Genomic DNA, 54,752 nt, shown 5'->3' on the forward strand with positions numbered 1-54,752 from the left:
AAGTGAACAAAATAAAAACGGATAAGCAACGATATTCTGCGAATTATAAGATTGGGAACTCTTTTCCCGAACACCTAGAGCAATCAGAACTGAAATTTGACTTATTACTGTTTCTAACGTTTCTGAACCTATTTATTCCTTTGATTTAGTTGATTCAGTACGTCCAATTGACTTCAAAATTATTTCTTTCGATACATAACAATTCAACAATTAATGGGCCAACAATTTTAAAAAGATAAATTCATATTTTACATATTACATGTATTGCGAAAAATTTTTAAAAAGACGGAACCTTTTTTTAATTTTTATTCAATTAATTACTCATAGGGAACTTCAGTTATTGGTTTTAATTTTTTCGAATCGATTTAGCTGCGTACTAGGCTTTAAGAGGCTATTAATTTGTTGTTTTTTTTTTAATGAAAGAGCTGAACAAAAAGTTAAACGAAATGGTTGAAATTAGACACGCTCAGGAATCATTAGAGACTAGATATTTATATATTTAAATAACAACAGTTGACAAGAGTAATCCACCGTTTAGGAAAAGCTATTTAGATGGCAGCAATTAAACGCTTCTAATTTAAAACTTTCATGTGCATTAGATACCATAATAGGGCTGATCAGATTTTTATCCTTTCAACGATTATTATTATTACTAAAAACAAAAACCATTTAGCGAAACAATATTTTAATAATTCAATTTTTATAAACATAAAGATTTATACATATTTTTCTCTTCACATTAGATACTAATGCGATGTGTTCTTACAACAAAAAATAATAAATAATACTTTACAAAAATAAACAAATTTATTTTAAAGTTGAACAAATCTGATCACGTATTGCTTTGGCAACTTCAATGTAGTTATTATTTTGTTCCTCTGCAATTTCTGTAATTTCTTCCAATTCCTTCACTTCTTTGTTTAAAAATGGAACCTTAAACTTAATACATATATTATGCAAAGCAGCACAAACATTTATAAATCTGGCCATTCTTTCTGGATCATATCTAGATAGCTTCTCATGTTGTCCCAATAGAATTTGCCAACGGTTTTTCAATATTTTTATTGTCTTTTGTGTTATAGAATATGCTTCAGAATGAACTTTGTTAAAACGTTCCTCTGGTGAACCAGGTGCAGCATTTCGATAAGGTGTAATACACCAAGGCTCCAGTGAATAAGCAGCATCACCTAAAGTGCATGAAAGGTAAATATAAAATAAAAAGCAAATTGTCTATTATTTGAAAAAGATCAAACCTAGGAGCCAACAATCTTGATCCTGATTTTCGTTTAAAACAAATTGTTCCTCAAGGTATTCCCGTTCATCGCAATGAGTCCATACAAATGCATCAGTTACTGTTCCCCCATTGCGACAGTTAATTGCATTGATTTTTAGTTCATGGTCACAAATCTGTTAAAGAATTTTTAAACTCAAATGAAGTCTCAAGATCATAAACTTTGTAGACAATTTGTCTTCTGAGGTTTGGATTTTTCAATATTTTTTTTTTTTTTGGAAAACTGAAAGCAGACTTTTGAATTCGATGTTAAAACGCACAAGGCTAAAAAACTGCTTGTTCACATTTTGGTTATACCTCCACTCCCAAATTTTTTTTAGACTATCAAGATTGAAGCTAAAAAAGTAAAAATCTGATAAAAAAGTACTTTTTCTACTTTTCAATTTTCTCAACAACTAGAACACATAGACACAACATGTGGTTTTCATTGTTTGATAAGAAATTGATAAAGGCAGTTTTCGTTATCAGTCAATTTCGTATTAAAATCCACGGTCTTGACAAAAAAAAAGTATTACCTATGTGTTTTTTCAACCATTTTTTTCAAAAATTTTGACTTTGATATCGATTATTTCTAAAACCATTAACTAAAAGGACATAATTTAAAAATTAAAATTAATCGTATAACTCTAGCTTTTGAAAAAGGTATCACTCATATCATAACTGTAAGCCGTTGTTTTTATATATTTTTTTTAATTGTAAGTAATTTTTTATAAAATTAATTTGGCAACCAATTGTAGTTCTCAATTGCCAATAAAATAGTCAGTGTCAGCTGGTGGCACCCAAATTTGTGCCCTTAATTGAATCGTTTATTTTCAAAACATGATAAGTCCACTTTTTTCAAAATTCGTTTTTTTAACTGAATATGTTCTTGGGGGATAACCACACCTACCTTCAAAATATGAAGCATCTACTCAGTCTATATTCGATTTTACAGCTAAGCGAAACAAATTTTTATTGTCAAAACATCATAAAAGTCCCGGACTTATCATCTTTTGAAAATAAACAGCAACTTTTTTATGAGTAATTGACTACACATAGAGAAGCTAACTACTGACTCAAAATCTTAAGTTGAAAGCGTCTTTCAAGTAAAATAACTGCTCGAAACATTATATTCTATTCCCAAATGCAATTGTTTGATAGACTGAGGCTTTAAAAAAAATTGTATATTCATTTTAAAACTAATTTCACATTCGTTTATTTTCAAAGTATGATAAGTCCAAAATCGTTTTTATTTTTTATCTTTTAAACAATCGGTCCAAAAAGTAAATACCAAACGATATTCTGTAGCGAGGTAAAAGTTCTACAAAATATATTTTTTATACACTTTGCTACACTTAACAAAAGAAAATAGAACGTTTATTTCTTCTCCTCAAAAATTTGAAATCATGGACTTATCATGTTTTGAAAATAAATGATTCAATTATGAAAGTGGACTAAGTCACTCCTAAAAATGGCCTCAAATCTAGCTTTAAAATAATTATTATTCAAGGGGTAAAGTTTATTTGAAAGCGAAATTGCAATAAATAAACTTTTTTATTGCTCCTCTAGTGATTTCATAAAAGAAATATAATTAAATCGTTATAAGAAAATTATTATGTAAGTTTTTCTTTAAACAATGCAAAAAGTGACTTAGTCCACTTTCATAATCATGGGCACATTTGGCCTCTATCGAAATATAATTTAATAAGGAAAATGTTTTTAATAGTCTCTAACTGTAGGCAAATGTAGCTAAAATTATATATACAAAAATATGAAAAAATCAACCTATTTTTTCTCTTTTCTTTAAATAATTATATAAAATAATTAACATCTTACAAATTAATTATTTCTTCGATTTACTTCGATTCTAATTAATTCTTTTTGATAAATTATTTTCGTAGGCAGTAAAAAAAATAATACAAATTAAAAAATTCCCTTAATCATTACTTTAATAATGAACCGATTTTCATTAAATAAACGGCAATCGCTTTGTTTTATTAAAATTTAGGGGTGATACTTTTTTATTTTTCTTAACAAAAAAGTTATAAAAACACACTGTAATAATGGACTGATTTTCATAGAATAAACCGCAAACGCTTTGTTTTATCAAACCCAAAAGGTTATATTTTATGAAAATTGGTGCATTAGTCCAAACTTTTTTAAATTAATTTTTTTGGTGTTTTTATCCTAGGTAAACCACCCAATCATTGGCATCTTAAGCGAATGTCGCCACAACTTTAGTTTGCAGTTTTGTCCGTATAACAGAAAACTATTAAATTAAAATTTGTATTTGTAATAATCAATATGTCCTTTAAAATAATAAAATAGCTTGAGTAAAGATTATTAATTAAATTAATTAATAAATAAATAAAAACTTCATTAACTCAGTTTTGCCAGTGATTGGCATAGTTTTCGAATTATTGGCACCGGTCTTTCCAATGATTGGCACTTTATTTTAATTGGATTTTTTAGAGTCTTAATTGATGTTTGTTTAATACTTAAGGTTTATTACTGAATTAAACATTAAAAAGCAGTTTCAAAAACAAATTAGGAAAATGTATGTTTATAAATCTATTTTTTACTGACTAATATAAAAGTGTACTTGCATCCTAAAGAAATCTGACCAAAACTAAAATCTGTATGTTTGAAAACCTCAGCAAAAAAATTGTCTGCATAGTTCAGGATCAAGAACATCTATGTTTTAAAAAATCAAACTTACTATCATGGCATTTAAGCTATGTATTCCATTCTTGTTGACGTACGTCTTCTCGTTTTTTACCGGTCTCGAAAGAGAAATGTGTGTAGAATCTACACATCCAATAACTACAATTTAGAACAAACATTAAAAATGCTAGTTTAACGGAAAAGAAAGTGGGTACCTCCTGGTAATGCATATTTTTTTGCAAAGAATTCTTTGCAGGCTGTGAAATTGTTTTCGATGTCGAATTTGATATGTTCAAAGCATAAAATATCTTCCATTTTCTCTAAAGTTATTGACGACGCTTTGGACATTGTGCTCTGGGCTAATGGAAATAAATAGTCGCTGCCAATTTTTTTATGATAGCCGCCACTTCCGAGCAAAGAAAGTGTACAAGCCAGTTGGAGTATTGGCGGGACTGCATTGGCAGTTTTATAGGGAAGTTTCAATTTTTCAAGAACATATCTGAATGCTTCTTTGTTAAGTCGAAATCTTTGTATAAATCTACCATTTTTTTAAATAAATTTAAAAAATGTTTAAGTTTATTTGTTTAAATTAAAGATAGAACTTACATATTTTCTGGCAATGAAAGTGGATCGCTTTTTTCTCGAAGCAATTTTCTTTCAACTCTTTCATCACATTCACTTTCGTCGGAGCTACTTAGGAAGAAATATACACTAGTAAACATTTTAAATGTTTTTTAATTTCTTCATTTGTGAATGTTTTTAAAAAAGTAATTTTATATTTTATTTGTTTATTTTGTATTCGAAGACCGATTTCAAAAAAAAAAATGTGCGACGTTTATTAACGTTAGCTAACGCTACGTTAGCGTAGCCTCACATTACATTACGATTTACGAAATGTTGAAATCCAGAGATTGTAAAACTTTTTCGGCAACGATTTTTTTTTCGGTTTAAAAAAACAATTTTTGTTGTTTTTTCCAAAAACAAATAGCGCTAGAAAGAAATAAAATTTTTTTAACTTTTGTAAATTTCCCACTTTTTCACTTTTTAGGCCATTGTAGTTTAGGCTTTTATCTGTACAATTTTACAGGCCTATTCTGGCAAACCTCACTGATGCCTCACAAGTCACAATAACCTCACAACTCGAGTTGAACTCAATTTTGTGACTTTTTCGTATTCTAACGAAAACCTCACAAATCCACAGTCCTCATAAGAACCTCATAAGGTGTGGTGAGTTTGATTTTGTGAGGTTTTTCGTATTCTGGCGTTCCCTCACAACTTGTGACCCTCATAAAAATTGTTAAAATTGTGATCTCCTTCAGAGCAGGTCACAACTCACAAATTATTAGAGTTTTGATATTTATAATTTGCATAAATTTTTTTGAGATTAAATTAAAGTTTTTTTTTTATATATGATTTAACAAAAATGCAATTAGACCTTGTTTTGTTGCATCTTTATTGCAGAAAAAAGTCAAAATCTATCTGGGTGTTACTTTAGACAACGATATTTTTAATCACAGCATAACGATTTTATGCTTGAGACCAATAGAGAGCTGGAGTAGCTCAAGGAGTGGCCATATCATTCATCACCTCACTCAAATCGAAAGAGAAAACGAAGTTCACGGACCCACAACGAACAAGCCATGTTCGAACCATAGGATTTCTTTGCATTTCTTAAATTTAACACCAACTCTATGATGACTTTGGTGAACGATTCAGTGGAGGCAATATCGAAGTTATGCAAGATCCTAATGGGACGTAAACCCTGGAAAGGGTGCATTTTTGTACAACGGCAAATCCGATGGCAAATAGAGAAGTAAGTCAGGTGACTGTTGTAATCGCCAAACAAAAGTATTCCCCCAAAAGAACAACGGCGTTGGAGATTATGTGATAATTGCAAATAGTTTCTCGAGAGCCCATATAGGATGGTGATATCGATGCTGTGTTTTGGTTTGAGATTCTCTCCATTTACCTGTGTACCATTCCGTTAGGTTGATCAAAATTCAGAATCATAATTAATCAACAAAATGTTATCGTATGCTGACCGAATAAAGTTTCAATGAAATTGTGTTTAAAATTTGTGCCTGATGGGGATTGGACATGGGATGTACTTACATTTCAAGAGCCCATGACTTTTTCCATAAGAAAAACACTTATATCTTAAATGCAATTAACAAAAAAACAAAAAGCGATTTTATTTTGCTATGTAATTTTTCTTTAGGTATTCCAAAGAAAATATTTTTTCATGGGCTAATAGATTAGGATTAACCCCGATGGAGACGAGAACAGAGTTAGATCAGTATTGTCCACCGGTGGATAGACATTTTGAAACGAAATTCAACTTTCTCGATTTCTACTTCTATTCAACTGGTGATACAAAAAACCAAAATACAATTAGGTACAACTTGGTTACTATTTTTATTTTAAAAATAAAATCAATCTTTATTTTTGATTTTATTTTGCATTATTACTGTACAAATCGAATTATTTCAAATAATTTGAAAAAAAAAAAATATAAAATTATAGTTATTTTCCTGAATGTTTTTCTAAGCTTTTTTCTTCTTAGCCTTCTTTGTAATATTAATAGCTTAGTCCATTTGTTTTCACTTTTTATCAGCCTGGGGATATAGCTCTAAGTTCTGTACCATCAATTGACAAAAAAGTAAACACTATTTAAAAATAGAGATAACAAAAAAAAACTAGAAAAGTAACATATCTATTTTCAATATCTTATAAAGTTACCCTCCGGAAATGAGCGCCTCATGCCCATAAAATTCTCTCGATCAGTAAAAATTTTATTGCATTTCTTCTCGAATCAGCTTCCAGGTTAACACGAGTTTTCAGCAACTGCTGATTCTGAAATTCAGCTTCTTAAAATTTTCAATGCAAATTTGAAGGAATATAGTAAGCCATGAAATTCTTGCAACACACACCACCTGAGCAAAGCGTCTGAAAAATATCAAAAATCCATTTTTCAAAACTCAAAGATTGCACTTACAAAAAAAAAAAACAAATCTTATTTACTTGCAAAGCTCAACACCTTCACGATGAGTTCGAGCCCCCAAACGAGTGTTCCAGACTGGGTTGTGACAAAAATTCTTTAAAATTGTGGGAACATACTTTTCTACAACTCCATAATAACAGATTTTTTTGTTGGACGTTTGATTGATGACATACTGAATCGATTCCCAAAGAGAACTCTTAATTAACGACATTATCTTCAAGCAAATGTTGAGTCCACGCGATTCTTTTCCAAAGAGTGACATCGATTCAATGCTAGCGCAGACGTGTCCTACCATTTCGATGAAATTAGGCAGCCATTTCATCGTTCTCGCGCGTATTACATTTTTCGTCGTTGCGTAATCTCTCTGATTGATTTCTTTTACATGAAAAATAAAATGAAAATAAATTAATAAAACGGTTGGATATCGACAATATAAATTAATCACCTGTTTGTATTAGTTTCGGAATATTCAGATAGGCAGTTTTTGGCCTACTCTCCAGGATGGTATCTGGTATACAGCTGATCTGCAGCATGCTCAAAGCTTGCCACTATAGGTTTGGAAAAAGTCAAGAGTTTTTTTGACTGGAGTAAAATATCGCTTCACCAGTTGATTTGTTATTGATAAAAGAAGTTTAACGAACACATAAATAGCTGCTGAATCAGGTAAGCTCACAAAAAAGTTTTGCAGGGAGAAGGAAAATTAATTTTCATTCGATTACTTTTACAATTGTTGTCATTCCAAATGCAATAAAAAGTCATAAATAAACAAATATATGCATTTTTATTTTTGTTCATTTTGGCAACTTTTCTTATAATTATCATGACCATCAGCATCCATATCATCTTTATAATAAGAACGTTGAGCTGCAACGGTGTCTTGACAAAGTTACCACCATCAGAATATCCCTGATGTTGCCATTGAATATTTGGATAAACTGATCGTGGCTCATGGTTGGCACAGAATGAATCAAAACCTAAAATGAACGTCCGATAGCATTGTCGGGAAGTTGGTTGCGTGCAATCACATCTTCCACGTACTTCAGGATCGGTTCCAAATATAACTTAGTAGAAATTTCGGAGATTGTGAGAAATGTCGAGCATGGGAGACACGGTTTTTGGACGAGGCACTTGAAAAAAGTTCGAGAAGAAATCAGATGCGTTGTCTTGCTAATTGTTTTTACTCCCGTTGCCTCTGCAGCCACAACTCCACAGTCTGTGCAACTTAATAGGGAAATGTTTAGGATTTTAGACACCATCATCTCATACAAAAAAAATGCATATTTACTTACTGTTTCTTTACACGCTTGTCCTTTCTGCTCACGTCTTTCTTCTTTGAAGGTATCGGGGTGCGAATAAATGAATGCCATTAGATATCTTCTTTGTTTTTGACGAATTATCAATCAATTCGTAGAAATCCTGCCACTTGGCTACCACCAACATCGTAAGATTGCGCGGGAGCTGGAAACTTAGCATTTTTGTTTTGTGAAATTGGATTTTTTTAGAAGCCAAAGTCCACAACAAACAATAGGTGTGTTTTTTTGTTTATCTATATAGATTTTGTGCAAAAAAACGACATCGAGATTTTTTTAAATCCGTGCAAAAGTTTGGCAGCACTGAACATGAACTTTGATAGCTGTCTGTCAAAAAGTTTGCTTTTGCTTTTTTATTTAAAAATTAAAATTTAATAAAACAAATCTCTTAACAAAATGAGAGAAAAAAACAAACAAACAAAAATCGTAGAATTGTTCCTGTTTTGTCGATTGTCATGTTCCTCTAGCTGTGTTAGTTTTATACCATAACAGTGCTTAACTAGGATGCCCAAGATGACGAAGACAGATCGCTGCCACACATCGACCATGGTTTCCATTCCAAACTACCACCAGGAAGTCTACCACATGGTTTGCCCACTGTGAAGGAAGTTGCATCAGCCATAACACCACTTGAACACAAAAAAGAATATGAAGAGAAAAATAGAGTAAGTGAATTTTTTCTCTCCTGTCTTTACATCAATTTAACATTTGTGCTTTCAGTTAAGGAACTATCGGAAGAACAAAAACAGATGATCATCTTGTCGGAGGACTTTCAGAGGTTTTTTCTACGCGCTAGACGTGTCATCGAAAGGGCTATATCTGAGAATGTCGACATCTACACAGATTACATTGAAGGTGGTGATAATGAAGAGTCAAAGAATGAGAGGACACGTGCCAGGTTGTCATTGAATCGAGATTTCTACGAAGACCGATGGTCTAAGAATCGATGCATGACTTAAATGGATTAGTCAACACATTTTCCTGAACTGGTTGTTGCTTTATATCACAATAATGAGGTTTGCATTTGTATTTTTTTCTACGATTTTATCTAAAACCCACTAAATAAATTTTTATAGGAGAGTCCCAATGAACCAGATGGTGTTGTAATGGTCTGGAACACAAAATATAAAAAACAAACACCCGAAGATGTATTCCATTGTCAGATATGTCCATATGTCAACATGCTTTGCTAAATTCAATCAAAATCTTATACTCGGTGGAACGTATTCCGATCAGATTGTATTATGGGATAATCGAGTGCAAAAGCGGACACCCATCCAGAGGACACCTCTAAGTGCAACTACACATACGCATCCAGTGTATTGTTTTGCAAATGGTTGGCACACAGAATGCACACAATGTGATATCCATCTCATCCGATGGCAAGCTTTGCTCATGGAGTTTGGATATGTTGTCGATGCCGCAAGATACAGTGAAATTGCAGCAACGGCAATCGAAGCCAATTGCTATCAGTTGCATGTCCTTTCCGTCGAATGAGATTAACAATGGTAACGTTTATTCTGGTAAAAGTTTGTTGTGATTTTCCATTTGCTTATAAATAAATTGTTTTTACTCAAGCTTATCGACATGGAATACGTTCGGGTGTGCCTGAAGTCTATGAGAAGCATTTGGGTCCAGTGACGGGAATATCAACTCATCCAAATCAATCTACACCAGATTTTGAAGATTTGTTCCCTACATCGTCCAATGATTGGACAATTAAGTTATGTAGTCTTAAGGTGAAATTTAATATCTACTATAACGACCAATATGTATAACATTTTTTGTATTTACTTGTAGGACACTAAACCATTATATTCATTTGAAGATAATTAAGATAATGTTATGGATGTTGCATGGTCTCCAATTCATCCCGCCTTGTTCACTTCTGTCGACGGCAGTGGTCGCCTTGATATATGGAATTTAAATCAGGATACCGAAGTGCCCTCAGCATCGGTCGCAAGTTATCGTAACAATGCTTCCAACAAATTCTTTCGTCGATGAGCAGAATTTGCTTTAGAAAACTTCCATTACTGTACAAATTGTATGTGATGTATATGGGTTAGTGTTTTTTTTGTGTGGTTATATGTATATGCATAGCTATATTTAATACAAAATAAAAATATACAAAAAAAAATTAGTATGGGTTTTTATGTATGAATAATTTAAAAACTAGATCTGCTAGAAAAAAACTAAAAATGTTGTTTTCGGAATCAGCACCCTCCATTTAGTAAGACATGATAAACAACGGTCGGGAAAATTTTTGTGTGTTGGGCAGTGAATTTATGTGGTTAAATTAAAGAAAAATGTATTAAAAGAGAATTCAAAACTATACAAATAAAAATTGTTGTAATAATTGAAACTTATCAACCACGATTCTTATTTCAGTAATATCCCGCCTTTGTGAGGCCTCCCACAGCTGGACCAAGAATGCTAGCTTGCAAATAAGTTTTTTGTTTAATTGCAATTTAATTTTGATTTATTGAACTTCCTATTTACAATTGACTTAAAATAACTTATTTCTAAGATACATTGATAGATACAAAATTTTGTTGGCACAAAGAGGGCCTAACGTTAAATAATGACAAAGTTATAAAATATAAACAAATATAATACATGGATAAACTTTATTTAAAAAGTCTGCTGTCTAGGTTGTCCTCGAGGTGTTCAGACCCGGATGTCCAGTTGTAGGGTTGGTTGAGTTCGGTTTAATTCCTTCCGCTGCATAGCTGTTTAGGAGGGGAAAGTAATTGCGAAGAAGATTCATGCAGATATCATTTTCTCGGGATCCCGATGGGGTCTTTAGAGCCTTTTGTAGAAGACATGTCCTACAGGAACAGGACGACATCAAAGCAGGCAGAGTTCATCTGATGAAGAAGGAATAAGGAATATATCGAACCAAAAAAGGAGAATCAATAAAAAAAAATTACCCGCAACCAAAATTGGGGACCTAAATGATGCTCTGAAACATTTACTATAACGTTCTTTCAAATATTTCTTCCACATCAACTTTCAAGATGCCATTGTTTCCACACTTTACATGCACATGTGGTCCAAGTTTATAAACGTCGATACCATCATTTGCACAGGCAGTGAAGTGATCTTCTTCTAAGATGGCTTTTCATCAACGGGTCTTGGTCCTGATATCATTTACATAAAGTGAGGGCAATTTTAGGGAGCTGAAAGATATGGGTGTTGAATGAGCTGCATAATGCGATGTTAGGATTGTCTTGCTTATTGCTGTCTGCTGTTTGGGATGAAAAGTATTTCCTGGGGGAATATTTTTCGGCTTTTCTTCGCAGCGCACATACATGACGTGTATATTTTTAAAAAGTTATGAGACTGTTTTTGTGGTGGGCATTCTATTGAGGCAAATGATTAACAACAAGAGCTTTGTTATCATTTATCCATGTTTATCGTCAAAGAATAAACGTTTTCGCAAACGAGCGGGCATTCCAAGAGCATTTTACACTACATTTGGCTGTGAGGGTTGAAGGTACCGACACGATTAAGACACAAGCGCACAATACACAGAATTCTTTTTTTGTGAAATAATTCCTAGAAAAAAAGATAAATTATGCTAGCTCATTGTAAGAATAAATTGTTTTACTTTCCATCTGATTTCAGGTTTTTTTCTTTAATTTTGCGGAAGATATCGCACTCTTGCAAAAAACGTGAATCCTAAAATTATTAATCAAATTAAAACAAAACAAATTGTATGGTACAATTTTCATCTTTTTTTCAAAAAATATGCTTGTACTTACATTGATTTGTGTTGTTTGCTATTCCTAGTTGAATTCAATTTTAAATATTATATTTTTTGTCATATTATGTGTCAACTGCAGCTGTCATGCAATGGAATCTGACATTTAATACCTGTAATGCACCTTGGCAGCACTGTTTTCTATCGAGAGAAAGTAAAATCTGGATAATTATCTGGATTTTTGAAAAATCTATACAGATAAAGTTTTTGTTGTATTTAACACGTAAATTGTTTCGATTTCAAAAATCTCGATGTCGTTTTTTTGCACAAAATCTATATAGATAAACAAAAAAACACACCTAATAGAAAAATCACATAAACAGCACAATAAAATAATTTTTGTTTTCAATTTAAAATTTTCACATTTGTTTGTAAAATCAGCTGGCTGTCAAAACAGAAACTCACCTCTACAGTGGTGAATTTGTTGTGAGGTATCTCATGAGGTTTTTCGCAGAATACCAAATTGTGACAACCTCATAAGAAACCTCACAAAAATTACCTCACAAATAATTGTGACTTGTGAGCATCACAACTCCAGAATAGCCCTGTTAATCTCTACAAAACATTTTTTAATCCTCCGCAAAATTTTGAAGTTGGAGCAAATAACCTAGGGTAAACTTTCCAATCATTGGCACCTTAAGGGCCAGTTGTACAAACGTGGTTCAGCCTCGGATCAGGAATTTAACCCACCGATTTCGGCGGATTAGCTGCGGATCAACTTCGGTTCAAGCATGGATAAAGGCTTAACTACATACACCACTTTTTGAAAAAGTACAAAAGTGAAAATATTTTTTTTCTGGCTTGCGCAATTGTTTTGTAAAAAAGAGTATACAAATTGTTTATTATACTACGTTTCCACCTGACCTAAATCCGAGATTTAGCTAAGTAGATTTAGAATAAATCTCGAGATTTATTCTAAATCTACTTCACTAAGGGCCAGTTGTACAAATATTTAATCCGTGGATCAGCAACTGTAATCTTCTGAAATCGGTAGCAAGGCTGAAGTTTAGCACTGGTTCAAGGTTCATATATCTCGAAATAGCCACATTCATGCTTGAACCGAAGTTGACCCGCAGCTAATCCGCCGATATCGGTGGGTTAAATTCCTGAACCAAGGCTGACCCACGTTTGTACAACTGGCCCTAAATGGTTGATTTGGGTCCACCTACCCTTAAACCAAGATTTGCAGCTACCCTCAAACCGAAATTTAGAATAAATCTCGAGATTTAAGGTATAACTACATTGGCTCAAAAAGTGAAAAAGTACAAAAGTGAAAATTTTCAAATGCATTTTTGTGTAGTTTTTCGGGCTGGAAAATTAAAACTAATGATGCAGAAAGCTTATTTTTTGGTCTAAAAAACAATTTGTATACTCTTTTTCACAAAACAATTGCGCTAGCCAGAAAAAAAATATTTTCACTTTTGTACTTTTTCAAAAAGTGGTGTATGTAGTTAAGCCTTTAAGCTAAATCTATTTAGCTAAATCTCGGATTTAGCGTATGTGGAAACAAAGTATTAGATCAGAAAATAAGCCGGAAAAACTATACAAAAATGCGTTTGAAAATTTTCACTTTTGTACTTTTTCACTTTTTGAGCCAATGTAGTTAAGGCTTAAAGCCTTAACTACATTGGCTCAAAAAGTGAAAAAGTACAAAAGTGAAAATTTTCAAACGCATTTTTGTATAGTTTCTCGTCATGAAAAATTAAAACAAATTATGCAGAAAGCTTATTTTTTGGTCTAAAAAACACTTTGTATACTCTTTGTCACAAAACAATTGCGATAGCCAGAAAAAAAATCTTTTCACTTTTGTACTTTTTGAAAAAGTAGTGTATGTAGTTAAGCCTTAAGCCTCAAGGCTTAACTACATACACCAATTTTTGATAAAAGTACAAAAGTGAAAATATTTTTTTTCTGGCTAGCGCAATTGTTTTGTGAAAAAGAGTATACAAATTGTTTATTAGACCAAAAAATAAGCTTTCTGCATTATTTGTTTTAATTGCTTCTTCTTTTTTTCCATTTTTTATAATTTAATTCTTTGTTTTGTTTGGGTTAATTAATTTTCACTAATTATTTTACATCAAAAGAAACTAAATTACGGGACATGAGTAGCGACAACCATTATAAACAGAATAAAAAAGACAAACTGTTTATCATGGGCGACGCGACGGTGAGCTGCCATCTGTCAAAAATAATTTTACTCCATTGTATTTTTATTTTGCAATAGGGTTAGGGTATAGCAAAAGTGCAAGACCATTGTAAAATTTCAATCCATATATTTTGTTGTTGTAGTGTTGTAAGATTTTACACTTTTGCACCTTTGCAATGATACTAGACCAGTTGCATCAGATCGTGAATACCCCTATTATTTTTAATTTTGTGGTTGGAAAAACTGTCACAAAATGAGTTTGAAAATTTTCACTTTTTGACTGCTTTTGCTTTTCATCAGGGTCACGATTTATGATCCTGATGAAAAGCAAGATCACTATTCGTGATCCTGATGATTTTAATTAATTAATTATCTATATGGATCAAGTGGGATAATAAAAAACAGCTATTAACAAAATCTAAAGTGTAGGTGAAGAATAATAAAAAAGTGTGAACATACCATCAGTTACTTTCCACCAGCAATGCCAACATATAGATTACAAACAAATTAATGTGTACCAACCTCACAAACATGAATCGGTAAAAATAACCGCTCAAATTGAAAAATTCAAAACAACGAGCAACGGAATTATTTTTGTACAGCAAGCAATCCACAAGCAGAGCGTTTATTCTTTTTCTTTTGAGAAAAGATTTTTCTAATTTTTATTTTGTTTTCTGTCTTTTTTAATTGTCTAATTAATTTTAAAAACAAATAATAACAAAAATGAATGGTATGTATATTTTGCTTAATATTGACAAAAGTAATAAACAAAATTTATACCTATTTAAGATCAAGAATCAAAAACACCAAAGCGCAGTAGAAGAAATTCATTGAAAGATTCACAAAAGTCTCCTGAAAATGTAATTATTCCGGTTCTAAAAACACCAAGACGCACCAGAAGAACATCTGTCCAAGAATCACAATTGGAATTGCCTAAAATTGAAGAATCCAATGGTGTTTTAACAGTAAGTAAAATGGATCCAATAACACCTGGTAAATCTACTCGAACGCTTGACCTTCGAACTCCAAGTCGTTCTGAGAATCTTGCTGCAGTTCAAACACCTCGCCGCAGTTGTCGCAAATCAATAAAACCAATTCAAGAATACGAGAATATAGTTGCACAAAAAGGTCTTAGCGTTAAAGGCAAACGCCTTTTGAACGAACAAATTACAAGTGAAGAAGCCGATGAAGCAGCTTCTTCGACAGCTGCAGTTGAATTGAGAGAAAATAAATGGACTGCAGCTGATATTGGTCGTGTATCGACAAAGAGAAGTAAGAAAAAACGCAATAAGGCCAAAGAATTGAAGCGTCAGAAAAAAATTGTCCAAGAAAATGAAGATGAACAACTTTCAGTTGAGCCAAGTGATGATTTGGTTGAAACAACTGAGAAAGTTACAAATAAAAAAGAAACTATAGACCAAAATTATGATGAAGAGAAAAACAAAGAAGAAGCAACTAATGTTGAGGAAAATTTGAACCAAAATGATGAATTGGAGGAAAATAAGGAAAATGATATTGTTCCTGAGAAATCATCTGAAATTGTCAATGAGAATGAAACTGAAATTGATGAACATTCGGATCGTCGTGATGAGTTAGAAGAGAAAAACGAAGATGAAGTTAGTCTTATTGAATCCCCTAAAGTTGATGAACCTACTGACAAAGAGGAAGAGGATACAGAAACTAAGGTAATTTAATAACAAACATTCAATAAAATATATTGATCAATAGTTTATAAATGAAAGCATGTACAAGTAAAATTTTCCAAGCAAGTAATTCAGTCCTGTTTGGGTACCCATGTTTTTGAGAAAACAAAAATCAAAAAATCAAGTAGCTATGTAGTTCCGATTGGAACCTAGATTCCATTCGAAGTACATATCGGAGGAAAAGTACGACCTTGGCGCCAAAAAAATTTTACAGTAAAGATTAAGATTAGGTGAGAGGTGGGAATAATTTGCCTGATCACTGCGGCCTCTGATGGGCCTGTTGTGATTTCCTCTTTTTTAAAGTTCTCGTAGAAATCCTGAGTTTAGAAAACTTACGGCCAATTTCTTCACATAAGTCCTAAGTCAGCTTAGTACCCGGTCTAGCTAGACAAGGTACTAGCACTATACTCTGTCCGATAAGAATTGGCAGTACAGGCCTTATGGGAAAGCTTTTTCAAAAACAATGGAACCTAACGATTGCTAAAAAGCAATTTACGAAAAATATGCCCCTGAAACACACAAGAACACCACAGACGCGCCATGGCATTGTTGTTGTTATTTCTTTATTAAGCGAAGTACATCCTCCTATGACCGATCTGCCTCACGATCTGTGGCAGAATGAAACTCAATCATAAAAGCTGTTTATTAAAAGTATTTACAATACATAAGAGTTACCATTGGTAAACTTCCTTCATAAACTACTCCTTTTTCTATTATTTTTCTGAAAGAGCTTTCAGGATTAATGCTTTTTTCAAGCTTTTTGAGCGAAAAAAAGCATATGTGTTGTCGTGGTGTTGGTGGCTATTTGATTTTTATTTTGTGTATGTAGGAAAACAGTTAATGTCAACATTTTAACATGCATTTTAAGATTTCAACAGGCAAAATTTTGTACCCATGCGTGGGGTCGGCCTGCGTCTTAAATGAGTGAATTTTTATTTGTTTTTTTGGTGTTAAACGAAAAATTTATTTTTTTTTTTTTCGTTTTTGTGAAATTTTACTGACAAAATGGTAACGCTGGTACCTTTTGGAAACATTTTTTTTGGATAATACGGCATCGCTAAGTGAGCTTTTTTATGTGATAGACATATCCAGAAGGCGTGAAGCAGAGTGAGATGCAAATGCCCTGCCTTCCCTGTACTGCCAATTTTTATCGGACAGAGTATAGTACTCGGTCCTAAGGAAAAGTTAGGACCCGGGCATTTCTTTACATATATAGGACCTGATCTAAGTTCACAACGCAGTCCTAAGAAATAATACGTATAAAACTGGTCTAACTGTCAGTCTGACAATATTTTGATGTGTAAAATAATTAATTTTGAAATTTGAAATAATTTATTTTCATATTTAAGAGATTTTACCAAAATAAAGAAAGAAAAAACGTAGAAAATAATAAAAGGACTATCAAAAAAATTTTAAAACAAATGTGGTCAAACGTAACAAGAAACCAACAAGCAAAACAAATTCGAAATGCAGGTGACCAAAAACGAGGAAGGTTTCATACAAGTACTCCGAAGTATAAACGGATCGCCAACCTTAATGCAGCAGACCTATATTAAGTTAACGACGCTTTCATAGAAGTTTGTACCTACATACATGTGTATGTACATAAATAAAATAATTTTAATAAAAAGAATAATTTAAAAGAACGCAGTCCTTATATTGTCTTTTTTTTTTACTAAAATGCAACTCGCAATATTTTATCATGATTTATAGACAAGTCCGAGGTGTATTAGTGAGAGTGTAGTGTGACTAACAGGTCGAGCAATTTAAAGACCATCTTGGTTGTCACTTTTAGGAACATCGAACTTTTTTGGTACTTCTTCACCAAGAAGTATTCTCTTGTTTATTCCTCCGGTTCCGGAATTGCATTCGTCATTTCAGGTAATTTTGGTAATATTTTAAAAATCGCTGAAATCATTAAAATGACCAAAAAATCACGTAACAAGCAAAACAGCACCCAAAATATTAATAAATCTGTCAGATTTTTCTTAAAAAGACTAGACTACCGATTTTTAGGTTCTAACTTTAACGAAGTCCTAAGTAAAAATCGGTACCAATTTGACAGTACTAGGGCTTAGAACTTTTGTGAAGAAATCACTTGGTACCGATTTGAGTACTAACGATTGGTATAATAACCAAGTCCTAGCTGATTTTGAGGAGCTAGCTAGTACCGAGTCCTAACTAGTACTCAGTCCTAAACTGACAGTTTTAGGACTTAGTACTTAAGTGAAGAAATGAGTTGATACCGATTTGAGTATTAACTTTAGGACTAGGACCAGTATTAGCGCTAGGACTCTGTGAAGAAATCGGCCGTTAGTATGTTTATAGTCGGGAAAAGCAATTGAAAAAAAAACTTGTGGCACTCGAGGACTGCCGCGGTAAAGCTATTGCATTGCTTTTTTTATCAACTTATGCAATTACTACATAAAACCAATGATTGTGTTATGTATCTACCATCAATTCATATACAACAATAAGGTCACATTTGAAAACATGCATACACATAATCTCTTGTCATAAACTTCTCCAGATCAAAAAATAACAAAACACAAGAATTAATATCGCAATCGCAACGCAACGCTTTACTCTTTCACAAATCACAAAAAGTTGAACAAGAAACAGAAGAATGGGAAGAGAAAACAAAAGAAAAGAAAATATAGAAAATTTTTCCTGACTTCGTACAATCGTACCATATACAACACATACCATACACGTTTAGCGAATTAACCTAAGTGTGTTGTGTAATAATTTTTCGTTACGAAATTTTTTGGTTCGCCCAGTTAGGGCCATTAAAATAGTTTTTGAAATTTCAAAGACAGAAATTTAAAATAAAAAAATAAAATTAATGACAAGCAATTTTGAACTTATACTCATCGTCGCACAGTGCGGCGACCAGTGGAAAATTGTCATAAAATATGATCCTCTAAAACGGGTTTTGAAAAATGCAAAAATATAGCCAGATTTCTAACTAGATGAACTTTTTTTTTTTGTAAAATGCACCTACAGCAAGCTATACAACCTCTTAAAGGTAACATGTCAAAAGTATGCCATTTAGTGATTATCTACGAAGCGCTGCACCGCGGACTTAAATTGCTCCAAATAAACCGGTTTTTAATTGGATATTCTTTATATATTTTATTGGTTTTTTTTGCACTCGAAAGTCTTCGATCGTTTTAATAATTGGTTAAGTAACGGTTTATTTCAAACGGTTTAACAGCTTATTTTCAAACTTCAGCATCATTTTTGATTCACGTGCATTCATCAAAAAAGTTAATAGGTTATAAAGTGAGAAATACGACCTTTCCAAAAAGTTATCATTCGTCCGCGTCAACCCGCGTCCCTGCTGGCTATCACTATTTGTTTCAAGCCTTTTTACACACAATTTGTATGAAAAACGCACTTTTTGAGTTATAAAGATAACAATCCTTAGTGTACTTATGTGACAAAAACTTATAACCGAAATAAAAAATGTTTTTATACACTTTTTACCATGAGACTAAAAAATAATGTTACAAGAAAAGATCATAAAAATCAGGCTGTTTTGAATTTTTTCCATACTTTGCACTGAATCAACGCACTGTGCGTCGGCGTAACACAAAATTTTTCTAAGTCACAAAAAGCAAATTTTACAGGGGACGATTTTTAAGTTTCAAATTGGCTTAAAGTGACATTTTTCTGCTCGTTCACCATTTAAGTTATGTTTTTTTATAAAGTTTGTTCTTTTCTCTTGAATAAACCATACAAGTTTACTTCATTAGTAGGTGCATACTATTTTTAAATATTTTTGAAAACTAAAAACCCAAAATTGGACATAGAACAATTCTTATACAAGTACGCACTTTCCTTAAATAAAAAGTGGACTTAGAACAAAATATGATGGGACTTAGAACAATCAAGAATACTCTGAAGGCTACTTACCTGTGTTTAATGTTGTATGTCCCATTAAATTATATTAGCTGCTGAAAACAAATTTTTTGGACAAAACCCGTTTTCAAATTCGGAAAGAGCACCCTCGAATTGGTAAAACTGCATCATTATCTCATTTTCGGTAAAAAGTGGATTTAGAACAATTTTGCTTTACACCGACGACATTTACCCCAATATTTTTTTTATCAGTGGTAAATGAAAACATCTTTCTGCTTTCTCTTGCTTGATATAGACTTCGGAATAGGGTAAATTTGAACACAATTGATTCTTCTATGCGTTATAGTCAGCCTCGTTCATTTTAACCGATACTTCCATTTACTCCATAATTGGGAATTTTTTCACTTAAAAGACTTAAAAAGAGTGTTTTTATAGTTGAAAACCGTTGTAAAAGTAATTAAAAAAATATTATTTGTGCATTATTTATAAAAATCTTTAGTTTCGCACATCAAGTTGGTTGAAGTTGTTCTCCAACTGACCGCTCAACCTAAGATGAGGTCTTTCACTTTCACCTGGCCCATCGGGGTTGCATACGAAAACTCGACGGGCTGGTGCGTCGGTGTTCATACGCTACACATGACCCAGCCACTTTGACCGCTTTGAAACAGTATTTCAACTAAAAACTGAAGGTATAATACAACAGTTGCACGAATATTCAAAATATATGGCAACTATGTTTCTTGAATTCAGCTTAACTGGCAGCTTTTTAGTGCTCTGATATTTCACATAAGGTGTCACCCAAAAATGATAGCCATGGCAGCCAAAGGCTTAAAATAATTTATATTTGATTTTGAGCGAATTTAAGAAATTATAAATAAAGTCAATAAATTAAATATTCAAAAATAATATTCTGTCTGAAGCTTGGGAAGTAGCAAACAAAATAGTGTGTAATATATGTATCTGAAGTGTCCTTAGATGAGCTTTCTAATAACTGGTCCGTTCGAAAAAGTTCTGGATGCATTTTGTTCGGTCGACCGCGTTAGGATCGAAGGGATAAATTCTATATCTTCGATATGCATTTTGAATAAAACAAAGCGGTCTTTCTTTTCTAGAATGTGCTCAACAGTTAGCAGAAGTTTGTTAATGTCACCTATTTTCCAACGTTCGTTCCCTTTTAAACTGGTCCATTCCCCCATTGTCACTCTTGTGCCCTTAAGGGTCCAACATCTGCCGGCTCCATGATGTGGATTATATTCGGGGGAAATGAAGTGCATTTTTTTTTACGAAATATGAATAATTTTTTTTTTTTGTTTTAATAAATATTTTTAAACAAAATATATTACCCAATATGTTATTTTTTTCTTCGTTATTATAAAAATATATTACCGAAAATTATAGCAGTTGCCTAGTTCCGAAGAGCAGTGTTCATAAAATTTGGTTTCCTATTACCGAACAGTTTAAAATTAGAATAAATATTGGAATAATAATAATAGAGTTTCTGCATACCATCCTGGCTTAAGCCAAGAGTACCCATCTTCAGAAGATTGGGCTCTATTTAAATCCCTAGCTCTAGATTAAGTTATGAAAGAAACAAAGATTATTAGTTATATAACTTTAAAATAAACGATTGCATATAATTGTCATATAAATTGTATTTTTTGTATTTTTACCACGTGATATTATTTTTAATGAAATTAATAAGCTTTTTTATTAATTCGATTGTTCTGTTTTCACTCTTTATAACGGTGGGGAGGTTGTTAAAATAATTAATTCCGTCATACATAATGCAGTTTTGTGTTCTGGTTAAACGACAGCGTTCTGGCCTCAGGTTGTTACTATTCCGTAGACTGTACGGTTGAACTTCCGCTACTTCTAAGATTCCATCCGAGATATGTGAAAACGATTTTGAAAAAAATTTAAAATTAGTTGGATCCTCAAACGTTTCTAGCAAAATAATCTTGTGTACCCTTTAGACAATATCGATCTTTAAGGGAACACATTTTTGTTTTGGGTGACACTTAACATTTTGCAGTAATTTCACAAACTCTAGCCGCATTGGGTTGGTACTAGATGCAAATCGCTGCCTGCTACTGAAATTTGATGGTGTTTGGAATCTCTGACCCATTCTTGCCGGCACTATTTTGAAATCTGAAAGTAGCAATTAATCAATTTAATAAACTGGGAATCATTGAAGTGTATTAGGCGCAATTGGATTTATGACGATGACATCAAAAAATTAGTATTCCGACACAAATTTGTTTATAATTTTAACAATATTTAATACTTACGTTATTAACGTAACGCTACCGCTCTAAATTTTGAAAACTATATCTTCAGCCTTTTGTGAATAGGACCCTATTTCTGAATCACAAAAATAAATTAAACAGATAAGGAAAACAATTCAAATATTTTCTTTCGCTTTTCTTAGAGTTTATCAACCGAAGTCATTCCGCCTCCTGTATTACAAAGTGAAGAAGATAACGCCGTTGAATCTGATGATTCAATGGATGAAGGAGACATTATTCTAAATGGAATGCCAGTAACTGGAGATGATTGCATGCAAGATGAAGAGGACGTAATTCGAAAGGAAACCACATCAACAGCGGCAGATGATTGTATCCAAAGTCCCGAGAAACTTCTTCAACAAGATCAAAGATGTTCTTTACTAGTTACTCCTGCTGCCGACCCAGGAAACAAATCCGATGATAGCGATTGTATCATGTTATCTTTGAATGATGATAGTTCTAGGCGTAATTCTTCTCGCAGACCATCGTCTGTTGTTGGTCAATCAAAATTTGAAGCTAATGAGTCTTCTGATTCAGCAGGAATTAATATGCCACCTCTGATAGTGTGCTCCGACGACGAAGATGATGATGAAGAGTTTGTCGATGCTCTTAAAAGTCAAGAAGGCGGACAAAATGAAGCACTTTTAGACGATAAAGAGATTGAGACCCTGGATGGAACTTTTGTCACTAAAGACAATGAAGAAGAAAAATGCAATGACATTGAAGTGTATCCTGTTGAGGATGAAGAATTAATTGATAATGTTATAGCTCCTGAAGAAGAAAACAACATTGATATTGTAATGGGTCCTGAAGAAATCAGGAAAATAGTTCTTGGAATTGAACAAGACCCTATTGATATCACTACCCCACCTATTCAGAAGGATGAACAAATGTCCCCCTTAAATGAAACATTTGACGCTGATGATTTGACAAAAACTGTTGCAGGAGAAGTTGCTACCCCAAAAGGTCTGACCGCCCGATCGTCTGTAACTCGGCATTTAACACCATTCAAGACAAATACAAACATTTTGCCAGATATAATAATTGAACCCGAAGAAGAATTGGAAGAACCTATTAAAATAATAATTGAATCAAGGCAAAATAAACTAAAAAGTAGTCGCAAGAGATCATTTTCTTTCTGTGTGGATAGACCCAAGAAGAATGTTACCTTCCACAGTCCCTCAAACGTAACAATGAACATTTACGATGGTGATTTGATAAAAAGTGTTGCTAAAAAAACTCCTACAAGTAAAATAATTGTTATTAATATGTTTTTTTTTTTTTTGTAATTTTCTAAAATATTATTTATAGATATAACAAAACGTCGTAAGCGATCACTTTCCGTTACTGAAACAGACCGCGATTTAATGGATTACATACAACGAAAAAAACCAGCTCGTAAGTTTAAATAAATTTTAAGATGTTTTATGCTATTTACGTTATTTTTTGTTTCTTTGTTTAATTTCAAAGAAAATATAGCTACAACACCGCAAAAGAAAAAATCACCCCACACATCAAAAATTAAAATGCCTAACTTTTCGAATATACATCAAAAACAATTCCAACGCATGGAGTCTATAACTGATCATGTTGCTCGAAGAGCTGAGCGTGCTAAAATTTTGATTAATTCAAGTACTAAAATAAAGCCAGGTAAGATTATAACATTCATGGTGTCTACGAAACTGGAAAGTCAGGAAACACAATTTTGGTCAGGGAAAGTCAGGGAATTTGGAAAGCGGTCGGGGATTTTTTATTTTTTTTAATTCGCTGGTAGAAACATTTAAGCTGGGAAAAACAAAATGTTCGTATGTTAGCAATCACGGAATCTCACCTTTATTTCACGATAAAATGCTTGAAGCTTTGAATAAGTCTAAAGAATATGCTATTTGCTTCGATGAAGGACTTAATAAAAGGATAAATAAATTTGGTCGTTCGTTAAAACGAAAGGCAGAGGTAGGTGTGCAAAAGTATCTTCTCTTAGTTGTGGAATTAAAAAACAAATCGCATGAAACAAATTTTATCGATGGAAAAAAAATGTTGTGAACTAGTCTAGTTCAAAAAAGTTTTTTTTGCGTTTTTGAGGTTTTCAGCAGTGTAGTATAGATTGCAATTGAAAATTTAAAAAAATATAGGCGTGTGTTTTCTAATACTCAGTAGCTACTCATTTTTCATTTTATTCGCAATAATCCAGTCAAATAAGGGTTTAACCTCGGAATGAATGTTAGTAGAATTTTTTTTTGCTCAATATCTTCCTTTTGCCATTCTATAACATATCTCAAAAGTCTAGAAAAATCTCATGTCCGCTTGTCGCGATTTCAAGGTCAAATCGCGAAATGGAGATTTTCAAAATTAGCAAAAATAGGCTATGGTATTATATACACATATGATACATGATTTCAAGGTATTTTTTAATGTTGATTCCAAAAAATCTAAAATCAAGACAATCTGACGTCTCTGGAAAAAGTTACACCTGTTTTTCATCTGTCAACTCATATTATTATAACAGTTGCAAACTTACTGCCGAAAAACCCTTAAAAGTTATGGTAGATGAACCAAATTTTGCATGAAGATTTTAGAATCCATCATTATTAAAAATCAAAACAATCCATTACAAAAAATATATATAACTACGAAATAATGGCAATTTTTTTGATGGAGGGGCAAATTTTAGGATATGCACTAAAGAAGATTCTTGTTCATCTTAGGAATAAGTGCTAATAGGCTGATTTTTTCATTTTAATCTTTGTTTGGATGTTCTTTAACTACCCTCAAAAATCTAAAAAAATCTCATGTCCGCAAGTCCTAATTTTCTTGGTTTGAAAATAAGGTGCAGATTTTAAAAAATTAATAAGAAAAGTTTAAATTTTTATATGTATACCAACATAAGCGACATGATTTAAAGGTATTTTTTAACACTTATTCCAACAAAACTCACAAACAAGTCAACCTGACCATCCCTGAAAAGTAATGCACTTTATTCATGTTGATCTGACACAAATATCTGAAGTGTAGTTTTTCAATTTTTTTAAAATCTGCACCTTATTTTCAAACCAAGAAAATTAGGACTTGCGGACATGAGATTTTTTTAGATTTTTGAGGGTAGCTAAAGAACATCCAAACAAAGATTGAAATGAAAAAAATAGCCTATTAGCACTTATTCCTAAGATGAACAAGAATCTTCTTTAGTGCATATCCTAAAATTTGCCCCTCCATCAAAAAAATGCCATTATTTCGTAGGTATATATATTTTTTGTAATGGATTGTTTTGATTTTTAATAATGATGGATTCTAAAATCTTCATGCAAAATTTGGTTCATCTACCATAACTTTAAAGGGTTTTTCGGCAGTAAGTTTGCAACTGTTATAATAATATGAGTTGACAGATGAAAAACAGGTATAACTTTTTCCAGAGACGTCAGATTGTCTTGATTTTAGATTTTTTGGAATCAACGTTAAAAAATACCTTGAAATCATGTATCATATGTGTATATAATACCATAGCCTATTTTTGCTAATTTTGAAAATCTCCATTTCGCGATTTGACCTTGAAATCGCGACAAGCGGACATGCGATTTTTCTAGACTTTTGAGATATGTTATAGAATGGCAAAAGGAAGATATTGAGCAAAAAAAAATTCTACTAACATTCATTCCGAGATTTACCCCTTTTTTCTCCTTATTTTACTGTATTACAAGACAATAATAAAAATTAAATAAAATGTTTTTATTGTTTTTTGAATAAAATCAAAAAATGAGTAGCTACTGAGTTGTAGAAAAAAAAAGGCTATAGACAGTGAAAAAACTTTATAAAATTTCGAAGTAGGTTTTTCTAAAACAAAAAATACCGATTTCTTTTTAAATCTTTGATTTCGAAATATGATTTTTTTTAAATACATGCATTTTTTTATTATTTTTAAGAATTTTTTAAAACATCAAAAAATTCTCAAACTTACAAACCTTATAGGTATTATTGCAAAAGTTTTTTGACCATTCTCAACCGTTTTTTATTAATATATTTTTTATTCTGATAGATTGATGAATAAAATTTATACAGGAGATACACTTGATATCATTTTATTTAGAACTTAAAATGTTGATTTAACTTTATTTCTCATGCTGACGATTTGATTTATCACACCTGCACACTCTTAACTTCGAAAATTCCAAAATTAACATTGCATACAAAATTAAAAATAATTTTTTCGTGCACTCTTTTTAGTGCTTAAGACATTTACAAATTTTTAAAATTTTCTATTACCGTCAGTTTTACCGAATTTGTAAGTAAAACACTTCAAAACTACCTGTAAGTTATCGATATTTTGTATGGAAACATTAAAAATTAATTCGGCTCGGGTAAATATAATGGTAGAGATTTGAAATTTTGGAAATATTTACATAACTTGAGGGTATCTATTTTCAACTTAGGAATTTGCTTTATATTTGTTTAATTTATTTAGAAACTTTTGGACAGTTTAAAATTTAGCCTTGTTCAAAATAAGAGAAGCCCTATTGGCCAGGGAAATCAGGAAAAGTCATATCATTTTATTTTGAAAAATAGTTGACACTATGCACTGGTTTATAATTTTAAAAACTTGCCTTGTTATTCTAGTCTCAAAAAAGTAAAAAGTGCTCTGAAAATCCTGTTTTATTGGATTCAAATTGCAATATCTTTCATTTCAAGTTTAACTTTGAAAACTACAATGACAAAACAGTTTTTTTTTTTTAAATAAATTTACATTTGTCAATTTAAAAGATAAACAACTTAAGTGTATTCCTTTTTTCAGCTTCAGTTCAAAAAGGACTTCCTGTCAAAAACTCTGTTTTACGGGAACAAAATAAAGATGGTAATAAAACACAGATCCCCAAGCCGAAAGCACGTCAGAGGATTGACATGTCTGGCGGCCTAGAAAACAAAGCCAACATCAAAACTCGATCAAAACCAAAGCAAGACCTTGGACTCTTAGATGATTTGCCATTACTGGGCAAGACCCCAACGAAACCAAGTGCTAATAGCACTGTTTTATTCAAACAAAATAATATCAATAAGCCTCCCAATCCTAAGTTCAACTTTAACTTCAATTCAACAGCTTTGCCTTCGTGTGGAAATGCAACAGTCGCATCTGCGGCTCCGCGAGTTCATTTGCCCAATCCAAGGGATTTTAATCTAAGTACCCAAATAACCTATCCAACAACCACCAGTCACGCACCAAAAGTAGAAAAGGTTGAAGATCGTCGCAAAAGAATGATGGAGATGTTCAAATCGAAGACCACTCACAGGGTTGTTGAAAATAAAAAAGAAATTTTGAAAGGAGTTCGAACAAATCGAAGATTTGAACTTCAAATGATGTGCCGAAATCGTCAAAATTAAAAAAAAAAAAAAACAAAAAACATCAAATACTTATATGTTTTCGCAGTGACGAATTGTTTATTGTTTTATGTTAAATTTATTTAACACCCAGTGCTGGAGGTCCATAATATAATTAATCATTTTTATTATTAATTAATAATTATTTTATTTCAAATGAAAGTGGGAATTTAACTTGCATTTTATTTTATTTTTTTGTTTACTTTTTGTTTATTTTTTAACATGTATAATATTCCACAATAAATAGTTTTTAAATATATATATATTTTTTTGCAACTTAAAATAAAAATTGATTTCCACTTTTCAAATGTCAATTGAACTTAACACATCAATATCTCAAAATCCACAAATACGAAAACAGCAGAAAACTCCACTTTTATAAACAAGAGGAAAAGGAAAAACAAAAATCGGACAAATTTCCACTCCCACTGATACTTTGATAGGGCCGATTATAATTATAAAAAAATAACCGGAAATGTCAAATATCAACACGATATTTCATATTTATCAACAAAATGAATGATCGGTATTACCGTGATCGACTTATCAAAATTTTTGATAAACTGTGTCTTTGCTATATTTGAGATCTATTGTGAATAGTTCTTTTGATAAACTCGGTATTATGGATGTCAAAAATTTTGCTATGTATCAAATTTTCCATCAATTCCAAATTTCTTCCCGATAGATTTTTCTCATCATACTTTTTTATTAAAAAGAACGTCGTTGTTGGACATTTTCAGTCAAATAAAAATTGTATTGCAATAAAAAAAAAAGTTTATTTTAAAGTGTCAGTGAATAATGTAGTCGATAGAATTATTTATTGGAGAGAGTATTATTTATTGGAAATAAGCATTCGAATTTGCTTCCAATAGCTCCACAAGTCTGGTTAGTTCATTTCTGTTGCTAACTATTCTATAGGTCGTTTCAAATCAAAAGTCCTGACTCAGAGTTTATTTTCTCCCTTCCAATAAAATTGAGAGCAAATAAACAAAAAACTCAATTTTATTGGCTCATTGCGACAAATCAACTCAAAAATAACAACAAATCATGCTTGTTTGAATAAAAGAAATGCTAGAGAAAAAAATCAACAAACGAAAAATCTGAATTTGTTTATTAATGATTTCTATGGTGACGACTCCAAAATAATTGAAAAATAAAAATAAGATATTTACTGCCCAATTATACAAATGAAAAGATGTGAATAGAATTTTAAGTTATGAATTGCTATGATGTAAACTGGACATTTCTGGTCCATCTTCACCTAGTCCTATAACAATATCTTCGGCAAAGTTATCCCAACTGCCTTCAAATGATAAATAATTAAATAATTGTATGTTTTTTTGTAATGTCCGCGGATATGGAGTGATGCAAGCCCGGGAGACTTGCCTCCGCTTTCTGAGGCTTACTTAGTGAATCTCACAGACGCATCAATTAATTAAAATAGGGATTTCAAGAACTGTTCTTCATTATTTTATCGTAATTTTAGAAAAAGTTCAGCTGCCTCATAAATGCTTCCTTCCAGTAAGCGAACGAGTTTTTTTTATTTTTGCTCAATTTTCCATGGGACTTTTGATTTGAAACGACCTAGGTCGTTTCAAATCAAAAGTCCTGACTCAGAGTTTATTTTCTCCCTTCCAATAAAATTGAGAGCAAATAAACAAAAAACTCAATTTTATTGGCTCATTGCGACAAATCAACTAAAAAATAACAACAAATCATGCTTGTTTGAATAAAAGAAATGCTAGAGAAAAAAATCAACAAACGAAAAATCTGAATTTGTTTATTAATGATTTCTATGGTGACGACTCCAAAATAATTGAAAAATAAAAATAAGATATTTACTGCCCAATTATACAAATGAAAAGATGTGAATAGAATTTTAAGTTATGAATTGCTATGATGTAAACTGGACATTTCTGGTCCATCTTCACCTAGTCCTATAACAATATCTTCGGCAAAGTTATCCCAACTGCCTTCAAATGATAAATAATTAAATAATTGTATGTTTTTTTGTAATGTCCGCGGATATGGAGTGATGCAAGCCCGGGAGACTTGCCTCCGCTTTCTGAGGCTTACTTAGGTCCAATTTATTCACACTCCATTAAATTTAAAGTTGCCATTAAAAAAGGGAAATTTTAAAATTTGTATGCGATTTGACAGTTTTATAATTTTTAATGGAGCCTTTAAAAATAATGGAGAGTGAATAAATTGGGCCTTAGTGAATCTCACAGACGCATCAATTAATTAAAATAGGGATTTCAAGAACTGTTCTTCATTATTTTATCGTAATTTTAGAAAAAGTTCAGCTGCCTCATAAATGCTTCCTTCCAGTAAGCGAACGAGTTTTTTTTATTTTTGCTCAATTTTCCATGGGACTTTTGATTTGAAACGACCTAGGTCGTTTCAAATCAAAAGTCCTGACTCAGAGTTTATTTTCTCCCTTCCAATAAAATTGAGAGCAAATAAACAAAAAACTCAATTTTATTGGCTCATTGCGACAAATCAACTAAAAAATAACAACAAATCATGCTTGTTTGAATAAAAGAAATGCTAGAGAAAAAAATCAACAAACGAAAAATCTGAATTTGTTTATTAATGATTTCTATGGTGACGACTCCAAAATAATTGAAAAATAAAAATAAGATATTTACTGCCCAATTATACAAATGAAAAGATGTGAATAGAATTTTAAGTTATGAATTGCTATGATGTAAACTGGACATTTCTGGTCCATCTTCACCTAGTCCTATAACAATATCTTCGGCAAAGTTATCCCAACTGCCTTCAAATGATAAATAATTAAATAATTGTATGTTTTTTTGTAATGTCCGCGGATATGGAGTGATGCAAGCCCGGGAGACTTGCCTCCGCTTTCTGAGGCTTACTTAGGTCCAATTTATTCACACTCCATTAAATTTAAAGTTGCCATTAAAAAAGGGAAATTTTAAAATTTGTATGCGATTTGACAGTTTTATAATTTTTAATGGAGCCTTTAAAAATAATGGAGAGTGAATAAATTGGGCCTTAGTGAATCTCACAGACGCATCAATTAATTAAAATAGGGATTTCAAGAACTGTTCTTCATTATTTTATCGTAATTTTAGAAAAAGTTCAGCTGCCTCATAAATGCTTCCTTCCAGTAAGCGAACGAGTTTTTTTTATTTTTGCTCAATTTTCCATGGGACTTTTGATTTGAAACGACCTATAACAAATAAAACAAACTTAATTAAACAAATAACTTACATTTTTTTGGAATAAATAAATAAAGCCATTTCTTGGCTCAGTGTTTGAAAAATTAATTTTCAAAATTAAAATTTGAGAAAAAATTTGCAAAAAAAAATTCAAACTATTTTTTTTTTTTCAAAATTTTATGTAATTAAATAATAATTTAATTAAAATTCCATGCTCTTATTTGTTTTTAAATAAAATCAGAAAACCGAATCCAAAAATATCTTGTCATTTTTGAGAAATTAACAAAAAACCAAACTACTTTTTTCTAAAAAACCTCTTAACTTTTTGTTTTTACGTGGCTGGACTTGATAAATTAATTTATGAAACATTAACCATTCGTCAATTATTTTTTAAACATTCCGACTTAAATTAAGATACAGTTAAGTGACACAGTATTGGATTAACCCTGAATTTATCAACTTTTTTAATTGATAACAAAAAAACCAATATTTTTTTTGCTAACATCATTAAATCCATTTTTTTATGACAACTTAAAATAAATTTTATATGATCTGAAAGCTTATTATTGCACCTTTTATATGACACTTCAATCATATTTTTACGATGCCTACAAAAAAAGTAAGAACTTTTCAAAGCCAACCATGTAGAAATTTCAAACTGAAATTACGGTACTTCCTACACTGGTGACAACAAATCTCCACAGGTGTTTTATGGTAATTTTGAAGTTTTTTAAATAAAGCTGGTGTTTCTTCTAGAGCACCTATCGCTATGTGTGAAGTATGATATATCAAATGAAAGGTGATATTATTATGATGCGTATTAAAGTTAATTCAAATTTGTATGTGCTCTAGAACAAAAGATATAACGTGTTTAGAAAAAGATCGTCTTTTCACCGTTATCTCAAGATTTTGAATATGAAATTAATGAAATTTTGTACAATTATAGTTTATTCTATTACCTATCTACAGTATAAATTTCATTCATCTATCCTTTAAAACAAAAAAGTTATAATCAATTGATTGTTCATGTCGCTTTTTCGTTTCATCGTGTTTCAAATCACTACGATACTAAAGAAGTTTTCACTTAAAGGCTTGGTCACACCGAAGGGTACATTCGGTAGCGGTACGGGTAATTGTATGAAAATAATTCCACATCTGAACGTTGATGTGTCAGTTTGGAATTTTTTTTCATACAATTACCGGTACCGCTACCGCAAGTACCCTCCGGTGTGGTCAAGCCTTAAAAATACATCTGTCAAATTCGATGTAAGACATTGGTGTTCAGACAAAATAGAAGACACGATTGTCAAACATTGAATCATAACAAGAAATAGCGAGCCCCTCCACAAGACATTTCTTGCTAAGACACGTCAACATGACAAAAATTATCTCCTGTGGATCTAATTCAGAAATATTCAACTTCAGAGAGGGCATCGCATAACTGAATTCAATTTTTGTATACGACCAACCTTTTATCAATTTTACCCAATTTTTTAAACTTCTTATGAATTTTTCTTAGGCCCAGTTGTATAAACATGGTTCAGTTCGGATCAGGAATTTAACTTACCGATTTCGGCGGATAAGCAGTGGATCAACCTTGGTTCAAGGATGAATTTAGCTATTTAGACCTATATGAACCTAGAACCAGTGCTAAGAATCTATTTTTCAGAAGATAAAAGTTGTTGAACCACGGATTAAATATTTGTACAACTGGCCCTTAAGGCAGCACGAGGCACGACTTATTAAAATGCTTTTCGTTGATTTTTTTTTGCGATAGACCATAATTTGTATGTTAAATTTTTTTGACCAGCCTAAAAAACTTTTGTACCTACATATATATTAACAAAAAGTATAATGAATTAGAAAAAATATTTTTAAATATATTTTTTTAGTTTTTAGCTCCAAATAGACCCCAAATAAATCACCGTTGACCACATTTACGCGTTTTGATGTTCTATATGAAGTTCTGTGGTTGCATGCACGTTTAATGTCCGCTACGCATCTTCACCCTAAATCGCTTCATTTTTGAAAAAAGAATTGAAATGTGTAAATCCTTTAAAAAAATTAAAATTACCTACCTACATGTAGCTACATCTTAAATAAAACATAAAAAAAATTACAAAAAATACCCTACCCCACAGAATACTCTTAGTGCTCAGCATTTAGACAATCCAACTAAAATTTTCCACAAAAATTTCTTCCAACATGGGATTTTTTTTTCGTAAGAATTATCACAGATTCCTATAAGAAAATCCCTTTTTTCCCACGCTCAAAGGAATTTTCCCACGATAAACTAGTCTCAATCTCAACACAATGAACAAATGCCACAACAGTATGGCACATGGTGCAAGAACCAGAATTTTTTTTCTCAACATTTTTTCATATTCCATCAGTTGTTTATTTAAGTTAACGCTTTAAAACATTAACAAAAAAACTTAAAATTTATCTTACTCGGTGATTACTATTACGAATCCAATTCAAATATCCCATTAAAATTTCTTCCATTATGGGATATTTTTCCGCATGCGATATCACAGGTTCCCATAAGAAAATCCCATTTTTCCCACGCTCTTGGGGATTTTCCCACGATATGGTTAGTCTTAAGCTCTAAACACATTTGGTAGTAGTGGAATAGCACAGGTAAATTTTTATCATTTTATAAATTTAAAGCAGCTGAAGCGAAACGAAATTTTACATAAGAAAATAGCACAGCGAAATCTTGAACGAAATTTATTTTTTTTTGTTTTAGTACATGTTTTCTGATGTTTTTTCTTGGATTTTTTTATTTGTATTCTTATTATTTTGACTTTGACATGGGGTTGGTATACCTTTAAAGCTAAGTACGCTTCTGAAGCGAAACGAAAAATTTAGAAGTCTCCAAAGTCAACAGCGAACATGTTAACAAAAAAATACCTTACGTACGTTTATTGGCTGAGTTCGTTTGGGCTCAGCAAAGTACTTTTTAGTACTTCTGAATCCATTCAAAGACATTTTTTCTGTAGAAGAAATGGAGTTGAACACAACCAGAAGTACTTTGCAGTAGATACTTAAGGCCAAAGGAACACAGCTATTATACCAAAGTAAAAATAATAAAAATACAAATAAAAATATCAAGCAAAACATCAGAAAATAAGTTTAAAAGCAAAAACAAAACAAATTTAATTTAGTTCAAGATTTCGTTAACGAAATTTTGTATGGAAAATTTCGCTTCAGCTTCATACTAGGCTTTAAGGCCTAGTATAAGGCTTAAGCCTTAAACTACAATTACCTAAAAAGTGAAAAAGTGGGAAATTTACAATACTTCGGTGTAAAGCAAAATTGTTCTAAATCAACATTTTACCGAAAATGAGATAATAATGCAGTTTTATGTTTTTTTTACTATGTTTCCACCTACCCTTAATCCGAGATTTAGCTAAGTAGATTTAGAATAAATCTCGAGGTTTATGCTAAATCTCGGATTGAAAGTAGGTGAACATCTTGGATTTAGGGTATGTGAACGCAAAATCCGTGATTTAGCGAATGAGATTTAGAACAAATCTCGAGATTTATTCTAAATCGACTAAGCTAAATCTCGGATTTAGGGTAGGAAACGTTGTATTACTAATTTAATACTACGTTTCCACCTACCCTAAATCCGAGATTTACCGAAGTAGATTTAGCATAAATCTCGAGTTTTATTCTAAATCTCGGATTGAAAGTAGGTGGAAATTTTAGATTTAGGGTAGATGAACCCAAATCTGAGATTTAGCGAAGTAGATTTAAAATAAATCTCGAGATTTATTCTAAATCTACTCAGCTAAATCTCGGATTTAGCGTAGGTGGAAACAGTATAAGGGTGCTCTTTTCAAATTTGAAAACCGTTTTTGTCTAAAAAATTTCTTTTCAGCAGATAATATAATTTAATGGGACATAGAACAATAAACACAGGTAAGTAGCCTTCAGAGTATTCTTGATTGTTCTAAGTCCCATCATATTTTGTTCTAAGTCCACTTTTTTTTTAAGGAAAGTGCGTACTTGTATAATAGGAAGTGTTCTATGACCAATTTTGAGTTTTTAGTTTTAAAAAATATTTAAAAATAGTATGCACCCAGTAAAGCCCAGTACGCAGATCGCGCTAAACTAAATTTTATCTCGACAATTTTTATCTCTACACGCGTACGCTAAAAGCCAAGATAAATTTAAATTTAAAAATAACGACTGAATCACATTTTCATTTACTTATACCAGCTTACATTCAATATTACATTACATATTTTTTTTACCTGCAGAATACCTTTTTTACGCTCTCATTTTGTTTTATTCCTCTTCTTTTATATATTCCAAGGTTTTTTTTGCCTCTTATTCCTTGCACCAACAACAACAACCACAAAAATGTCAACATTTATCTGTGAAAAAATGCGCTGAGCATTATTTCGCGAGCTAAATTGAGTGGAGACTTATTGCAAAAGTAGTAGATGAGAATTCGAATTTAGCGCGTGAACTGCGTACTACCTGGCTAAAAATCCTCGCTAAAATTTATCTTTGGAGGAAATTTGTATGAAAGATAAATTTTAGCGCGATCTGCGTACTAGGCTTAATGAGGTAAACTTGTATGGTTTATTCAAGAGAAAAGAACAAATTTTATTAAAAACATACATAACTTGAATGGCGATCGAGCAGAAAAATGTCGCTTTAAACCAATTTGAAACTTAAAAATCGTCCCCTGTAAAATTTGTTTTTTGTGACTTCCCTACTAACAATTTTGCTTCTATAATGCTTTACAGAAGCAACAATTGCATCTGTAAAGCTTTATAGAACCAAAATTGTTTGTCGGGTTAGGCCCAATTTATTCACTCTCCATTATTTTTAAAGGCTCCATTAAAAATTATAAAACTGTCAAATCGCATACAAATTTTAAAATTTCCCTTTTTTAATGGCGACTTTAAATTTAATGGAGTGTGAATAAATTGGACCTTAGTGCCTGGCTACACGGTGATTTTTCAATCGCCTAAGCAGTGAGTTTGTAGGCAAAAGGGATGAGGAGTGAAGGGGGAAGATGCTCACGAAGGGAACTGAATTTTCTGAGGGCAGTACAGTTCCATTGCTAAATTTTTCCTCTTTTTGACGTTTGTTCCTAGAAAATGTAAAAGCGGAACGTGATTGGGCACAACAGTGTGTAGCCACCGCATGTGATTTTTCAATCGATTGAAAAATCACTGTGTATCCAGGCACTTAGAACAATTTTGCTTTAGTGCCTGGCTACACGGTGATTTTTCAATCGCCTAACCAGTCAGTTTGTTGGCAAGGGGGGTGAGGATTTTCCTCTTTTTGACGTTTGTTCCTATAAAATGTGAATTGGAACGTGATTGGGCACAACACTGTGTAGCCAGGCCCTTACGCCGACGAAAAGTAAATTTTTTTTATTTTTTTCTAGCGCTAAAAACTACACAAATTATTTTTGAAACCAAAAACTAAGATTTCTGCATCATTATTTCAAATTTCGCGCTCGGAAAAACTATCCAAAAATGAGTTTGAAAATGTTCACTTTTTGACTTTTTGCAAAAAGTGGCCGTTGTAGTTATACCTTTACGCTACGCTGATAGTTCAGCCCTTGAAATATGTCGTTGCAAAATATGAACGAAGCGTATGGAAATCAAAAAATCCTATTCATTTTCCATTTTTATTTAATAAAGAATAATTTTTCTAAAAATTATTTTGACAAAAAAAAAAACATTTTTTTAAAATGTCCTTTCATCATGAGCACTTCCCATTGTAATCCCATTTCCAACTATCCCACATAAAAAAAAAATATCCTCCAACTTGGGATATTTTTCTCCATTTAAATAAGACATTTCAGCCAGATTCCCATGAGAAAATCCCAATTTTCCCACGCTCCAAGGTATTTTCCCACGATATACCGAGCACCGCATTTACGTGATAAAAACTTTCTTCAATGGGCGCTAAACAGAGACCAATATATATATTATCCAAATCAACCTATACTGTCTTCTTCTATTTGATAGAAAAGAACCAACTTGAGAAATGGAACTAACACACATCTACACATTCATATATATGACCATTGGCCCAGTATGTATGTTCCATCTTATCCCGAGTTAAAATATTTTTTTTAGTATAATTTTTCTATGTGCTGCATTCTTGGGTTTTTTTTACGTGCGGGCACTTTTTCTATAAAATTTTTTAACACAAATTTGTTCAACTCATCGCCCAAAATATATACAATTTTATTAATTTAAATACCCAATTAAACTTAATTGTAATTGTTTTTCGTGTGTTTTTTTCCATACCCGAACATAAACAATTTTTGAAATTTTTTCATTCTCAATAAAATATACTAAAATTTCCCCCAATAGTACAAAATTTCGCTCGATCCACATCAAGACGACGAAAGGCGACAGTATACAATAAAAAAAAAGTCTTTTTTAAAAGAAATGATCAAAAAATTATCCCCTTTTCTCAGTGCAGTTTTTTATATACATTTTGTTTGTATACTTTAATACTAACAAAAACGAATAAAATGTGTTTGAATTAACGAATTTTCCTCTATAAATTGTTTATAATTATAAATTTTATCAAATAAAAAAAAAAAAAAATTACCCCGAGTAATTAAAGTGAATTGAAAGAAGAAAAAAAAAACACCCGCAAGAGAAAAAAAAAAGGGAAATTTTCAGTGTCGTGCTCATATTGGATTCGAAAAAAAAACTCAACCTATCTCCCTCTTACTCATTGGTTTTATAAAATTGTGATACCTCTTTCGTATTCATTTACTCCCATTTGACAGATCAAAGCATAATTATTTTGTTTTGCTTTCGAGTAGGTAGTGTAAAACTGTAAATCATTGAAAAGTCAAAAAAAAATACTGCTACTAATTTTTTGTTAATGCTAATGTTGTGCCGCCATAGTTCTCTCTGAGAGGAATTACATGATTATGTTGAAGAGAATGTGAATTGAATATTTTGATTTGAATAATTTGTCTAATTAAATCGACATACTAAAAAAAGGGTTGAAACTTTGTTGGAAAAGTGTGCGTGTGTGTGTGGTGGAACTGTGTGAGGAGATAGAGAGAGAGAGGAAGTAGAGTTTATTCTACATTCAATTCAGTTCATTTACAACACTGACACACAAGACAACCGCACTCAACACATCTCGTATAAAACAAAATGGCAGTTGAATTGACTTCGTCTTCGTACTTGGGGACCACTGGGTGTGAATGAACTAGTAGAAGAGGCAAACTACTGTCGCGCGAGAACACTGTGAAATCGGAACACGTTCGTGTGTTTCATTTCAATTGCCTTTTGCCTGTGCCGTCAACACCGCTGGTTTACCTACAATTTTTTTTTTAATTTCCTCCAACTTGCTACTGCTCTTTTTTTTTTTTTTTTTTGTCAAAAAGCCTCTCTGTTTCGTAGGTTGTTTGTTGGCTCAACAAAAAATCATTCCTATTTGCTATATTATTGTGGGGTGTGCATTTATTAAAAAACACCATCTCTCCACTCAATATAACCACCATCTGGGAAAAAGCCATTAGAATTAATCTCTTGTTGCTAAAACCAGGTGACGAAGAGAATAGAAGTCTCGGTAATCATATGGGTTGTCTCATCGTCAAAAAAAAATCAACCACCATTCAAATGTGCACCCACTTGAATGAATCCCCTTTTTGTTGGTTGTATTACAAAACCTAGAAAGGAAGTAAAAGAATAAGACAATACCAACAACGGAAACGAACGAGGACAAATCACTCGCTTCGAACTATACACAATTTTGGTTCCTACTAAAAACACGATAGAAATATGAAAATATTGCTTCTTCTCACTTTCAATTAAGATTATGATGATGCAAAAAGAATCTTGTATCCTAGAGAATTGGAACTATATATTAAATAAAATCGAAATGAAATTGAGAAATGAAAATTGAAGATTTTATTCAACGCCGTCATCATCAACAACAACATCATATTGCTATTAATTCTACACCATTTGCAACTGCTGCTGCATCAGCAATAGTTGCCTCTTCTTCTTCTTCTTCCTCGTCATTGTCTTTAACAACTAAACGATCATTATCATCATCTAATATTTTAGCAATTAATGCACCATCATCAAAAAAGAAAAATCATAAAAATGACGATGAAACAATATGTTCTACGAAAATGAACAATGAGAATAATAATAATAATAATTCAATTATAAATGCAACAACAGCAATAATACAACAACAACCGATTAAGAATGGTTTAAATGGTTCTTCTTCTACAACAACAACAAATAATACTACTCCCATTATTAGTACATCATCTACAACATCATTGAATAATAGTTGTTCTTCTTCGTCGTCTTCATCATCTTTATTGTCGTCGTCATCAATTATTGCAGCAGCAACTATTGCAACTAGTGCAAGTTCTGCTGGGGGATCATCATCATCATCTTTGTCGTCATCAGGAATTAATATAGTGGCGGCTGTAACTGATAGTAGAATACACGTTAGTCGAGCTAATCCAATTCATTCGACAAATAGTAGCAGTAACAGTAATCAACAACAACAACATCATTATCATCATAACAACAATAATAATAATAATGGAACGACGATATCAACATCGGGGGCGACGACGATTACAACAACAATATCGAACAGACATGGCAGCGGTAGTGCAATTTCTTCACGGATAAAAGTTGAACCGGTTGAAAATATAAATGGAGGAGGATTGGATTATTCGGGATGTAATAAAGGTGGCGGTGGTAGTATGGACAGTGATGTTGTTGTTGGCAGGATACAAACTACTTCATCAGCAACATCATCATCGTCGTTGTCAATGGCAGCAGCAGGAGGAGGAGCAGGAACGACAAGTGGTGATAGCAGTAGATCAGGCATCGGTGGAAGGTTGCAATTTTTTAAAGGTAAGCTTATGTCTCTGTAATTGCAAACTCTTAGGATCATTAAAAATTTAAATCTTTAAAAGAAAAAATGCACCCTTTGATTTTTTGAACTTCTAAGATGCGATTGTTTTTATAGCACTCGCGATCTCCAAACTCTGCCTCTAACATTTTATTAATTTCTTTGGGCCATATTCATAGACGCTGTCTAAGTTGCTCCTAAAAAGACTGGAGTTTATCCTATTCAATTCAACATTGGATAAATCCCAGTCTAAAATAAACTGGGGTTTTAAAACGACTATGAATATGCCTCGTTAAGTTTTTTAAACGAACTCAAAGCTAACGGGCTACAATGTTGTCCTACGTAAGTTGAGTTGAATATAAACAAAATTTGCTTATTGACAAGGTGTCTCACGATAAGTCAACTGATGTGTCCAAGTGAGCTCCACCGGGACGAAACCCTAATTTTTTTATGGACTAAAGGCCGTAAGAAGCTATATTAAATCAATAATATAACAAGTCCAATTAAATATAGTGCTTAGTCTTCTACTTTACTGATTTCAGTAGTATATAGAATTTGTATTATAAAATTAATTTTCTTCTTTACAATGCTGTCATTTAAATGTTAATTTCATTTAAATCTTTCTTTTATATTTTGTTTGTTTTCAAATGTTGCACCTATACATGGGAATTGTTATACAGTGGCGACAAAATAAATAGCACATGTACCCTAAAATTTATAAAATGAAAGTTTTTCGCACTTTTTTAACGTCAAAGAGCTGTTTTATTAATGAGGAAGTAAGAACACAGATATATTTGATTTATTAAAAAAAGAAATTAAGTACATTGAATTCTTAAACAAAAAATAACAACAAAATCATTAATACAGTTCAAGTTTTTTAGGACAAAATAAATAGCACACTTCCTTAAAACAAACACAAATTAACAAAAATTTTAACACGATTAAAAGAAAATAACTAGTATTTGGTTGGGTAACCCTACTTGTTAATCACAGCATAAAACCGGCGGTTAATATACGAAACAAGACTCCAAAAACGTTCAACAGGTACTAGTCGAAATTCCTGCCAAAGTTTGTCCAAATTTGAGGTATCAGATCTATTAATCGCTTTTCCCACGTCACTCTACAAGTCCTCAATAGGATTCAGATCTGGGAACTGGCCTGGCAATTCCATAACACCGACTTCTTGGACGCATAGCCATTGTTTCACAGACTTAAGTCTTATGTTTTGGAACGTTATCCTATTGAAACGTCCACTTTAAAGGCATTTCCTTCTCAGTTAACATCCCCAAACAAGAATACTAGCCCCACCATCCTTAACAGTCTTTATGTTATACTGGTCACATTTCAATTGCCCCACGTGGGGAATTTCCGTATGGGGCATTTGAAAATGCCTCTTATGCCACATTTGGGTGCAATAGTTGTGTTCATACCCCAGCCTCCACCACCTAAAAATATTTTTTTCAGGTGTACTGCCTCTTGAAATTGACAAAGCCTTCAGGAGTATCATTGTCATGAAAAAGTGCATCTTTGCAGTTAATTGAAGGGAATTACACGCACCCAAGATTGGTTGAGAGTTGTCAGTCACTAGGTCTTGCTCTTTCATAGGGTGTCGTGTCACAAATTTATTTATCTATTTTTTTTTTTAAATCCGCAAAAAAAAAAAGACTTAAAATGTCTCCTTTTTTGATTTGAGTTTATACGAAAAGTTTTTAAAATGTAGCCAACCTAAACTATAAGGCAAGTTTGTGCGGCCCAATCGTGGATTGGATTTACAAATTTTATTAAAAATCCTGGTTATCAGGATTACCACAGCTGCTTGCATGTAGTATATTTTAAATGAACTATAGAGATTCCCGTCAAAAGATTACTCTTCAAACTAAATCATCAATGCAAGTTTTGTGTTTGAACTTCAAAGATCAAAATTTTGTAAAAATATCGCGATTTTAAATTCGACCTACATTTGAATTGTTGAATAAAATTAGATTTTCTTTTGGTTTTTGTTGCTAAATCGATGGATTCTAATTTGAAACATAATTTTCTAGTACCTAAATACATTTATGACTCACATACTTGAAAATTGTCCCAATTAAAAAAAAAAACTTGATTTTTCAGAAAATGAGTTTTAAATTTAGTATCGATCGAGGCAATTTTTGAGGATCGATTTTTAAAATATTCTATTAATCGATTTTGATTGATCTACTTATGCCCCACAACCTGTCAAATGCTTTTGTCATATTGGTAAAGAATGAGCGAGCACGATCATTCATTTCGAGTGGCTTGCTATTATTAAAAAAATTACAGAACACCTACATTTATGTGTGTATATGTATGACGAAAAATAAAACGGCAATATTCTGGCAAAAAACAGTTATTCTGGCAAAATTACTGGTAGCCCGATCATCCTAGACAAAATTTCACTATATACATATCAAAGTTAATTTAAGTACAAAATTTTTTGATGCAGTTTGGTTCCTTTGATGGAGGAGAATATAAAACCACAGTTTTACACCAAAATTTGATATGGCGTATCCCCGAAAATGACCCCTGACCCCTAGGTAGTACGGAAAATGTGATTTCAGTCGAATTTAATAAAATTTTAGTATGTTGTAGTTCATGTGAAGCTCATAACAACTCTCTATGGATGCAACCCCCCTTGCCCCAAATAAACCCCCTCCTTAGACCCCTTCTTACCCCCTTTTTTACCCCATTTGTACCCTTTTAATGGGTTGAGTACGATAACTTAGGCGCCCAGAATTGATAACGGTTTTTTGAAGAGGAGTTCAATACAATAATTTTTTTCTATAGGAGGGGTGATTTATCTCACCCCCCTCTCCCGTTTAGGTGGGAGGGCCAATTTTCTAAAAAAATATTTAGTTTAAAAAATTATTAAAAAACAACGGCAACACTTACAGCTATGAATGATACCATTTTCAAAAGCCAGAACTGCACACTTGATTTTAATTTATAAATCAAGTTATTTTAATGAATTGAAAAAACCGTTATCAATTCTGGGCGCCTTAGTTATCGTACTCAACCCATTAAAATGGTGCAAATGGGGTAAAAAAGGGGGTAAGAAGGGGGCTAAGGAGGGGGTTTATTTGGGGCAAGGGGGTTGCATCCATAGAGAGTTGTTATGAGCTTCACATGAACTACAACATACTAAAATTTTATTAAATTCGACTGAAATCACTTTTTCCGTACTACCTAGGGGTCAGGGGTCATTTTCGGGGATACGCCATATCAAATTTTGGTGTAAAACTGTGGTTTTATATTCTCTTCCATCAAAGGAACCTAACTGCATCAAAAAATTTTGTACTTAAATAACCTTTGATAAAATGTCTGGATTGATCGGGCTATGGCATTAGGACACTAGCATTTTTTTCTTAATTCCCAAAATCTTATATGTGAATTTTTGATCATATGATTGAAATGAAATCACAAACGGTTTGGTGACTGGATTCTGATTATTTACTAATTCACAATCCTGTTTCTAACAGTTGAAAATTAGAATGATAATCATGGCTTCGCTGTTCATGTATTGGAAAGCTTTTGACAATAACTGCATGAGCTTTATATCTCTTCCGCAGTTTTTTGTAACTGTCAGAAGGGCTGCCTTTTCTCTTGTAATTCGTGGATTTAGAACGCAGCATTTAAATGCTTTTAAATTTATATCACCAAGACTATTTTATAAAAGAAATTAAAACTCACTCTAAGATTCTTTATTTTTCGGTTAGTGTAGTAACAAATCTGAAACATATGGGGTTTCACGAGTCCCCTGCATATCTTTTAAGGCAAGATATTCAAAATTTTTTGGCATGGATCATTTTATTCATATCAACAGTGCATTTAACAAATAGGGAATCCGATCCGTTGGTCATCATTCTAATTTTTATAATATCTGTGCATCATTTGATGAATGCACTTAGTAAATTATAAGATAAATTCTGAATGTATATTCAGATATCAAATTTGCATTTCGTTTGTTATGAATGTTCATCATATTAACTCTTTTTATTTTTATTTGCAGATGGAAAATTTATTCTTGAGTTGGCTCGTGCCAAAGAAGGTGAAAAATCCGGTTGGATATCTGTTCCACGAAAGCAATTTCGTTCGCCTTCGGCCACATCTTCGACCGTTACGCCCACATATCCCAAAAACGAAAGTTCAACATCATTAAGTTGTAAGATACACTTTAAATCATTTATCTTTCCTCTTCAATCATTCAACTTTGTTTTTTCTTTTTCAGTTTCGGATGATAACAGTTCCATACAGTCATCGCCATGGCAACGTGATCATTGCTGGAAGCAATCAACACCTCGCCGTGGCATCTCAAAGGAAATGTGTTTTTATTTCAAGCGTACAAAACAAACCATAGTCTCACTAGATGGCTTCAAAAGCGCTCGAATAAAACGTCGACGGCCCTTAGATAATTCTGTGTGTAAAACACCATTTAGGCTGGCGAAAAATGGAAGTAGCATAGCTGCTGAAGTTGTTGATAAAAAAGTCAAAAAAGAAAACGAAAATTTTCATGAAAATAAAACTGATGAAAGTGCTGATGTCGAAGACGAACACAATACAGCTATGGATGAAGAGAAATCTTCTGATGATTCAAGTACAGAAAAAGAAGGGTCCATACGAGATTCATCGAAGACCCCTACCCCAGAATCACAATCTTCCGATACTGTAGATGGTGCGTCTTCTTCTTCACCGCTCTCATCTAAATCCGAATCAATAGAAACCCCACAACAGCTACAAAAAACAACGAAAGATAAAAACAGAATAATGAATGGAGAAAAAAGACTTAAATCCCGAGCTAAGCTCTCAACGATTATACAGAAACTTCTTGACCGACTGCCGACCGGTCTCTATCATTTGTCAAAAACACAAATTATTGGAGGCGGCGGAGGAGGCAACGGCTCACAGCACCACCCACACAGTCATCATCAGACCCATTCATCGCACCAAATGCCATCGACATCGTCTAGATTAGCATCCGAACTGCACTACCATCAGCAGCATGTTTCGCCGCGAAAAAGAATACTCAGAGAGTTTGAAAAAGTATCGTTGGAAGACTCGCCAGCAGTGAATAGCAAACGAAGTCGTGCGAAAGGCAACTCTCCAGCAACAGGGACAATGCCCTTAACACCAATTCCAACAGGTCGAGGTGTGGCGGTGCCGTCCTCTAACACCAACAATTATGTTACAAATGGCAACCGCATAGAACCAACGGTAGCCACAACTAACAACAGCAATATTATTCCCAACAACACCCCAACTCGACTGTATAGCAGCTACAGCATCCACTCGTTACTCAGCGGCAACAATAGTAACTCCAGCAATAGTAACAATAATGCGAATAACAATAGCAGGGTTAAAGTGGAACATCATTCGGTGAATAATCAAAGCGGCGGTGGCGGCGGATATAATGATCCCTCGTACCTGCGAGCGATGCTGGCATCACCTAAGTCACCCGAAGGCTGTACAACAAATAGCAAATCATCGCCGTATTCATCTTCAACGAGTGGCAGTGCCAAAAAACGATCTCCCCCATATTCGCCGCTTAGTGAAATCCATCATCATCATTCAAGAAATCGAAGTCCCAATGTGGACTATGGAAGTATGCGCTCACCACCAGAAGCACATAGCAATAGATCATATGGCAACAATACAGCTAGCTCCTCGTCGCGACTGACACCGCCTCATGGGTATCTAACTTCTCCCAAGAATTCCAACTCTTCAGCGGGAAGCGATGGATACAAGTTGAAGTCAGAGAATTTAACAAATTCCTCGCCCAACCACCATTTCTATTCACCCTACATGATGTCGCCAAAATATGTACCGCCACCGAGTGCAATGTCACCGAATAATGTAGGCGATACATACCATCCGAAGCTGAAGGGTGCGAGGTCACCTAGCAGTCAGCAGCAGCAACAGCAACAGCAGCAGCAAAACTTGCGTGGTGGGATTTTTCGCACCCATTCGCCGCATGCGACCACAAATCACAGTGGCATACCTAGGGAATCATCACCCATTGGAATGCAATCGTCGCCGTCTCCTGGCGGAGGAGGTGGGACAGGAGGTGGCATGACATCGCAATCATCGTCAACGTCCACTCCAAGAACTGTACCAAAAAAGACTGTCTCCATACGTAGACAATTTGCGTCGCCATCATCTTCATCGCCAAGTCCCGGACTGAGTGAGCATTTGAAAAATTCCGGCAATAGCAATAATTATAGCAAAGGAGAAGAGCGAACAGCGATGTCGTCACCGGACAACAGGCGAACGCCAACTCAAGACTCAGCTGCTGCGGCTGCAGCCGTTGCGGTAAGTAAATACCATCAGCAAGCGGCAGCAGCTGCAATGATGCAACGCTCATCACCGCTTGGCGGTGGTAGTGCATCATCACTTTACTATATGTACCCGCCACCAAATGGATCACCGAGTCCGCATCATTCCTCTTCGTCACCATCGCCGTCACCATCATCGTCATACATTCCGCAATTAAATCCATATTATCATCCATATGTATCGACATTGGCTGCATTACGCAATCCTTTGTGGATGCATCATTATCCGGCAGCAGCGGCGGCAGCTGCAGCCGCTGCTGGTGCTGCTGCTGTAATGATGCCTTCGTCGGCTGCCGGTGGACCAGTTCCACAACAAGGAGTGCCCTTCTTTCCATATAATGGAGCTGCGGCAAGTACACCATCGCATTTGCACCACCACTCATCGTATGCACAAATGCATTTAGCAGCGGCGGGCCAGCTGGGACTGCAGCCACCACCACAACAACCACCTCCCGCATCAATGAATCGATCCCCACCAACGACTGACGATAGAATATCAACTAGTAGTATTAAAGAAGAACATAGTTCAGGTAAGATTGCTGTTATATTTTGAAAATTAATTAAAATAATTTTTAGTTGAAAAAATGAATAATTCGAATTTATTGAAGAAATCTAATATGATAGTATTAGGGGTTTGAGAGTTATATAAAAGGATCTGTGAAACCAAAACACAACATAGAACACAAATATTCGAAAAGTTTGCCAAATTTTTTGAAAAACCTAATAGTTTCGTCAAAAAATTGAAAAAAAAATGAAGAAAAAATTACATTTTATATTTTATAGTTGAATAACTTCGATACGGGGCAGTTTACCAAAAAAAATTAATCAGAGCTTTTTTGTAGAGCGTTCAATTTTATACAAGAAAATGATTAAATCTAGCCTTTTTGATAAACCATTAAAAAGTTATAAATTTCCAAACTCAAAAACACAATCTTTCCCATGTAAACTATATGGGAAATAGAAATTTGCGATGCGGCGGTACTTAATGTTAATATTAAGGGCTGAAAATTCTACAGTATTTTTTTTTCGTGATTTCCAACAATATTTTCGGTATTACTTTGAACAAAAAAAAAAAAAAACCACCGTTATTATTTTAAACCACCTCGATTGGCAATATATACTGCTGCATGTACCTTCTGGCTTGGAAATCTATTTCCTACTCGCTATTCAGTTATTTCTTTCGGAAGTAATTAATTGGGACCGATCCATACTGGACTGAACATTATCCGAATAATCTTTCTGTCGGAGCAAATTAGAAGATTTTCATCCGCTTTTGTCAATGTATGGGATGATTAAGGTTGTATACATTCTGACTTCAGATCTCAGCTAAGCAAACCAAAAATTGTATTTTTGTTTCTGTAAAAAAAAAAAAAATTGAATTTTGTTTACTAGTGTAATTTCTTTGTTTGACCTTCTCTTGCATAGGCAGAAAGTTTTATTTTAGTCTCAAGAGAATGATTTCTGAGCATGAGCTCCAGATAGTTGGATAGAGCATTTGCAATGAGCAAATCACAATTTGGTATGTCAAAAGTTTGTCTCATCTCACTGAAACCACAAGAAACCAGTCTCAAGAAACCATTAATTTTCAAAATGTCTTTTTCAAGTGAATGCAGTATTTTATGAAATTGGTTTTGACGTTGGGTACATTTGCTTTAAGTAGGATATTGCATTCTCGACATGAAAGGCTTCAGTGATGTTCTGGCCGATGTAGATTGGGCATACTTTTATCCGACCGTATATTAAGGATGAGTTGGTGTGTGCTTCTGACCAGATCATCTCCAGCTCCTTTAAAAAGATCGGCCAGTAGACCATACGCAGCTTTAAGTGATTTTTGAGACCGCTGTTCTTACATCTTTTAGGTGGTTTTGTCTTAAAGCGTTTGGAAAAGTGGTCTTTCCAAATCTCAGCACCGTCTGCGTATCTCCCACTATATTCTCGTATTTACATATTTATATTAACCCCAACCATCCAAATAAAATTAACGCATTTTTAACATATTTTTTATAGTTTTAATTTTATAACAAATTTTTTTTTTATTTTCAGATGTCCCTTTGAACCTTTCAAAACATTAAAAAAAAAAAAACGATCGATACATTGGGTCCATTTTTTAGCAACGTAAGTCAAACAATTCACTCTATTTTTATTAATATTTAACATAAACGAAAAAAAAAAACGACTATTTTATTATGATAAACAAACATATTTATATCTTTATATATATATATGCACACACACAATATATATGTATATGTATAGTTATAAACTAAGAACGAAAAGCAAACAAAAGAGCACACATAAATAAAAATAAAATTATTTTGTATTAAAAATATAAAACGATTTTTTTCAATTGCGAAATGGAACAATTTTTTTTTTAAGAAAACATAAATTATTATTTCATGTGTATAACTATAACTATATATATATTTTTTACTAAATTGTATTTGCTAAAAAAAAAAACAAAAAATAAAAATACGAGAAGAAAATATTTTTTAACAAAAAAAAACATGTATTTTATAAATGTGAAGAGAATGTTTTTCTTAAAAGAATCTCAGCCGTTCATGGTTTTTTTTTATATAGACTGAATGAATTTTATTTAAAAACGAAGGAAATTTAAGGAAACAAAAAACAAATTAGATTGAACTACATTTTTTTAAGATCTTAATAGTATATATTTAAAATTAAATATTTTGTAAATGCTTTTCATACAAAAAATAGAAACTGAAACAGAAACAAACTGAAACAGAAACAGAGGAAAATACAAAAAAAATCAAAATATTTCCTTATCAAATTTATATATAAAACAAGGAAATTTCAAAAACAAAAAATAGTTAAACTTTATACATACATTTACAACAAAAAGAAGAAAAAATAATAATACATATACTATGATGAAACAAAATATTTTAATTCAGGTAAAACAAAATTTAAGAATTAACAAACAAAAACACAATGATGTGCCTTTGAGAGGATTATTTAAACAAAACAAATTAAATTAAAAAAAAGAATGAATTTATACTATTTACGAGTAAGAGTAACAAGAAACACCCATTTTATTATGACAAATAAGATATTGGAAAACAAACATTTAAGAGTTTGGGGTCTAGTATGAGGATTTTATTTATAAATATGACCAGAATTGTTTTTTTTTTTTTTTTTTAATTTTAATCCCTAATCATAGGACAACTAATCATCAACACTCCATCAGAGGACAATTTATAACAAGAAACATTTCGTTAAGAGAAATCATTGAACAAAAAAATAAAAAAACAACCACTAGCGAGTGTCAAATAAAGTGAACTAAAAAATAAATTCCTCAAATCGAACCTTGTGATGACCTTTCTTATGATGAGTTGCCCATGATGAGTTGAACTATGATTATATTTGATGTGATATGTTGGGTTGATCCGTATTTTTTTAACCAGTACTTGTTGAAAACATTTTCTTTTGACTATTTTTTCTCTTTAAATAGTGGTGCTTTTTAATCCCAGTGAGAAGTTTTCAACGCCATTATATATATTCTAAAATCTGAAAAATAGTTAAACAGAATAACCCAACATACATTTTAAACATTCCAGTGAGCCACAAGAACTTTACAACGCCATTTAAATTTCCATATATTTTTATCTGAGCACGGGTTAAAGGAAGAGTTAAAAGTTATGACGTTTTGACGCTATTTTATTTTGTGATATGTTTCCTTCGAAAATAGAATTTTTCTATAGAAATTTGCATGTACAGCTGCGAGCAAAAAAATAGCAGCGATTTGAAAAATATTTGAAATAAAGCATTAAACATTAAAAGAGCTTTGATTTTGGAAATTTTTTTAGGTAAAACTCCTTAAGTTTCATTAAAATTTAAATTTTAGTAAAAATGGAATTTAATTTATTCCTATTAAGCTAAGAAATAATCCAAAAACAAAATAAGCCTCAAATTTAAGCGAGCAAAATAATAGCAGTGATTTTCTTTTTCTATTAAATTTAAATAAAACAAGGGCGAAAAAAGTTCAATTAAACGGTATTTTATTAGAGAAAAGGTAGTATTCGCTCCCATGACCGTTATTTTTAACTACCGCTTCGCAACGACCTTCAATGAAGTCGTAAAGTCCATGAGATCTTTGAGGTGCTATAGATCACCAAACCTGCTCAACAACGGTTCATAGCTCCCGCTTTATAAGTTTTGGCTTAAGACACATCTCCTTTTATATCCCCCCAAAGTTTCTAGAAGGGATTGAGGTCTGAAAGACTGAGCAGGTTACTTAATGACCTCAATCTTAGTATCTTGAAACCATTGCCTGGCTGCTCTGCTAGTGTTTTTTGGGTTATTATCCTGTTGGAAGACCCATTTAAGCTTCATTTGGTGTCGGAGTAATAGCAGCATAATGTTTTGCAAACTATTCAGGTGCCAGAGCTGTATAATTATACTTTTGATACAAGATATAAGGCCAAGTCCAATATTAAGCCTAGTACATACTTGTGAAGCAAGTCGTGAAGTGAATCCATACAATTCTTTTTTGTGCATCCGTGAACGTTCCTGTGAACCTTCGTGGTGAAAAAGAAATTCATGAAATTCTTTCACTCGTGAATCTACTCCCCCTATATATTTTTTTGAACAAAATTAATTTTAAAATTGAAAAAAAAAATGTATGAATTCACTTCACTACTTGCTTCATACTATTTTTTTTTGACAATTTTTAAACTTGCTTTACAAAAGAATTATTTTTGAATAAAAAATGCTCTCAAAAGATGTTGGACTATGTTCGTATCGTGTTTCTAGGATCGCTAAATCCAAATCCAGGATTTCTTGAATAATATTAGTTGAAGCAGGTTTGAGGGTCGTAGTGGGAAATTAATATCGAAAATCTAAAATAAAAATCTGACACGTTTTTTCGGGATCAATTTATCTATTGATTTTATTTTGTACAGTTCTTTCATTAAATTTAATATTTAGGAAATATTTATTATTTCGTACAAATCAAGTAACTGTTCGAAGTTTTAATGAAACTCAACGGAAACCACCTGAAGTTAAGTTCTGAATATTAAGAAGCTTTGATTGGTCAGTAAGGTGAAATTTGTTGCTGACCAATGAGAGCCTCTAAAAATATTGCTTTAGTTTTCTCTTGACTTTAAGCTTTTATAATTATTTAGCTTAAAGTTCACAGAAAAATACTGCAAATGTGCCCTTTAATACAAAAAAAGTTTTTTTTTTTTTTAATCTAGAAAAGGAATAACTATAATCAACTTTTTCTAGAGAGAAAAGAACAAATATTATGTTTCAAATTGAAATATTAAAAGAAAAAACTTCAATAAGTTTCTCAACAAAATTTTTAATAAGGAAACTCCATTTATAGACCTTATAGTTCAATATTAATTGCATTTAATTTTAAAATAAAAGTTTGGGTTTTTTTATATTCACAATTCTGAGAATGTGAAGATTTCTAGAATCTTAGAAAAAATCAAGTTTAAAAGCAACCGTTACAGATTTCATATTTCTTTCTGAATTCTGAGTTTTTATTATGAACAAAAACTTTTTTAACTTGGAATTCACAATGAAATATTATCGATTGGTTGTTGAAGGGTTGACTGACCAAACTGTTAAATTTGCTTAGGACACAAATTTTCTTTACACACAATATTGTATTCATCTATGCTTGGCTTCTGAGTGACAAATAAAAAATATCTCGCTCAAAAACCAAGCAAATGAAACAATGAAGTTCGAATAAGGAGTTAACTGATGCGTGTTTACTTTTAATTACTCTTGTAGTTCACCATAAGTTTTTATTATTGGTGCAAATGAAATTTTTGGAAAAAAAAAAAAACAATTCCTCAGACAAAAATGTTGCATGTTTGAAGATGTTTGAAGTAATTCGTGTAGTATTTATTCAGTAAACGGAAAAGAACTTTCTTTTATTTAAATTAGATTAAAAAAAAAACTTTTCGGGAATGCACTTTCAACTGACTTTTTCTACCAAAAATGGAAATGTATGCTGTTTTGCAATGTTCCCAAAAAAGGCTTTTGTTATGGTTTATGGATCAATACAATAGGTTTAACCTCATTTAAATAAGTTTGAGTTCACAGTTACATATTTCAGTGGGCATGTTTTTTGCGGAATAAAGTGCTGTTTATTGAAAAAAGTTTTATAACAAAGCTTTAGTTGCGAATAAATTAAAAAAAAAGTTGTAGACCGAACAAAATTTAATTTTCATCACTTTTCTGTTGTTCTTTGGAATCTATCTTGCGCAATATATCCCCTAATATGTGTCCTATGCGTATAGGTTTCTTTTTTGTTCCGTTTGAAAATGAACTTATTCAAGAAAGATTTCAGCTAAGATCTAAAACTTTTTCGTATAAGAACCAATCTTGTACTTTTAATAAGGTTTAAACTTTAAATCTTATTAAGACTACGAGGAAATTTTTTTTATTATTGGCATGTATTCAGTTTTTTTTTTTCATATGAATTACTTGCTCAAGGGTTTTTGTCAATTTATCTTGACTGTTATCAAACTTAAAAGCTATTTTATTCATTGAACCTTAAGATAATATGATAAAGCTTGGCAGATGAAGCAAAACAAAAAATGCAAACAACCAAATGCTACAATAATGATTGAGTTATGAGGTCTTCTACTTGTGTGCTAAATGAGAATAATTTTCTGAAAAATAAATGTAAAAAAAAGGAAAAAATTAAAAAAAGTCTGAAACGAGTTAAACACCGTTATAAATTCACAAATACTAAATTAGGATGTCTATTAAAAATAAAAAAATCGCGCGATTATAAAATTTGACACCTCGAAATTGATTCTTCGCTTGCCAAAATTTAACACTTTTGCCTTGAAAAATGCAATAAATTGAAAAACAAGTATTTGAAAATACATACATATATTTAAAGTTCAAGTAAGTTTTGAGTTCAAAGTAAGAGGTATTAATATCAATTTGTTACTAGATAGAGATTACTATGTAAAACACATTCAAAATCAGCACTGCTCAATTCCTTTTCCGCCAATTATCTAAAAAGCTAGAAACAAATCTTAAATTATGGACAATATTTAATTGGAAATTTTGTTATACATAGAATGAATAGGGAACAATTTTTATTTCTTAATTTTGTCCACAACTTATCAAGAAAACATACAAATCAAACTCGCCTTAAATAAAGCGAAGACAAATAGGTTATCTCGGTATGCATGTTCTTAATAAAAAAAAAACATTGTTCGAAACTGCGGCTCAACTTTTTCTCCAAATCTTTTCCAATTCTCACTTCAAGTGGGAAATTTTACACCAGAAAAAATTTCCACTAGAAGTGTTATTTCCCATGTGAAGGCAATTCCCGTGAAGTTAGTTCCCTACACCGTCTTACATGTGGTAGATTTACATTGATTTTTATATGTATATGTCAAATTATACTTATACATACACAGATTCTCTATCCTTTATCGTTTTATTCAAAATCTTCCAATATGAACTCATACTAGATTCATTTTCCAATTTTGTCGTCATAAAATAAAATACAAAAAACTATTTTTTGATAAAATTATAAAAAAAAGAAACAAAACAAAATATTTGTTAATTCTATTCCATGCTAAAAACTAAATATATCAAAACGGTTTAAACATATACCATACAAATTTTATTTTTCTCTACAAACAAACCAACAAAAAACATACAAACATTATAAAACTTGAAACAAAAAATTTAAAGATCAAAAAATAACTAAAAATCAATAAAATCACACAGTTTGAGCTTAGCTGGGCTAATAGCCAAAATTCCTATTCAGAAAAGACATTACTAGTTATTATTATTATTATAATTATAATATTATATATATATTCGAAGCATAAACAAAAAACATATTTAACAAATAATAATAAAACTAATAACAAAAAAAAATACAAAAAGAGAATTTTAATTAAGGTAATTTTGATTAGACCTTAAGAATATTTATAGTGTACAGTATTTTATATAGTTTGCATGCTTATATATTTTTTAATAAATACAAAAATATTAAAATATAAATATTATAAATATTTCCGCACAATGTAAGGGGTTAACAAAAAAAGAAACTATTTTTATATTGTTTTTTTTTTTTTTTGAAATTTTGACTGCAAAGTATGGAAGAATGAAACAAATTAAAAAAAAAAATAAAACAAAGAAGAAAAGAAAATCTTTTCTCAAATTCTCTTTAGAACACATGCAAAAAAAAAATTGTATAACTAAGTTTATATGTGTTTTATTCGTTTTTTTTTTTATATATACATACCATATATATATAAAATAATAGAATATAATTACAGAATAAGAGATGCTCTCTAGTTTTGCTACAAGTAATTTATTCAAAGAACCAATAAAACTGACCACAGATCAGGACAAACAAATAAAATTAAAAAAACAAAAAAATTATATACATATAAACAAAAGCTACATTTATTATATAGAATTATATATAGTTTTTAAGTTCTAAACAAAAGAAAAAAAAATATGTAATGTAAAATATTTTATTTAATTATCTTAAACAAAACAAAAAACAAAAAAAACATATTCCGTATTTTTATTGGTAAAACTTTTATACAAGTGTATGTATATTTTTGTATACATATATATATATTATATATATATATAAATATATATCTATACAGATACCTAATGTATGTATAAACAAAACAAAAAAAAAATAAAATATTTAAATTTAATAAATATATACTATATATTTTGGAAGAGAAAATATACCAAGTTAATAAAAAGAATTCGTTTTATTTTTGCAGGCAATAGTTTTAGGTAAAGAAGTTCTTATGCGAACAAGACAATGACCTGTTCGCTTAAGAATAATTATTGTGCCCCGCCTTTCGGGTATGTCATTTTGACTTCGAAAACAGAGACAAGGTGTTGGTCGGTTTTTATTTTAAGGCTGACTAAATGTTGCTGTCTTTGAAAGTGCTTGTACCAGTAGTTTTTACCGATACTGCC

At 32.0% G+C, this 54,752-nt stretch overlaps 3 protein-coding genes, 2 long non-coding RNA genes and 1 pseudogene across 5 annotated transcripts; 3 read left to right on the forward strand and 3 right to left on the reverse strand.

The window, feature by feature from the left end:
* Positions 1 to 668: 668 nt before the first annotated feature.
* On the reverse strand, positions 669 to 4,763 carry LOC129914434 (putative nuclease HARBI1). Its single transcript, XM_055993692.1, has 5 exons — positions 4,541 to 4,763; positions 4,150 to 4,472; positions 3,990 to 4,093; positions 1,254 to 1,407; positions 669 to 1,187 (listed from the first exon to the last, which is right to left on the reverse strand). The coding sequence occupies exons 1-5, from the start codon at positions 4,654 to 4,656 to the stop codon at positions 808 to 810; spliced, it is 1,077 nt and encodes a 358-aa protein (XP_055849667.1). The 5' UTR covers positions 4,657 to 4,763; the 3' UTR covers positions 669 to 807.
* Positions 4,764 to 6,424: 1,661 nt separating this feature from the next.
* LOC129914444 (uncharacterized) lies at positions 6,425 to 8,448 on the reverse strand. Its single transcript, XR_008772184.1, has 5 exons — positions 8,225 to 8,448; positions 7,381 to 8,156; positions 6,956 to 7,310; positions 6,674 to 6,880; positions 6,425 to 6,600 (listed from the first exon to the last, which is right to left on the reverse strand). It is a non-coding gene; the product is annotated as an uncharacterized LOC129914444 (long non-coding RNA).
* Positions 8,449 to 8,535: 87 nt separating this feature from the next.
* On the forward strand, positions 8,536 to 10,383 carry LOC129914433 (cytoplasmic dynein 1 intermediate chain-like; annotated as a pseudogene).
* A 328-nt stretch (positions 10,384 to 10,711) lies between these two features.
* Positions 10,712 to 12,024, reverse strand: LOC129914443 (uncharacterized). Its single transcript, XR_008772183.1, has 4 exons — positions 12,010 to 12,024; positions 11,856 to 11,926; positions 11,176 to 11,803; positions 10,712 to 11,112 (listed from the first exon to the last, which is right to left on the reverse strand). It is a non-coding gene; the product is annotated as an uncharacterized LOC129914443 (long non-coding RNA).
* A 2,706-nt stretch (positions 12,025 to 14,730) lies between these two features.
* LOC129914430 (uncharacterized) lies at positions 14,731 to 27,678 on the forward strand. Its single transcript, XM_055993689.1, has 6 exons — positions 14,731 to 14,884; positions 14,944 to 15,839; positions 22,150 to 23,254; positions 23,318 to 23,404; positions 23,477 to 23,656; positions 26,790 to 27,678. The coding sequence occupies exons 1-6, from the start codon at positions 14,878 to 14,880 to the stop codon at positions 27,371 to 27,373; spliced, it is 2,859 nt and encodes a 952-aa protein (XP_055849664.1). The 5' UTR covers positions 14,731 to 14,877; the 3' UTR covers positions 27,374 to 27,678.
* An 8,993-nt stretch (positions 27,679 to 36,671) lies between these two features.
* LOC129914429 (protein hairless) lies at positions 36,672 to 53,613 on the forward strand. The gene is made up of 4 exons (XM_055993687.1): positions 36,672 to 39,455; positions 43,481 to 43,633; positions 43,700 to 46,330; positions 47,844 to 53,613. Exons 1-4 carry the CDS (start codon positions 38,465 to 38,467, stop codon positions 47,870 to 47,872), a joined length of 3,804 nt encoding a protein of 1,267 aa, XP_055849662.1. The 5' UTR covers positions 36,672 to 38,464; the 3' UTR covers positions 47,873 to 53,613.
* The last annotated feature ends 1,139 nt before the right edge of the window (positions 53,614 to 54,752 follow it).

Source organism: Episyrphus balteatus, chromosome 3 (genome assembly GCF_945859705.1).
Source record: "Episyrphus balteatus chromosome 3, idEpiBalt1.1, whole genome shotgun sequence".
Lineage (NCBI taxonomy): Eukaryota > Metazoa > Arthropoda > Insecta > Diptera > Syrphidae > Episyrphus > Episyrphus balteatus.

What these genes read in the sequence shown, in the direction of transcription:
- LOC129914430 (XM_055993689.1), top strand. An exon ending in AAGAGGATACAGAAACTAAG is followed by an intron (nt 15,840 to 22,149) that starts GTAATTTAATAA and finishes CGCTTTTCTTAG; the next exon opens with AGTTTATCAACCGAAGTCAT. An exon ending in AAGTACTAAAATAAAGCCAG is followed by an intron (nt 23,657 to 26,789) that starts GTAAGATTATAA and finishes TCCTTTTTTCAG; the next exon opens with CTTCAGTTCAAAAAGGACTT.
- LOC129914429 (XM_055993687.1), top strand. Translation starts at nt 38,465, where the DNA reads ATGAAAATTGAAGATTTTATTCAACGCCGTCATCATCAACAACAACAT. An exon ending in AAGTTCAACATCATTAAGTT is followed by an intron (nt 43,634 to 43,699) that starts GTAAGATACACT and finishes TTTCTTTTTCAG; the next exon opens with TTTCGGATGATAACAGTTCC. An exon ending in TAAAGAAGAACATAGTTCAG is followed by an intron (nt 46,331 to 47,843) that starts GTAAGATTGCTG and finishes TTTTATTTTCAG; the next exon opens with ATGTCCCTTTGAACCTTTCA.
- LOC129914434 (XM_055993692.1), bottom strand. Translation starts at nt 4,656, where the DNA reads ATGTTTACTAGTGTATATTTCTTCCTAAGTAGCTCCGACGAAAGTGAA. An exon ending in AAAATATGCATTACCAGGAG is followed by an intron (nt 4,094 to 4,149) that starts GTACCCACTTTC and finishes TCTAAATTGTAG; the next exon opens with TTATTGGATGTGTAGATTCT. An exon ending in ATAGCTTAAATGCCATGATA is followed by an intron (nt 1,408 to 3,989) that starts GTAAGTTTGATT and finishes ATTCTTTAACAG; the next exon opens with ATTTGTGACCATGAACTAAA.